Source organism: Pleurodeles waltl, chromosome 5 (assembly GCF_031143425.1).
Source record: "Pleurodeles waltl isolate 20211129_DDA chromosome 5, aPleWal1.hap1.20221129, whole genome shotgun sequence".
Classification (NCBI taxonomy): Eukaryota; Metazoa; Chordata; class Amphibia; order Caudata; family Salamandridae; genus Pleurodeles; species Pleurodeles waltl.
The window spans coordinates 1,021,315,233-1,021,387,321 of NC_090444.1; positions in this window are offsets into that span (position 1 = coordinate 1,021,315,233).

Consider the following 72,089-nt stretch of genomic DNA (forward strand, 5'->3'; position numbering starts at 1 on the left):
ATACTCTGTTTGCTCTGGATTTACGTCATTTTTTTACGCAAATCTGGCGCAAACATAACTTCATATTTATACTTTGGCGCTAGTCCTGTCTAGTGTCAAAGTTATGGAGTTTGCATCATTTTTTTACTGTGGAAACCTACCCTGCGTCAATGAGATGCAAGGTAGGCGTTCCCGGGCAAAAAATGACTTTAAGGCATTTGCGTCTTATTTATCCTCCTGTGCAAAAATGACGCACGGGAGGAGGAGGGCCTTAAATAATGGTACTAAGCCTGATTAGTGCCATTGTTTAACACTTGGGTCAGGGCATGCGTTAGGGGACCTGTGGGCTCACTTCTATGGTCAGAGACCATGGAAGCAGTCCACAGGTGCCCTTCCCTGCACCCAGGGACACCCCCTGTCACCCTCATCCACCCCTGGAGGACACCCATGGATGGCGGGACCCATCCAAGGTAAGTCCAGGTAAGTTTTTTAATTCTTTTTTTAAGTGCAATCGGGGGCCTAACTCGGGCATGGCCATTGGGCAGGGGGGGGGCATGACTCCTGTCTTTGCTAAGACAGGCGTCATGTCAATGGGGGTTGTGCATCACAAAAATGACGCTAGTCAGTTTAGAGTCAATATTTTTTATGGTAACCTGTCTTGCACCATTCTTTGACGCACAACCCCCATTCTTCCCTACGCCTCGCCTCCCCTGCCTGGTTAGCGTAATTTATTTTGACGCTAACCAGGCCTTAGCGCCGGCTAGCGTAATTCATTCAAAATTACACCCGGCTGGCGTCTAGGAATGGCGGTAGCCGGCGTTAAACTTTTTGACGCAAACCTGCGCTAGCTCAGTTTTGCGTCCAAAAGTATAAATCTGGGCCTAAGTGGGCGTGGGCTACTGGGTGGAAAATATTCACAGGTCGTGTAACAGGTTGAATTTGTCATATTTCTCAATCCGCCTGGCAAGTTAAATTTAGCAACAAAACCTGCCCAAATCCGCTCCACATGCGAACAAGAAAACAACAGATTTGAAGGGCTTTGGTAAAGTTTGCGCGGTTCTCCGTGGCCTGCAAAACTAAATCTAGAGAACAACATGGACCGCAAACCGTTTTTTCCTCCTTGGCGTATGGTTGGAGATCCTCGTGCCACGATCCACTTTCCAATACTCTGGAAGGCAAATAAGAATTTTCCTGGTCCTAGTGAGCCAATAGTTGTCTTTGTCAAAATAACACCTTCGGACAGATGTTTTCTAATATCTATGACAACTTCTATATGCATCTCGATGTTTAAAATAGTAAGCACTAATACTTCATTTCATAGCACGTGTTGTAAAGCAAAAAAAAAAGTATTTCCCAAAGCACACTTACGCAAAGCAAAGCGTTTCAATGTCTCTCCTGCAGGCATCATCTCTGATAAAAAGAAAATGTAAAAACTGCGCTTTAACACTTTCTCAGATTCGTACAAAAGCAGTGACTTAACAGCTCTCGGATTCCTTTTTTTTAATACATAGTATTTGCTCTTAGTCTCGAATGTAATTGAAATGCTGATAAGCTTGTTTTAAAATCCCTTCTGTAAAGAATGTATTGAGTCGGAATCTACAACACCTGTGACAGCAGTGGAACGAATAGGCTGCATTGTTTTGCCTCTGCACCACCTGTCATTTTGGCGACCCTATCACAAGCAGATGAATGCAGCCTGAATGTCGGGAGCATTTTAGTATGCAAGACGGCGGTTGGCCACGCGCCTAGTTTTTATTTCCCCTGAAGGAGACAAAAAAATTAGACAAAATACAGGGAAAATTTCGTTTTTTTCAAAACAATGGGAAAAAATGGCTGCAGAAGAAGGCTTCTGTTTTTCCCCCTGAAAATGGCATCAACAAAGAGTTTGCGGTGCTAAAATCACCAGCTTCCCAGCGTTCAGGAACAGGCAGACTTGAATCAGAAAACGCAATTTTTCAACACAATTTTGGCATTTTACTAGGACATACCCCTTTTTGACTATTTTTTGTGTATTCAGCCTCCTTCCAGGTAGTGACAGAAATGGGTGTGAAACCAATGCTGGACCCTGAAAGCTAAACATTTCTGAAAAGTAGACAACATTCTGAATTCAGCAAGGGGTAATTTGTGTAGGTCCTACAAGATTTTCCTACAGAAAATAACAGCTGAAATAAGAAAATATTGAAATTGAGGTAAAAAAACAGCCATTTTTTTCAACGTTTTACTCTGTTACTTTTTCCTGTGATGTCCGATTTTTTAAAGCAATATACCGTTACGTCTGCTAAACTCTTTTGGTTGCAGGAATATATAGGGCTTGTAGGTTCCTCAAGAACCCTAGCTACTCAGAGCCAAAAATTGAGCTGCACCTTGCAATTGGTTTTCATTCTATACCAGGTATACAGCAATTAATTTGCTGAAATATAAAGAGTGAAATTAGGTATCAGGAAAACCTTTGTATTTCCAAAATGGGCACAAGATAAGGTGTTGAGAAGCAGTGGTTATTTGCACATGTTTGAATTCCAGGGTGCCCATACTAGCATGTGAATTACAGGGCATTTCTCAAATAGATGTATTTTTTACACACTGTGTCACATTTGGAAGGACAAAATGTAAAGAAAGACAAGGGACAATAACACTTGTTTTGCTTGTTTTGCTATTCTGTGTTCCCTCAAGTCTCCTGATAGAAATGGTACCTTACTTGCGTGGGTAGGCCTAATGCTCACGACAGAAAATGCAACATGGACACATCACATTTTTACATTGAAATCTGACATGTTTTTTGCAAAGTGCCTAGCTGTAGATTTTGGCCTCTAGCTCAGCCGGCACCTAGGGAAACCTACCAAAACTGCACATTTTTTAAAACTAGACACCTAGGGGAATCCAAGATGGTGTGACTTGTGGGGCTCTCACCAGGTTCTGTTATCCAGAATCCTTTGCAAACCTCAAAATGTGGCCAAAAAAACACTTTTTCCTCACATTTCAGTGACAGAAATTTCAGGAATCTGAGAGGAGCCACTAATTTCATTCTACCCAGCATTCCCCTAAGTCTGCCGATAAAAACGGTACCTCACTTGTGTGGGTAGGCCTAGTGCCTGTGACAGGAAATGCCCCAACACACAACGTGGGCACATCACATTTTCCCAAAGAAAACAGAAATGTTTTTTGCAAAGTGCCTATTTGTGGATTTCGGCCTCTAGCTCAGCCGGCATCTAGGGAAACCTACCAAACCTGTGCATTTTTAAAATCTAGACACCTAGGCAAATCTAAGATGGGGTGACTTGTGGGGCTCTCACCAGGTTCTGTTACCCAGAATCCTTTGCAAACCTCAAACTTTGGCCAAAAAACACTTTTTCCTCTCCTTTCGGTGACAGAAAGTTCTGGAATCTGGGAGGAGCCATACATTTCCTTCCACCAAGCATTCCCCAACGTCTCCCAATAAAAATAGCCCCTCACTTGTGTGGGTAGGCCTAGTGCCTGTGACAGGAAATGCCCCAACACACAATGTGGGCACATCACATTTTCCCAAAGAAAACAGAAATGTTTTTTGCAAAGTGCCTATTTGTGGATTTCGGCCTCTAGCTCAGCCGGCATCTAAGGAAACCTACCAAACCTGTGCATTTTTAAAAACTAGACACCTAGGGGAATCCAATATGGGGTGACTTGTGTGGCTCTCACCAGATTCTGTTACCCAGACTCCTCTGAAAACCTCAAAATTTGGCCAAAAAACACACTTTTTCCTTTCATTTCGGTGACAGAAAGTTATGGAATCTGAGAGGAGCCACACATTTCCTTCCACCCAGCATTCCCCAAAGTCTCCCAATAAAAATGGCACCTCACTTGTGTGGATAGGTCTTGCGTCTTTGACAGAAAATGCCCCAAAACACAACCTGGACACATCACATTTTTCCCCAAAAAACTGAGCTGTTTTTTTGCAAAGTGCCTAGCTGTGGAATTTGGCCTGTAGCTCAGCCGGCACCTAGGGAAACCTACCAAACCTGGACATTTCTGAAAACTAGACACCTAGGGGAATCCAAGATGGTGTGACTTGTGTGGCTCTGACCAGGTTCTGTTACCCAGAATCCTTTGCAAACCTCAAAATGTGGCTTAAAAAACACCTTTTCCTCACATTTCGGTGACAAAACGTTCTGGAATCTGAGAGGAGCCACAAATGTCCTTCCACCCACTGTTTCCCCAAGTCTCCCGATAAAAATAGTACCTCACTTGTGTGGGTCGGCCTAGTGCCCGCGACAGGAAATGCCCCAAAACACTATGTGGACACATCAAAATTATCAAATACAAGACTTAGGCCCTCATTACAATCCTGGCGGTCAGTGTTAAAGCAGCGGTAATACCGCCAACAGGCCGGCGGTAAAAAACATGGGATTTTGACCATTGCGGTTACCGCCATCCAAAACTGTCACTTTAACACACCGACCGCCAGGGTGGTAACAGCCGTTGGGCTGGAGACTTCAGTCTTCAGCCCGGCTGCCCCCACAGTCCTACCCTCAGGATTACGACCCGGCATACCGCCATGGTTTTCGTGCCAAACATACCACCACAAAAACCATGGCAATAGGCACTATCAGTGCCAGGGAATCCCTTCCCTGACACTGATAGAGGTCTCCCATGGCCCCCTCGCCCTCCCCAGAGTCCTCCCCCTCCTGCCTCCTGCACATATACACACCCACACGTGTACCCATATACACACGTGCACACACGCATGCCCACCTCCACCAATGCATGCACACATACATACCCACACACTGCAACACACACCAACATACCATGTCACACACATGCATTCACAACACAAAACACTCACAATCACTCATTCACAAATGCATCCTACGTGACTCACACCCACATGCATGCATACCAATACATACACACACCCCCCCCCACATACATACAACACCCCCACCCCCCTCTCCGGTCAGAGAACCCGACATACCTGCTTGCAGGGGGTCCCATGGCTGGCGACGGGCCGCGGCGCTGCTGTGAGCAGCAGCAGCGTCTGCCAGCAAAGCACCGCCAGTCCGCATCCTTGCTCCTGATACCGTCAGCAGTGTTTTACTGGTGTGGCGGTGCTGCTGTCAGGAGCGCCGCCTTACCACCGTCCGCGCCATGACCGTTGGCGGTGTTCCGCCAGCATTGTGGCGGAATACCGTCCGCGGTCATGATACCAGTAGATGGCTGGTAGCTATGGGGGCGGTATGTTGGCGGCCATCGCTGTGTTGGTCGAAACCGCCAATGTTGAAATGAGGGCCTAACTGTTTTTGCGGGGGGACCAGCGTTTTTGGTCCTGTGCTCAGCAGCCATACAGGGAAACCTACCAAACTCAAACATTTCTAAAAACTAGACACCCAAGAGAGTCCAGGGAGGTGTGACTTGCATGGATCCCCCAGTGTTTTCTTACCCAGAACCCTTTGCAGACTTCAAAATTTGGTTAAAAAAACACCTTTTTCTCACATTTCGGTGACAGAAAGTTCTGGAATCTAAGAGGAGTCACAAATTTCCTTCCACCCAGTGTTTCCCCAAGTCTCCCTATAAAAATGATACCTTACTTGTGTGGGTGGCCCAGATGCCTGCTACAGAAAAATGCCAATAACCTGTAGAGATTGAGGGATTAGCACAGCAAAATGATAAGCACATATTTTTCTTTTATACATCTTTTAGGCTGACTCTGCTTTGGGGACCCAATCGAGAGAGGTATCATTTTACTTGGTAGACTGAGGGGAATGCTGGGTGGTATGACACTTGTGCCAGAGCAGTGACCCTACAAAGAAAAGTGAGGAAAATATGCTTTTTTAAGCAAATTTTGAGGTTTGCAGAGGAGTATGGGTAAACAAATGTTGGGGGATCCAGGCAAGCCACACCTCCCTGGACTCCATGGGGTATCTAGTTTTAAAACATGTCTGGGTTTGGTAGGTTTCCCTAGATGAAGGCTGCACAAGGAACCAAAAACATAGGTGCCCCCACCAAACATGGGTAGTTTTGCAATAGATCATTTTGATGTGTCCATGTACTTATGTGATGTTCCAAACACTAAAATTGTGAAAAGAAACGCACTTAGGGTATGTTAAAAAGACCCGTCACCCATCAACCAAGTTGGTGGCATTCTTCATCATCGGGTCCCAGCCGAGACACCTAGCGTGTCACGGGTGTGCTGCGACGCCTTAGTACAGCAGAGCAGGTTTTGTTATTTTTACCACACATACTAGTTGGATTTGTCACGAGGGTGAGTAATGGTTCAGTAGATCAAATTTTATTAACAGGAGATTTCACAAATATTAAATGCACTGTTAATAACTGAAAGGCCAAAAATGGAACCAATGACTCACAGCTTGTGAGCTGTAAAGCCACGACAAGGCACCAACCACTGTAGAGTAGATTCACACAGCTTTCATACATGACATGCACAAGACCATTCATGCCGTTAGCCAAGGCCCCAGCACATTATAACACTTGCGTCGACAGACAGCACCACTCAAGGGCCCATCACATACATACGTCCTCATGCCTTACACAGCAATTACACCAGCTGATGGGAGTGTGTGGACTGGCGTTTGGCTGGCAGTGTGTTGCAGTAGCCAAAAGCAAGTCAATATTTACACTGCCAGCCAAGCGCCACCCTACTTACACTGCCAGCCAAGCGCCACCCCACTCACACCTCCAGCCAAGCACCACCCCACTCACACTGCCAGCCAAGTGCCACCCCACTCACACCGCCAGCCAAAGGCCACCCTATCCACACCACCAGCCAAGCGCCACCCCACGCACACCACCAGCCAAGCACTACCCCACACACACTGCCAGCCAAGCGCCACCCCACACAAACAGCCAGCCAAGCGCCACCCCACACACACCGCCATCACTTTTTTTTGTTTTTAAACAACAAAGAAACCACTAATTAAAAATAAGTACACAACTACAAACACAGAAGCTCTAACTGAATACATGACAGTAATGCCAACCGTGAAACTGAACATATGAAAATATAAAACAGCAGTTTACGCTCACGGTATTTCCCAATAATTCTTCTGTGTGTGGTAGCTCCTGAAACAGCCACCCACACAAAGCCCAGGCTTTGAAGGACAATCAGGGCAGTACATCCTAGTCTCCTTCCTGATACCTCTTCAAGCACAGACTCTGTATTTCTTAGCAGGAAAGTTTTTTGGGGCTGTGAGAGGAATGTGCTCAGCAAAGTGACAATCTTTCAATCTAGCCACATCATCCACCATTGCTTCTCTAGGAACTATTGCCTGTTCCAGCACAACAAGGCTCACTATGATAGACTCCTGAAACTTCACAAATGTCACCCTTGACTCTGGAGAACTATCCTTGAACACATCAAAAGCGTTAAAAGTTGCCAAGTGGAACAGGTGAACCGCTAATTTCTTATACCAAACATAAGACTTACGAGCAGCAGTGTAAGGTTTAAACCTCTGATATACTCTATCAACACCACCCATGTGCTTATTGTAGTCTAAAATGCACACAGGTTTGCACACTTCAGCAACTTGACCCCAAACAGCCACAGGTGAAGTACTCTCATCATGGATGGTAGTTAGCATGTACACATCCCTCCTGTCTCCAAATTTCAGAGCTAGAAGCATATCATTCCACAGGGCACTGCACTGTCCCTTCTCTAGTTTTTTACGGCCAAGCTCTCTTGGATAGCCTTTCAATTAGAGCAGATTGTGCCACAAGCAACAGTGTCCACTCTGAACAACTCCTTGAACAACTGAACTTCAGTGTAGAAGTTATCTACATAGATATGGTGACCTTTGTTAAACAGTCATCTACCAAGTTCCCACACAATTTTCTCACTAACTCCAAAAGTGGGTGGACAACCAGGGGGGTCAATACTGGAATCTCTACCAATGTAGACCCGGAAATTATAAACATATTCTGTACTACTTTCAGACAGCATATACAATTTAATTCCATACCATGCCCTCTTGATAGAAATGTACTGCCTAAAAACCAAACAACCCTTGAACAGGACCAAAGACTGATCTGCAGATATTTATTTGCCTGGAACATAGGTCTCTGAAAACCGATCTATCAAATGATCAAGGATAGGTCTAATCTTAAAATGATGGTCAGAATCAAGGTGATCTTGTGGCAAGGCTAAAGCATTATTTACAAAATGCAACATCCGAAGAAGAAGCTCATACCGGTTACGACTCATGATTGCAGGAAATATAGCAGTTGCCATCAAGGGACTAGTAGACCAATATGAAGACAGTGATGGCTTCCTTATCAGCCCCATCAAACCCAAGAACTTTTTCAACTCTTCCAGATTTGTGGCAATCCACTGGCTAGCTCTAGAGTGTGGGCTAAGTCTGGCAGCGGTGTCCCTCAAATACTGCTCTGCGTACAAATTAGTCTGCTCAACAATCTCTTCCACAAATATATCCATAAACAACTCAAAAAAGTTGACAGGCAAAACATTTTCCATATTAACTCGACACCCTGGGAAACCAGTAAATGCAGGCAACTGTGGCTGCTCCATGTTTGGTGCAACCCACATATCAGGTCTTCCAATGGGAAGCCTTTCAGCCGCTAGTTGCTGCACCATTGGCACTTCAGTGTCCTCCTCTAAAACAGGCCCTTCATCAGCACTGAGAGTGGCTTCATGATCAGATGATTCCTCTCTGACAGAAAATTCACTTCCAGATTCTTGCACTTCCTCCTCTGCCTCAGATGCAGTGTCAGTCTCATAATCATGGTCAGAAGACGACTCAAAAAGCACACTAACAACTTGCTGAGCGGTCATCCTATGGCTAGCCTTGATCCTTTATACAAAAAGTAACTTGACAAAGGCACCACCAACAACTAGCACTGTGTAAGATAAGTAATAAACAAAGTGTAGCTTTATCACTAAGAGTTATAAACTCAAAAACTATACCGCTCATTTGCCTGAAAAAGCTTGACTCATCATCAACTACTCTGCACAGCCACAGCAATCACCAATGATATCCCACTAAAAAGAAAAAAGAAAAGTAAATTAGACATAAGACAACACAATAATCATTGTGATTAAATCTAAGGACAATTTCACACACAATCCCTCATTCAGTACACCACCTACAAACATGTCATTCATGCATGGCAACAATACTCCTTAAGAGTAAATGTATTTACTTACCTAAAACATGCAACTACGCAGACCGCAGGACAACCACTGCCAAAACCGTAACAAGCCACAGCAGAGGAAGCAAAAGCTTTGAACTAGAACAAAAAGGAGAAATAAACTGTTATTATCATAAATACAAATACTTTGCCAGTTGACAATCACCCCGCCACCAACCATTTATAAGTTTTCCCTGGTGTCTATTGTTCTCTCCTTTGGGGAAGATAGGCCTAAAAAAATAGACCAATCTGCCCCCAAGGGGGGCAGAAATGGCATAGAATATATTGCCCCCTTTGGTGGGTAACCCTTGCCCAAGGGTCCACCCCCCATACAAAGCATACTCACACACACACACATGATCCCTGGTGCTAAATGGATTCTGTTATCCTTGGGGGCAGATGGACCTAAAATATAAAATAGGCCGATCTGCCCCCAAGGAGGGGCAGAACTGCCCAATAGTGCTCTTTGCCTCTTGGGGGTGACCCTTGCCCAAGGGGGTGCCCCCCAAACACAGAAAAAAACTAAAGAAAGAAAACAAAAAAAATCCCTGGCGTCTTTATGGTTTCTCCCCCCCCCCCGGGGCAGAAGGACCTAAAAAAAATAGGTCAGTCTGCCCCCAAAAGGGGCAGAAATGTCATAGATTATATTGCCCCCTTTGAGGGGGAGACCCTTGCCCAAGGGGCCACCGCCCCACACAAAGCACACACTCACACACACATGATCCCTGATGCTAAGTGGATTCTGCCCCCCTTGGGGGCAGATGGGCCTAAAAAAATAGGCCAATCTGCCCCAAAGGAGGGCAGAACTGCCCAATAGTGTTTTTTGCCCCTTGGGGGCGACCCTTACCCAAGGGGGCGCCCTCCCAACAAAAAAAAAAGAAAGAAAAAATCCCTGGTGTTCTTATGGTTTCTGCCCACACTGGGGGCAGAAGGGCCTAAAAAAATATGGCCTAGATTATATTGCCCCCTTTGGGGGCAACCCTTGCCCAAGGTGCCACCGCCCCACACAAAGCACACACACACACACACAAACGCTCCCTGGCGCTAAGTGGATTCTGCCCCCCTTGGGGGGAGATGGGCCTAAAAAAAATAGTCCGATCTGCCCCCCAGGGGGACTGAACTGCCCAATAGTGCTTTTTGCCCCTTGGGGGCGACCCTTGCCCAAGAGGCCACCCCCAACACAAAAAAAGCCACAAAAATAATCCCTGGTTTCTAGTGGCTTATCGGCCTAAAAATAAAAGGCTGATCTTCCCCCAGGGGGGCAGAAACGGCAATAAATATAATGGCCCCCCCAAGGGGAGCAACCCTTGCCCAAGGGGTCGCTCCCCCACACTGTACACTCAAACACACGAACACACACACTAATTCCCTGGTGTCTGGTGGGATGCCATCAGGAAGCAGGAATGCTGAAAGAGACATTGAGGGAAAGGAAGACCCTTTTCTTTCCCCCAATGCCTCTTTTACTGTAATCCACCTCCCCGCCCAGAGGAAAAATGTACCTTCTCCTCGGGTGACGCGCTGGAAGCAAATGGCTTCCAGCGTTTCTTGCACCCTTTGATGATGTCAGTGCGTGATCGCGCGCTGATGTCAATGGGGGGGTGAAAGGGGAAGCGATTCCCCTTCCAACCCTCACCTGGGGGGTGGGCGTCGGCCCTCAGGGGGAGCACTAGCGCTTTCCCCGAGTGCCGGTACCTGGATGTAATGGTTACGTCCGTGGCGCCTGAGAGGCGCAGACACAGACGTAACCATTACGTCCTTGGCAGGCAACGGGTTAAGGCTTTTGTCCCTCTAAAGCTGCTGCTAACGCACTAATGAATAATTTCTGGAAATAGGCAAGACCTTGTCAGCGTGCATGATGGCACCTGCCACTTCAGGCCCTCTTAGTGGAAGGCCTCTGACTGTTCTACTACTCCCAACCAGCCTGCATGATTAATGGTGGCTGGTACTAGTAGCATTCTGATTGCCAATGCTACTATATAAAACACTGTATCATTTTCAACTCCTTCGCCACTGCTGATAAGGAGAGCCTTTTCACGGGTGAGACCTAGGGGCAGAAGACTTTTTGCTTTTTTTTGTATATACTTTATTAATCTGAACGTATTGAATGTATTAATTTTATTATTATTTAGGGTTTGGCAGATGTGGTTACTCCATCACAAACGTGACGGATATCCTGTCCGCTGTATTATGATTCTATTATATCCTATAGACATCGTAATTCAGTGAATGGGATATCTATCACTTTTTTGATGGAGTAACAAGTCCGCTAAAATCTAAATCAGAGTTTTGTAACACAGTTTCGGACCTCCTAAGTAGGCCTCACCAACCACCTGGGGGCCTTGGACCACGGGTTAAGAACCACTGATGTACTGGAAGTGGGTATGTACAGAAGAGAAACGGCATAGGAAACAGCAGATGTTCCTGCTCCAGAGTGGCAACTGCTTCACTGTATGTCACTGGACTGCCTGCATTTTGACCTTGCAATGTTCATATCACAAGTTCACAAGTGCTGTCTGTTTCTTGAAAAGTTAATCTAGTTATTTACAACATTTTAAACGCTTACAAAATGCAAGTTCATCTTGTTAGATACAATCTCCCATGAAAAGAGGTGAAAAAAAGGACTTTGACAATGAGAACTATTCATGCATGCAGAGAATTTCATGGCAGGGCCAGCTTTACCGCTGGTGGAGCCCTGTGCAACAGTATTTTTTGGCACCCCCACCCCATGACCACCTCCTCGGATTCATTCACTGCCACTCAGCAAATGTGCTCCTCATTTCTCTATAGCCCCCCTTTCACATACATTTATTTGTTTTAAAGTGCTTGTGAAGGCTTGCTTTACTAATCCACTCAGTTAGCCACATAAAATATAGGGCCAGATTTAATAGAAAATGACGGTGCGTGGTGCTGCACCAAATTTGGCAGCGTCGCACACCATCATTTTCAAAACGCAGGGATGCACTGTATTTACTAGAATACTGCGCACCCTGTATTTCCCCCTGCACCAGCGCTAAATTTGCTGCTGTGTGCCAACGCAGCAACCCTTGCACCAGGGTGCAAAGATGGCTGCGTTGAGGGGGATATTGTTTTTGTGCAGGAAAGAACACCTTCCTGTACAAAAACAATCTTAAATGGCAATTTAAGAGAACAAGATGAAAAGAAAGCATTTTACCTCGTTGCGCCATGCTAAAACTTCCGCTCGGGTGGCATTAGATTTTGTTGCTGCCTCAGGTTTACGAAAACCCGTAATTCTGAGCCAGCGTCAAAATGCAATGGATGTTGCTGTGGCACGCCCACATAAACACACATTGAAAGCAAAGTGCTACATGTGAAGATGTGAAGGGGCCATATTCATAAGATGGTGTTAAGCCACAAAAAGTGGCATAACACCACCTTGTAAATACGGAGCTGGGCATAGCGCCACCGGAGCGTCACGAAATCCGGTGGCACTAGGGGCTCTTAAATATGCCCCATAGTTTGGTTCTTTGCAGCAGGCATATTAACCCTCTCTGCTACTTTATGGCGATTCAAAGCTGCCACTTGGCACAACTCCCATCTCTCTCTCCTTAGTAGGAACATTAATCACAAAAGGTACCTTGACATTTAAAATTGTTCCCTGAAAGCTGGAAGCACAAGGAACTTTTTAGCAGGTGTTTTTAAATCGAAAGTTTAGAGAGTCATTGCTAAACACAGCGCCCCCCTGAGGTCAGCACCCGTTGCGACCGCACCTTTCGCACCGCCCTAAAGCCGGCCTGTTTCATGGCACTTCGAATTACATTACCTTTTTACCACTTACCATGCTCTTGAAATTTTAGGATATCATATGACCGTGTGAGCCTCCAACCTCGTGTTCGTTGCAACCCTCTCATAAAAAGTGCTGAAAGTTACACTGACACCTTGAGTTCTATATTAATGACTGGTAGACCTGAGGAGCCAAGCTGGTAGCTGCTTTCAGTGATGAAAGAGACGGGGAGGTGTTGATTTAGTGTGTGGGTGTTTGACCTGATTTCTTGGGATATTCATGGAAGAGCCCCCTTGAAAGATCCCCCCCCCACCCCCCCCCCCCCCGGTAATAAAGCCACAATCATTAAGTATGGAAGTAAGGGCAGCAAGCATGTCGAAGATGTATGTATTCTGTATATATATGTGTGTGTGTGTGTGTGTGTGTGCAGGTGTGTGTGTGTGTTTGAGACTCTGTGTATGTGTGGTGGCATGTGGTTGCATGTGTGTGTATGTATGTGTGCATAAGGGTGTGTCTGAGAGAGGAAATGAAAGATAGAGAAAGAGACATCTTCCTTTTTTAAGGGAACACAGTGCTATTGACAGACATCTAGGACTAAAATTTGCATATGGACTCTCTAACTGGGTTATATGGTACTCATCATGGTATGGCCTGCAACATGTTCATTACCTGGGACCCATAACAGCATACTGGAAGGATTTCTCTGCCAAGGCCAGGAGATGTGTATCACTATAAATTTTCATTATCCTCCCGTCTGTTTGTAATAGATAATCAATCATATTAGAAGGCAAATGATGAGAGGATGGAACGAAGTGGAGAATAGACGTGAAGGGAGATGCATTGTATTGTTAGGTAAATGTCAGGAGCAATAATTGATGTACAGTATAGATTAAATTGTTTTTTTAACTATTTTATCTGGGAAATTGCTCTGTAAAACGCAATTTGTTATAAATACTTCAAAATTTGCCATACACTCGACGAGACATGGTCAGGTTTACTATGCAGACCATAAAGTAACAGACTATTGCGCGAGAATTCCTTTGGACCGGGTCCAAATACTTCTGCTTTTCTGTGACTTTTTTGAAAACGTGTGCTATCAAAGGGACACAAACCCGCTTTGTAATGATCAGTCTTACTTTCTCTTTCAGATCACTCCCTCGATGCAGTTCCACAGCAACCTTTTCCATGAAATCTACACCCCGACCCCTTCTTTGAGTATCTAATTGCTGCAACCGATAATCAGGTCATCCTTTCAACTCAGAAACTGACTATTTGCTGCAGCCAGACCCGACAACCTGTCGCAGATTTTGCCTCATCGTCATTTGAAAGGTTGGGTTCTTGGCTCAAAATATATGTTTTCCAATGCTAGCTTTTCAGTCAGTGCTGAGGAATGATTTGCCAGACTTGTTTCCACCCAGTGACATCCATCTTATTGCGTGGTCCATCATGGTGCAGAAACAGTGATGTTTATCACCATGACTTTATCTACAGCTATGGTCTGTGATTACAGACCTGATGATCAAACCTCAACATCAAGCATGCCAATGAGGCTAAACGTGTTGAATCTATTCCGAGTTCACTCTGAGGGTCGGATTAGTGAGACTGCTCATGGGAGCAAACCACACATTGCTCACCAGAAAAGGCTAATGAGTAAATATGTACATAAGTGTCTACCCCTGTTTTCCACTGTACTAGAAAGAGTAATACATGTATAATTTACATTGAACAGCTATGATTAATTAGGGTTCGTTATAAGAACACGCATTTGCAAATGAGTATGTGCAAGTTACACACAAACTGAGTTATGAATAGGTGTGCAAATTCGAATGTGACCTATGTACTGATAGATCACATCATTAATTGTTCTTTCACAACGGGTCACAAAATGACCTGCCTAATAAATAATAATTTAGCAGGACATAATTTACAACCCCCTGTGATCGGCTGAAAACGAAGTGATGAAGACCCACAAGCAACAACAGACCTCTGTCCCTTAATTTGCATTCCCAACCAACAAAAAAATTAAAAGCAGCCAAAGTCTATGATTCTTTTTTTAGGGAATGGAAGCAGTAACACTGGTTTGCAAGACTTTAATAAAGCACGAATCTCTATTGAACAACCGTAAATCCCATCATCTTCTTTTCCTAAATCTCCAGTTCATTTGAACCTTATTCATGACAGATCTGATAACTATCTTTCTTCCCTTTCTAAGACAGAAGAAACTCATGTCTCATCTAAGATCCATTCTCAAGTGTCATGCCGTCTCTGTGAGATAATGGATGAAGATTCAGGGGATATGGCTGCTGCTGTCCTGCTGGTTCCCTAGGCCTCATTGCACCTTTATGCCGTGGTGATCATCTCCTGACTCTTTGGTATCCAACTTCAAAATTGTGAGATGTAGATTCGAGTTTCCCATGTAATTTCTCACAAGCGTCAATGGTGCTTGCACCCGAAACATGTAGGCAGGTGTATTGCTTTAAATCTTCTTACACCCTCTGGGTATACCAAGAGATACTGGCACCATGGGCTGCGGGGACTCTACATTCAGGGACTTTTTTAGTCCAGGGCATATTGTCATCAATTAAGATAAAGACTTCTTCCAACTGGAAGGGCTGGTGGCAGCATAGAAATCCCTTCTAGCCTTTGCCCTGCTTCTCACAACGTGTGCAGATAAACAGGTCACAAGGTATTATACAAATCACCTAGGCATCTCCAGAGTCCCCAGGATAGCCCATTTAGCAGATCTCATAGGATTCTGAATGAGCATGCTGTAAGATTCAGCCATGTTTTCCCATCCTCTGTGAAAATGTACCTTTGCCCTCACCTTTTCCAGTTGATTCAGGATAGGTGAAGGAGATCCTGCCTGGATCTGTTTGCAACCCTGCAGGATGTCCCCCTTCCAAAGTATTGTTCTCTTCTTCTATCACAACAGGCTTAGGGGCTGATTATGAGTTTGGCGGATGGAAACATACGTCTGCCAAACTCCCAACGAGGAGTTTGCCGCGGTGCTGGTGATCTGCCTGCCAGCCCCATTATAACTTTCCCACTGGGCTGAGCTGCGGAAACCAAGCCCAGTGGGCAAGGTGCAGCAGCATTGTTCCCGCCTCATAACAGAGGCCGCTGCAATACTTGCACATGCAGGGGACACAAGCATCCTTGAAATGCGCACTGTCTGCACAGCAGACAGTGCACATTACAAGGGTGCCGGGCAGTGCAATGCCTGCAATGCCCATCCCATAGGCATGGGCCATGCAGGGGCCCCCCTGTGGTACCCTGCAATTGTTCGCCGCCAGCCTTTTCATGGCAGTGGAACCACCATAAAAAGGCTCCTGGCATGGGCAGCAGTAAGTTGGTGGTCTGCCCGGAAACCTCGTAATGTGGAGGTTGGACCGCCGCAGCGGTCTGACCGCCACCGCAAGCCTGGTGGTCCTAGGACCTCTAGACTCGGAATCGGGGCAATAGTGTCTGAATGCTGTAAGTCTGAGTCTGCAGTGGCCCAGTATTGTATTTGTAAATGCCTTTCAAATGTAAACTTACTGTTGCTAGGGTATGTAGTGTCTTCCTCAGCCTGGAGCCCACTAAATGACTAGGCCACACACAAAGCTGTAGATCACAAGTCTTTATTCCTTTGTGTGTACCTGTGAACTCTCAACATTCTAAAGTAAGCTGTCATACATTCTATGCTATCAACTACATCACACACTGATACAGAGTCCTCAGGGAGCCATAAAGGTTCCATTCAATCATACAAGGCACTACATACCCCCCTCTGTTAAATGACTCGATCTGGTCACTGGAAGCTGTGAATGGTTGTCTTTGATGTCGGAAATTGCCAACGATGGTAAGAAATTGCAACAGGCATTGCATTTTGACAATCAGTCTTTTTTTTCTCCATCTTGAGTTGAAGGCCGATAAAACATAGGCCTGAAGTGAGAAGAATCTCTGGTGAGGGACTTCCCTGGTCTGCAGGCAGTCACCATGTGTCCTTCAGTAGGAACTGCTTGAAAAGGTTCAACATTGTAAGGATCATCAGATTTTCTTTTCCGTAGCTGTTGAGCAATCATCAAATCTCCCTTTTGGAATGAGAGGTCTTTCGCATGTAGGCTCTTGTCAGCATACATTTTCATTTTCTTTTTTTGAACTAAGTCCCTGGTGCGAATCAAGTTTTCATTAGTATTTCATTCTATGCTCCACTGTGGTGTCTTGGTTGTTGCAGGATCGTCTCCTTTGGTTGAGTAAGGTGTTGTACAATAACCTCGTAGCGTTCAACACTGTTTTTAAACTGAGCTTTTCAAAAGTTGCATGCTGCACTGCTTCCTTTAGAGTACCCATAAAAGGTTAAAGTCCAGTGCTGTGAGGCCACAAAGGTGTGATCTTTTGATGTGTTACGTTCAGATGCTCCAGAAATTCCTTAAATTCCTTTCTATTAAAGGGTGGACCATTGTCAAACTTCATAATTGCTGGCAAACCCCAGGTTGCAAATATGCCATCAAGTTTTCCAATCACGTGTTCATGTGTTGCAGATGAAATAACTTTGACCATTGGAAAACATTAATATTCATCTAACTTCACCACTAAATTATGTCCATTGCCAAGTGGACCAAATAAATTAATGGCTATTTTCTCCCAGGCATGTTTGGGGAGTTCTGGCATGTTTTGCTTATGTTGAGTGACTTTGGTTGACATGCAATTGCGTATGTGGTAGCCTTTGAGCTCCTTTTCAACCCTTTCATCTAGATATGGAAAACAATCTCACTCAGGAAGAGCTCTCTTTGTAGCAACAATATCACAATGTACTTTCTGAACACTTCTATCACTGGAATCCTGATGCTGGCAGACTAACTCCTTCCTGAGTTATGGATAATTTATCCTTGACGTTTTTGTACTCTTGATATTCGTCATCATTACTTAGAAGTCAATCATGTTTGTTCCACAGCTGATGCGTAATTATGGGGGTTATTCTAACTTTGGAGGAGGTGTTAATCCGTCCCAAAAGTGACGGAAAAGTGACGGATTTACCACCAGCCGTATTACGAGTCCATTATATCCTATGGAACTCGTAATACGGCTGGTGGTATATCTGTCACTTTACCGTCACTTTTGGGACGGATTAACACTCCTCCAAAGTTAGAATAACCCCCTATGTCTTTTAACTTTAACCTGTCACTATCATGACTCATAACAATCTGGTCTAATGATATAGCAGCTGGTGTACTACATTTGACAATGAAATTGATGTAAGCCTCAGTTGTTTTGGAAGGATTGCCATGACCTTGAATGGGCAATCTCAAAAATTAGTCAGCAGGATCTTGATCCTTTCACGGTCTATGAACAATTGGATAATAATTTTGCAATCACAGTTCCCATCATTCAATTCGAGGAGGCATCTTATCCTTTGGATTGTCAAAGATAGTGACAATGCCTTATGATCAGTCACCAGCATAAAAGGCTTTCCATACCGGAATACATGGAAATGTTCACAAGCTCATACTACAGTCAACATTTCCTTTTCAGGCTGTGAGTCGGTGCGTTCTGTTTGAGATAAACTTCAACTGGCATAGGCCACAATATGTCTTCTTTTATTTGGGAATTCAATATTATGTGCAAGTATGGTGCCTAGCCCAACAGGACTAGCGTCAAATATCATCTCAGTGTGGAGCTTTGGATTGAACTATGCCATTTCTGTAGCATTTCCTTTGGCATGTTTGATTCTCTTAAAACTCTTCTCGCAGTCTCTTGACCATTTAAAAGAAACATTTTTTCTTGGTTAACTCTCATAATGGAGCACTGACAGTGGCAAAGCCCTTTATGTATTGGGAACAGTAGCTGGCCATTCCAAGTAAAGAACGTGCCAAAAACACATCTTGTGGGGGTTCAGCATTTGTTAAAGGTTATTTTTTTGTAGGGCAGGCGTCAGGCGGCCTTCAGAAAACATATTGCCAAAGAGTTTCATTTTTGTTTTATTGAACTCACCTTTGTCGACATTTAAAGTCAAGCTTACAACTCCGAATAATTGCCATACTTGTATGAGGGCTCTATCGTGCTCCTTCTGTGTAGCTCCAAAAACCAATATGTCATCGATATATTTAAATGCATTCACTACAGTTTGTAAAATGTGTCTTATGACAACTTGGAAGAGTTCTGCAGCAGATGACACACCCAAACTAAGGGGCATATTTAAGAAAAATGGGTGCCATTTTTCTTGCGCTCCTGAGCGCCTTTCCTGACGCCACCGTGTGTGCGCCATGTTTAAAATATGGCACACTATGGTGGTAGTTAGGGGACTAGCTTCAGAATGTTTTATGCTAGTCCTTCATTTTGCAGGGTTAGTGTAAAAATTCTGATGCTAACCCTGCAAAGCACCCAGAGGCCCATTGTAATACATGGAAGCCTTCTTTTAATGCCTGCTCTGAGCAGGTGTTAAAAGTGCAGAAAAAATGGCACCTGAAATCTCCTAGATCTCCAATTTTTCACCCCTTTCAAACATTATGCCTGATGGAGGCAAAATATATCGTAAAGGGTTAGCAAGTGGTGCAATATATGCATTGCACACTTTGTAAATATGGCATGGTGTTTTGGCCTTCAAATGCCACAATAGTGTAAAGAAAAAGATGCTAATGTTGTGCTGAAATGGCAGTAGGGTCTCTTAAATATGCCCCCTCAATCTCTTGTATCTAAACAAACCAAAATGTGCAGCAAAAATTGCAATATATCTGCAGTTTTCTTCTAATTCTAACTGATGATAACGTTTACTCAAATCAAGTGTATCTTGGCATCATTTAATTGTGTAATTATGTCTGCAGTGTGTAGTCCTGGATGTCGCTCTCATTCAATTACTTTGTTCACTTGGTCCATGTCAATGTATATGTGCACAGGTCCTTCACAGGCCTTTTTAGGCACTACTACTATGGGATATACTCATGGCGTTGGACCAGTGGAATATTCAATAATGCCATGCTTTAGTAATGATTAGGTTTTTTTTCCAACAGCTTCTTCTAAATAAAAACCAAGCTGCCTATGTCTCTGTGCAACAGGACTGGCATCTTCATTGTTATGCAGTTTTACCTTCAAATTCTTTAACTTTCCCAAACCATGAAACAATGAAGAAATTGGCTTACTGCCTTGTGATGAGCATTCATGTTGTAATTCACTGAAATCAGTCCTGTGTTAGCAGCCATGCTGAGATTGAGCAAATAGGCACTTGCTGCTGTACCTTGAAGTACATGGATCGGTGCTTGAACTTATGTTTTCTAATGTTTCACTGTCATCATAAATTAACCTTTACTCATCATATGTGTTGATGCATTCCAAGTATATACTTTGTTCTTTGACAGTGTGAGCTGCAGTAACAGAGACAATTCATTGTACTTTTCTTCTGGCATTATATTAATCGAAGAGCCACTATCAATGATTAAAAGTATTGAACATCCATTTATTTTCAGTGTAATCCTTGGACAGGGCTTGTATGATTTTGTTTTTTTGACATGTCAACTTTTCTTTGACTGATTGCTTTCCTCACAAGTAACTAGTCAGACGTGCACATTTTTCTGAGGTAAGTATTGACATAGCACAATATTTTTCTTCACTTTCACTTATTGTTAAGGCAAAAGAACTGTTTGACAATGGCTTAGACAACAATCAACTTTGTTTAGTATCTATTTGCCTCAACTGATTTTGCCACGGGGCCCTGGCCACATCAAAGATTGCTTTTGGTACGTTTTGGCAGCCATTTTGTCTTCACACAGCGATGCACTTTCTTTTTTCTTGACTTTGCACATCATCACAAACTAGTTCTCTTTACCACAGCCTTTGCATATCTGACCAATGGTGGGACACTTTCCTTCATGTGGAAATTCAAATCCACATCTGAAACACAACTTCTTTTTGCCGGTAGGCATCACTTTGTGTTCTTGATGGAAATAGCCTCTCTAGAGGGTCACCCCCAATCTTTTTACCTTCCTCCTTCTCTTTTTCTCACCTAATTTTTGCTAGTTTTAGGACTCCGCACACTTTACATTCATGCTCTCTCTCCCTTAAACATGGTAACATTGGCTGATACCCAACTGGCATATTTAATTTACTTGTAATTCCCTAGTAAAGTGCACTACATGTGCCCAGGGCCGGTATATTAAATGTTACTAGTGGGACTTCAGTGCTGATTGTTCCACCCACATAACTAGCCCCTTAACCATGTGTCAGGCCTGCCATTGCACGGCCTGTGTGTGAAGTTTCACTGCCACTTCGACTTGGCATTTAAAAGTGCTTGCCAAGCCTTAAACTCCCCTTTTTCTACATATTAGTCACATCTAAGGTAGGCCCTAGGTAACCCATAGGGCAGGGTGCTATGTAGGTAAAAGGCAGGAAATACACCTGTGTGTTTTGTATGTCCTGGTAGTAAAAAAACTCCTAAATTTGTTTTCACCACTGTGAGGCCTGCTCCTTACATAGATGTGCATTAGGGCTACCCTCATATACCGTTTGAGTGGTAGATTCTGATCAGAAAGGGGTAAACAGGTCATGTTTAGTATGGTCAGAATGGTAATAAAAAAATCCTGCTTATTGGTGAGGTTGTATTTTATATTACTATTTCAGAAATGAAAGTGAGCATTTCTTTGCACTTAAAATCCATCTGTACCTTACAGCCTGCCTTCAATCAACGTCTGGGCTGGTTGACAGCTTCCTTGCGCATTTCACCCAGTCAACCACAAACACAGGATACTCGTCACACCTGCACTCATCTGCATACTGTATTGGTCTTCCTGGGCTGGAAGGGTGGAGGGGCCTTACACTTACATTTCAAAGACTAGTGGCCTGCCCTCACACAATGGCCTGCCAAACCTGAAAGGGGACTTTGTGCACTTCAAAACCACTCTTTGAAGTCTCATTTACTTCAAAGGCATTTTTGGGTATAGAAACTGGGTCCCTGACCCCACCAAATCAGATACTTCTGGACCAGATCCTGCAACCTGTCAAGAGGAGCTGCCTGGCTGCCAAAAGGACTCACCTGGACTGCTTTGCTGTGAAGGACTGCGGTCTTGCTGTTGCTCTGCTGCCTTGCTGGGCTCTGACTTTGCTGAGAAGTGCTCTCCAAGGGCTTGGATTGAGCTTGCCTTCTGTTTTTGAAGTCTCAGGGCCAAAAAGACTTCTTCTCTTCAAGGAAACTCCTTGGGCGATGAAAATCGATGCACAGCCTAACGGAAATGATGCGCAGCCTGCCCAGCGATGAGAAAATCACAGCATAGCCACACCGGAACAACGCAGCCTAGCTCCCTGAGAAGAGATCGAAGCAGCGCCTGCGTTGGGACTTGAACTTTGACGCACAGCCATTCCGGATCGCTGCACAGCTGAGACGGAATTACGCAACCTAACTTCCTAGTGAAGAATCGACCCATCGCCTCCCGTGGACAGAAACTCTGATGCATTGCCCACCGGGTCGATGCAGCATCTGTGACTTCGTCCCGCACGCCTAGGATTTCCATAAATTGTCCCTGGGCGTCAGAAGACTCCGCATCGCAATGAGGATTCAAGACTGCACACCAGAAATCAACGCAAAGCCCTTGCAGCATGGGAAGAAACGACGCATCATCTGTGCCACATCGGGAAATCTGACGCACACCTTCCTTTTTCCACGCATCTCTGCCTCTGAAGTCGCCGTATGTGTATTTTTGTGACTATTTTTGAAGAAAAACAGGTACTTTGTGCACACAAGAGACAATTCTTGATTTTTAAAAACTTAAGAATCTTCTCATCATTGCAAAAGTGATATTTCGACTTGTGCTTATCAAAGCTTGATTGTTTTTTACCGTAATTTAATCAGATAAATATTGTATATTTTTCTAAACGTGTGTGGTGTATTTTTGTGGTGTTTGCACTGTGTTATTGCATGATTTATTGCACAAATACTTTACACATTGCCTTCAAGGAGGGTGGGCACAGGATAATTTGGATTGTGTGTGACTTACCCTGACTAGGATTATGGTCCATACTTGGACAATGGTGTATACCTCTGCTAACTAGAGACCCCACTTCTAACAGTTCTTCAGTCATTTGTTTTGAGATACTTTTCACACTCATGACTGACTTGCTCTAGGCTCCTTTGGCTGCCATGCCATCTCTCAACATGTTCCTGAGCTCTGACAGCCATAAAAACTCACTCCTGATTAAGAGTTTCTCTCAGCATTCATTGTCTGAATGAATCGGACAAACATCCTAAGCCTCACGGCTTCTTCATCATTAAATTAATTGAATTTACAGTCTTTGATGTGTGTGTCTAGTCTTTGTAAATATTCATTGATTGTTTCACCAGCTTTTTGAGATTCTTCACTGAAACATATTGTTCATAATCAACATTTAGTACTTGATTGAATTTAAGATCCAACGCTTTCTTAATCTGATGGTATGTGACTTCTTCATCAGTCCTCGGCATTTTCTTTATGACTTCTTTCACACCATCACCAGCAAGATTTTTGAGCTTTTTCATAATCCTCCTCATATCAGTCTCTTCAATTGCATCAATGAAATCTACAAATGTCTCTATCTGTGCTGTCCAGCTATTGTCAATATTTTGCTTTTTGGCTTTGGGGAATGGTGGTGGTGGTTTAAGGAAGGCGTGGATGCTGACTTCGAGGGTGGAGCTCTGTCAGATGCTGCCAACTATCCCTGGGAATCTGCATCATCACAGAGGCCCGATGATGTTTCAGCCTCTGGATCATCCAAGACAGTTTTTTTTTACTGTCTTCTTGTACTCCATCAGAGCCCCGTTACTCATGGAGACCTCTGGAGTTGTTCTGAGCCCCCCCTCCCCAGCAGCTTTGATGGCATGCTGCTTCAGGCATTGGACAGGTCAGTTAGCACAACTACAGTGCTTCTTCTTAGGTCTCCTCTTCCGGTGCTGAGGTAATAATGCTCCACTTATTAAGACTCAGATAAGAGTGATATCAGTATGCTTCCTTTTTCCTTATTCTGTCAGCCAGCGCTACTTGTCATCTCATAACTGTCTTTAACTGTACTTTGAAAATCTTGCTGCTAGTGATACCACTCCATATACTGTATAACTTAGTTTGCATGGCAGTGCAATAACTTTTTGTAGGATCTTGGTCATAGTCTCTTGACCAATGATGAGTAGACTTTTCCATGAAGTTCTCTTTCCATTCACATGCTTCACATTGGCTAGAGTTGCACTTTGACTCCACATATGCCAACTGTCAACTCAGCACTTTGACAAAGGCATGCATGCATAGTTTGCTAGGACCACTGCAAACTCTCCAGGGTTACTTATCTCATCCTCATCACCAGTTATAGCATCTTCCCCAGCCTGGTCCCCTCTAAATGGCTAGGCCACACATGGAGCTGTAAATAACAACCCTTCATTTCTCTGTGTGTACCTGTGAACTCTTAACATTCTAAAGTAACCTCTAATACATTCTATTCTAGGGCTTACATCTCACACTGATATGGAGTCCTCAGGGAGCCACAAAGGTTCCGTTCAAATCATGCAAGACACTACAGGGTATACAATCAAATTTTGAAGACTGGTATTAGGAGGATGGATGGGGACGGTAATGATCACATTACTCGCTAGCAATTTTCATTATTCCAAGTCCTAGTCTTCCACATCTCAGCCCTCGATTTCATTCCCTCCAGCCTTAGAAGGTAAGATATATATATATATATATATATATATATATATATATATATATATATATTTCAGATACTCTTTTAGTACACATTGCAAGTTCTAATGTTTTTTCGGAGCGCATACAGGAAGTACGGATAGATGGTCCTTCCCTAATGGGTCACAGTTCAGGGTGAGGCTATGAAGCCACATTGAAAGAGGCTAAAACAAAAGCTCACTTGTTTGGGTAAATTGTGTCCCTTTTTCACACAGAGCTATTATTGTGGTAATAGTGAAGAAAAATAATAGGACTCAAGGCAATGAAGATTTCCAATAAGTAATCCGAGCATTTTTCATACGTCCTGCCTCCTTCCACCAGTGGGCTGCATTATCCTGGGTGTGTAGAGCACTTTGGGACAAATGTACCTTTATTTCACACAATGCAGTACTGTAACCAAAGCTGCTGTGCTCTGTTGCATGAAAGGGAGTGAGCTGGACAGCACCATATCTAATACGATTTAGCGCTGTTCTCTTCCCAACTTCCTAGAGCCATGCGTCATTCCTTTGCACCACAGAGCAAAGTTCTCAGTTTGAGACTATCATAGACTTTGTACTAGAATGGTAATCTTTCAATTCAAAATACTGTCCTTAGGCTTACTTTTCAGCTTTTCCCACTTTGCCTAAAGCCAGGGTAAACTAATCAATATCTTGATTAATTTCTCTGCTTAGGTGATAGAACATGGGCAATGGCTCTTTACAGTGGGGGTTTTGGCAGCTCTATGCCTCTCTGAATTCAGGAAGCCCCCTCTCTCTACACTCTCCTGAACCACTTAACTGACCCACGGGGAACCTTTTCCCTCACCTGTTGACAGAGAACTAACCTGGTGCAATCTGGTTCCACAGGGGCGGATGAGAATTCTCCCAATTCCCACCAATGTTTACACACAAGGAACCTTACATTTTCCTTTGTCTCCATTCATCGGGGGAAGTGGAAATGGGAGAGAACAAAGAGAGACTGCCTTGGGGTTCCTGATGTTGCTTTCCGACCACACCTCTTACTCTCTTCTTGCGAATATTCTGTTGGGTGTTGAGAGATGTGGCAAGCACCTATAAGAGGAAAATATTTATAAGCACAACAGTCTAACACTCTATGAACTTATCATATATGTGATATGATTACACAGCATAGTTCGATCTTACAATTACAATGTTAGCACATGCAAATGATTTATCAGCACAACAGGAAAATCTTTTATTTACCTAGAAACCGTTCAAGGAATAGCCCCTCTCGTGTCAATTTTTAAATGAGTATTTCTTGATATGGTTCTCTTGGAAAGCTCCTTAGAATTTAGACTGCTGGGGCCTTACAAGGACTGATGCATCACTGCAGTGTGGCAGTGATGCGTCCAAAATGCTTGCGCTGTGGCAAGGAAGCTTACAATGCCATGAATTTTTCTTATTTACAATATGGTGCACCATGGCGTTGGGTCCCTGTATGTGTCAGAAATACCAATGCATCTGAGGGAAGGATGCTGCAACACATCCTCTCAAAAAGTAACACATTGCTGAAATTGGTGTCAGAAGTGAAGCAGCTTCAGCAATGCATCAAAAATCTGATGCAATGGGTCAGTTCAGATTGACGTGTGAAGACCAATGTCAAACTCTCTAATGAGGATACTGTTTGGCCTTGAGCCATTTACTTGAGCGTTTCCCTCTGGTTAAGGCATTCACTAAGGTAATCCTGACACCTGTGGACCCCATCTGTGCAACACCTAACCTTAATTTGTTTATAGATGCATCCCAGTAGGCAAAGGGTACCACCATGGCCAACAAAGTGATGTGGCTCATTCCACCCTTTAGATCAGGCTTTTGTCCCTAGTCCAGGAAAAACTATGTACATAAGGACAACAACCAGCAGGGGCCACTGAGAGCTGTCGGTGTCAAGAGCCGGGCTCAAGGACATCCAGGGCTGTCTGACCTCTGAAGTTTCTCAGAGTGAGAGTCAGTACTCCCAGGTGACTTGCACCCTTTTTCTACTCTACCTCCTACCAGTGGAGGGATGGTATCCTAAAACTGGTCCTTCAGCCCAGGGTCTGTACCTTAGGCTGGACAGGTTCCTGAGAAGCCATGATTATGAGGAGGTGGTTACAAGTGGCCTCACAGGATCAGTCTTGGTTTGCTCCGGTCTCAGAACTGGCAACCTCTGACCCACTGGTCCTCCCAGTGTGGACTGTTTCCACCTCCTACCCCTCCATCCGGGCCTCTGTACCCTCTACTGTGGAGTGGTACAGCCAGAAAACAGAACTCGTAGGGCGCTGTGGCAGCTGAATCACCCAGCTCTCCTAACACTATGAACCTCCCAACAGTGGATGGTTTGTCAGTACCGACAAGGTCTCCCCACTTGTGCCCAGTTTGGGAACAAACAAAGCTCTGGGGTTGGAAATGTGGCACCCTGGGCCTCTACCCTCCTCTTCTCCCACTCTTAGAAGGGATATTGGACCTTTTCTCCCCACCATACTGGGACCTGTCTGGGTCACTGCTTACCTCCCACTCACTCTGTGGAAGGGAACCTGAACCACCTTCCTTAGGATCACTTCCCAATGCCTTCCCAGACACCCTGGTACTCACCCAGAGGTCTGCCTCCTGTGCAAGCTTCCTGGGGTCAGTTGCCTGCAATCAACCATGGGTTGGTGTAGCTCTGGAAAACAATGACTGAACATGTGCTCTCTAGCAATCAAACTGTACAGCTCCTCAAAAGTGTTTACCTCACTACCCTTCATACAACCATTCAGTGCCTTTACGATGCACCCCACAAAATCCCCCCAGGACTGGTGAGACAGTTTTCGACTTCCCCCTAATCTCAACCTGCTCTCTTCCGGGGTGAAGCCATATCTCTTGACAATGGTCTCCTTCATGGTGGAATACCTCAGCCCGTTCCCCTTGTCTAGGGCCAGTAGGGTTTCACTAACATCTCACTAGGCATCTGCCTCCATATGTTATCTCCCTGATCCTCCTCTGGGTTCCTGTGCACCTCTAGGGTAACCTCATATGCCTCAAACCACATGTTTGTATTATCCCTCTCCTTGAAGTCAGGCACCAAGTCCATGTGTGTGTGGATCCTTCCCTCACTACTGGACACTGTAGTATTGCTGCCACCATTTCTGCTACACTTTAGCAGCTCTTCGGCCTTCAAGTCCAGCTCCATGAGACTCAGTTCATGAGCCAGCAAGATATTTTAATCTTCCAGTGCCCTTTCAGCTGCATTGCCTCCATGGCAAGTTTTTCTCTGGCTAGGACCCTCTCAGCTTCAGCCCTCCTCTCCTCTGCCAGGTTTTTGTCAGCCTCTGCCCTTCTCTCCTCTGCAGGCAGTTGGGCCAGCTGCAACCTCAGGTCCCTCTCAGCCTTTCTATCCTTTAACTCCTTCCTGCATTGGAACAAGTGGGGACTCCCTCCCTGTGGGTTCCCCACTCTCCTCTGGAGCCTCTGCAAAGTCATTTTCCTCTCCTCTTCCTCCTCAGATTCCTCCCCAGAGTTTTCTGCTGTTGCTCCACCATGGGATTTGAACTCAAATGCATGCAGGGCAAGCCTTTTGTCCAGACTAGTGGACCCTCTCTTCACAGGCAGCCCCCTCTCCGTACATAACCTCCTCAGCTCCCTCATATTGTAAAGTGACAGGCAGTTGAGATAAATTTCCATTCTGCCAAGACCTTACAGTTGCAACAACCAACAAGAAGAGTCCTAACTTTGATCAGTATGAAGCCAGAGTAAAATTAAGAAAAATGACCAATTAGGAGAAAAGCTTGTGATCGTTTTAGATGTGGATGGTAATGTACACCTGGGGCCAGATGTACAAACCTTTCTTGGGTTGGAAACAGACCGATTCTCTGAATCAGGCTGTTTGAGACAGAGAAAAAGGCATTTTGGATTGCACAAAGGCCCTATTTGCAATCTGGTAATCTATTACTGAATCGCAAATAGGATTTGCAATTTGGTATTAGGAAGGGGCGTGTTTAGGGCATCCCTTACTAATACTGAATCACATTGGTATGTGAGAATGTTTTGCAATCGAAATGCGGTCGCAAAACATTTGCATTTTACCACCTACTTCAAGTAGGTGGAAAAACATTTGTAAATGGGAAGTGTCCCCAAGGGTCCCCTTCAGGCAGTGGTCCCAAGGACCACATCTTAAAAAATGAAAATGAAACTTTAAATTTGTCTTTTTCAAACACGTCCCATTTTCCTTTAAGGAAAACAGACAGCATTTATAAAAAATAAAGATTTAAAAGCAATCACAGACATGGTGGTCTGCTGACTCCAGCAGGCCATCATCCCTGTGAGTTTTGCCATTCCCAGTGGGTTTCAAATTGGGTCTCTAGTTGGCAGAGCTATGCACCCTGTCCAAGTAGAGTCCACAGTCCTAGTCAGGGTAAGTCAGATACACCCCTTAAATTTACCTGTGCTCACCCTCAGGTAGCTTGGCACAGAGCAGTCAGGCTTAACTTAAGAGGCAAGGTGTAAAGTGTTTGTTCAACACACCCACATATTGCACAGTGAAAACACCACAAAAAAGGCACTGCGAACGTTTAGAAAAATCAAGGATATTTATCTGTGTAAAACAAGACCAAAACAACAGAAATCCAATTAGTAGAAGTCCAGGTATCAATTGTTAACATTATGGGGGTCATTACAACACTGGCGGATGGCGGAGAACCGGCGGTAAGACCGCCAACAGGCTGGCGGTCTTACCTTGGTGTATTATGACCATGGCGGTTACCGCCATGGTCAACCGCAGGTTCTCCGTCCCACCCTCCAGGGCGGAGACGACCACCGGGCTGGAGACCTGAGTCTCCAGCCCGGCGGCCGTTAGTATACCGCTGGTGGTATTTGGACCCGGCTTACCGCCGTGGATTTCCAGCAGTTTCAACCGCCATGAAATCCATGGCGGTAAGCACTATCAGTGCCAGGGAATTCCTTCCCTGGCACTGATAGGGGTCTCCCCCACCCCCCACCCTCATCCCGACTCCCTCCCCTACACCCCCACCACCCCTGCCACCCTCCAAAGGTGGCAGGGCTCCCCTCTCCACCCCGACCCCCAACATAACATTACTCACACACACCCGACATGCATGCAGGCACCACCAACACACATGCACACACCCCGACATACATGCCTACATCCACACTCACAGTCATACATGCACACCCACATTCAAACATACACGCACACATCCATACAGACATACCCACAGCCATGCACGCACTCATTCCCATACACACAACACCCCCGCAAGCATACACGCATGCACACACCCCCTCTACATAAACACACACACACACCCATGCACGCACACAACACCCCCCTACCCCCTCCCCTAAGAGACGATCGATTTACCTGGTCCGTCGATCCTCCGGGAGGGGACGGGAGCCATGGGGGCAGCTCTGCTGACACCACACCGCCAACAGAACACCGCCACGGCGAATCACAGGGCGTGATTCGCTGGGCGGTGTTCTGTTGGCGTGGCGGTGGAGGTGGAGCAACCTCCACTTCCCCGCCGCCCGCTAGTATGGCTGTTGGAGGCTCTCCGTCAGAATAACGACGGAGAACAGCCAACAGTCATAATACGCCGAGCGGCAAACCGCCTGCACAGGCGGTCTTCCGCATGGTGGTGCATCGGCGGTCTTGCGAAAAGACCGCAGAGGTCGTAATGACCCCCTAAATCCAAAAGCAGTGCTCAGAAGTCAATAGCACTAAAAGGTTCATTGAGGTCATGCTCAACTGGGGCAAATCAAGAGTTCAGGCTGACCGTGATGGAGCGTGGGTCGGATACAATTCCAGGTAAGCCCAGCTGAAGTTTTACATTACTAGTTTGGTGTGAAGAGTCCATTCACAGGTGTGAAGAGCTGCTGGGCATCATAAACAGATGGGCTGGAACCTTGTGAGCAGTAATGCTGCTGTGTAAAGAGATGAAATTGCACGCAAGGGGCAAGGTTCAGGTGCGAACAGGCCTGTTTGCTTCCACGAAGAGCCCAAAAGCTTGATTTGAAGAGCAAAAAGAGCCAAAAGACTACTTCCAAGGGTCCAGGACTGGAGAGGTGCATTTTCGTGGTCAGGAGCTGATTGAAGATGGAGCAGGTGGGTTAGAGGAAGGCTTTTGTGTCCTTGAGACTTCAGAAAACACGAGGCAAGACAGCCAGCCCCTGGAGTCACTCTTGGTTCAAGTGTTATGGGTCAAGCCCTTGTCCTCATCAGTATAGAAATCATTAGGCAGCAGAGACAGCTAAGCACAGTCAGTTAAGCAGAGTGGCGCACAGCCTTCCTGACTCCAGCAAAGTTCTTACCAGGTCCAGTAGTGTACTGATTTGGTGGGGTCAGAGACCCAGTTCTTATACCCAAATGTTGTTTTAAAATAGGGTGACTTCAAAGAAGCTCCTTGAAGTGCACAGGTCCTCCTTTCATCCCAGCCCTGGCTCCAGACTAATAGTAGGGGGTAATTAGCCCTTTGTGTGGGGACAGGCTTTTCCCTATTAATGTGTGTCAGCTCCCCTTCTCCCTTCCTATCCTGGAAGACCCATCAGAATGTATATGAATGCTAGGGCACACTTTACCTTCCTGTGTCTGTGGCTGTCTGGAGGGAATGCACAAGTAAAGGTAACTCAGATATACACCATAAATTAACCTTTGCTCACCCTCTGGTAGCTTGCCACAGATCAGTCAGGCTTAACTTAAGAGGCAATGTGAAAAGTATTTGTGCAACACTTCAAACAGAAAAACATTGAAAACACCACACAAAAAGACACCACACCTAGTTAGAAAAACAGAGGTTAATGTTTTGAGTAAAGCAAGACCAAAATAACAAAACTTCTATAAGCAGACATTGAGATTTGAATTTTTAAAGAATAAAATGCAATACAGTGCTTAAAAGCATACAGTGCCAACTGGGGCTATCTGGTCAAGCTTGACCGGGTGAAATCCAAATGTTTGGTGGGATACAGTCCCAGGCAAGTCCCCCTGAAGTTTTGCCTTCTCAAGGTTGAACCAAGAGTCCCGTTCACAGGGAGAAGTTTGCTGGAAGTAGGGAGAACATCGCTGGTGGTGGTACGTGGGCACACAGTGTTGGCTAGGCGTCACCAATCAGCGAACTAACGTGTCATGAGCTGCGATGCTTGCTGTGCAAAGAGACAAACTTGTGACAACTTACTCTGATTCTTTGTGTGAGCGGTATGGTTCCAGTGCGAGCAGGCCCGTTTGTGGTTGCAAAGAGCCCAAAAGCTTGCTTTCAGGAGCCATAAAAACACTTTCTAGGGCCCAGAACTAGGAAAGCGGGTTCAGGAGCTGTAGCAGATGTTTTGGGAGTCTTTTGTGTCCCTTTAACTTCAGAAGAACAGGAGGCATGCCAACAAGCCCTCAGAGGCACTCTGATTCTGGGTTTGAGAGATTCAGGTCCAGTGCTTATCACTACCAGGCAAGGAGGTCAGCACAGAAGAGCAGGAGTCCAGCAGGGTCAAGCAAAATCCAGCAGAGTAACAGTCATTTCAGCAGCACAGCAGAGCTTTTTCCTGCCGGAATCCACAGGTACAGAAGTGTACTGAAGTGGTGGTGTATGAGGTCTAGTATTTGTACTTTGGTGTGCAGGTTCTGGAAGGTGGGGAAGTGTCTAGACATTGACTTGAAGGATGGGAATCCCCTTTCTACCCTGCCCTGGTGCCAAGCTGGCTGGAGTGGTAGGGTCATTAGGCCGATTTTGTAGGAGACAGGGCACAGCCTATTCGGGTGTAGGCACCAGCTCCTCCCTCCCATCCTGCTCAGGATGACACATCAGGATGTTAATGACTCATCAGTCACACCTAAGCTCATTTTGTGTGTGGCTTTCATCAGGGAATGTACAAGCACAGCTGTCACCCCACCCCAGGTGTGTACTGGAGACAAGCAGAAGGCACCAGATGGTTAAAGTAAGAAAATGCCATCTTTCTAAAAGTGGTATTTTCAGAATTACAGTTTAAAATCTAATTTCACCATAAGTTCTGATTTTAAATTGACTCCAGAGAGACAAAACTTGGGGGCCTCAACACTTCCTAGTTGAAAACTACACTTATAAAATGTAATAAGGCAATCCCAATGTTATCCAACGGGAGAGATGGGCCTTGCAGTAGTGAAAAACTAATTTAAAAGTTTTTCACTACTAGGACATGTAAAACTTAATAGTACATGCCCAACTTTTTATATACACTGCACATTGCCCTTGACTGTCTAGGGTTGACCTTTCGGTGTGAAATGTATGTATTAAAAAGGAAGGGATTGGGCCAGGCAAGCCTTCCAGGCTGGAAATGCATCAAAAGGCTGCGCCTCCCCAGAAGAGCTGTAACAAGGAGAAATACCTTTATTTCTCCTTGTTTATTTCTCTTTCTATGAGTGCTGAGAGGATTATTTTCGTGCAGGAATGTGTGTCTTCCTGCACAAAAACAATCCTGTCTGCAACGCAGGCAACCTTGCACCACAGCACAAGGGTGCCTGCTTTGGAGCTAAGAAGGAAAAAGGGTGACAATGCAAAGAAAGGACAGGAATGCACCATATAATATTAAATAAGGTGCATTCCCACCCTTTTCCTTTCACACAGTGCAGGAAGGTGACTTGCACTGCGTGAACCTTTGATAAGTATTCCCCTAAGAGTATACCACACATTATTTCCTTTTAAGGGATATGAAGATACTTATTTGTTCTTCCTTCTTCTTTGTTTCATTTCACCTTTCCTCTACTTTTCTATCTCTTTCCTCAGCGTTGTTCACATGCTATGTACTTGAGCATTGAGTACAGGTACTAAGGGGCAGTTTTAAACTTTTTGCCGCAAATTACGTTAGCACAAGCTTGCGGCAAAAAGTATAGCGCAGGCTAGCGCCATTCCTAGACACCGGTCGGGCGCCATATTTAAGAAATGGTGCTAGCCGGTGCTAAGGCCCTGTTAGCCTCCTTATAAAGGAAGCAAACAGGACCTGGGAGGAGTAGGGGGAACCGGCGCTACACTGTTTAGAGGCAAAAAATTGCCTCTAAGCAGTGTAGCGCCATTTTCTGGTGCACAAGCCCCATGGACATGGCTCCTGTCTTAGTAAAGACAACAGCCATGCCCACCACCCCAATGGCCATGCCTGGGGGACGACTGTCCCCTGGGCATGGCCAATGGGGCAAATGCCATGTAGGGGGCCCCAAGTCCCTGCCCCCGAGTGGCGTTGTGCAGAAAAAAAAATCCCTTCCCTTATTTACCTTTAGATGGGTCGCCCATCTGTGGGTGACCTCCTGGTGTGGGTAGGGGCGGGTGGGGATGTCCCTGGGGACAGGAAAGGGCATCTGTGGGCAATTTCTGTGGTCTCCGACCATGGAAATCTGCCTCCAGGTCCCCTTACGCCTGCCCATACCCAGGCATTAAATAATGGCGCTAAGCAGGCTTAGCACCAATATTTAAGGCTCTCCTCCTCCCGTGTGTGATTTTTGCACGGGAGGATAAGTAAGGCCCTAGGGCCTTTGAGGCATTTGTTGCCCGGGAACGCCTACCTTGCATCTCATTGACACAAGGTAGTTTTCCACAGTCAAAAAATGTTGTTAACTCCAATATTTGGGGGCTAGACATGTCTAGCGCCAAAATATAAATATGGAGTTAAGTTTGTGCCGGATTTGCGTAAAAAAATGACACAAATCTGGCTCAAACAGAGTATAAATATGGGCCTAAATCTTTCCAGTCATTGAAAATGGCATGTATTTGGATGAGTAAAAATCCGATATTGCACATTCCATGCCATTTCAAAAGTCAGACAGGAGGTATTTGGGACAATGCATTATGCCAAAAAATGAGCAGACTGGAATAAAAAATAAATAAATTGAGATTTTGTACAAGTTGTTTTAATAAAATTTGCATTACGATTACAGTTCTCAGAGGATGTTAAGCAATTATAATTTATTATCATTTGATAAAAGAATGCTCTACATAACTGTTTGAATCAAACAGATCTTCAACAAAGACGTCACCAAAATTTATACATTTTTCATGCAACGCAATGCACCACTGAAACCAAATTTGCTCTGTGGCATTGTGCAAAGGTGAAAATACAGTGTAGGGCCATATCTGTTAAGACTTACCTGCTGCTGCTGAATTCCCTGGTGGTGGTGCTTTTACAGGTTACTGTGCATTTAGCAGAGCATTGCAGAGATCAATATCTGCTGTTTGGCATAGGATTTGTACTAGAAACATACCCTTCCAGCACAAAGTTCTAAGTATAAACAAATATATAAGGATTCCCTATAGTTGATATGTGCTGTTAACGTCAGCACACATGTAATGTATGGATTTTTAAAAAATAATTTGCCCTTGTTGCCTACCACCTGCTTCAAGGAAGCAATATTTTTTTTAGACAAAGTCCAGTCTGGCTGTTGATTATGCTCTGCATCAAAGGCTATGGCTGTTTGCACTGTAAGACCCCGGTGACTTCCCTTCAATTCAAAGTCATACAAAGCATTATTTTTGCTGAAAAAAGGGCACCAAAATACCCTTTAGACACACATTTTAGTACCAATGTGTTTTACTCTGGTTGCATCACTTTGTGTCAGTCTGCAGCAGCATAAAGTGTCAGCAAATCCGGGCCTTTGTGAGAGACCTACCACTAGCACCTTCATATCAGGACCAGATCTAGGCATGGGCAGTGTAGGCAGCTGCCCAGGGTCCCGCTCCTGCATATAGCTGAGTGGCCCTGGACTGCCTTTTAAAAGGGTGTGTGTTACAAGACTCAGGGAACTGCAGTGGTGTAGCTCTGCAAGCCCCCCTCCCCTGGGCCTCATAGCCATGGGCTGAAAGGACTTCAGAAATCTAATCACTGCATCGCCATAATAACAGCGATTAGTTGAGTACTTGAAGCGTCCTTTGATGCCTGAATGAAAAGTAGTTGAAAAGTAGGGAATCCTGCAGGGCTCACTACAAAAGAAAGAATCGTGTCCAACCACCAATGGACATTAATCATTTTGGATGGTGGAAAGGGAATGAGGCAAGGTGTCATCAAAATTTAAACAAGCATTTGCAATGCAGTTGGTCTCGCATTTGCTAGAGTTAGAGCTGTTGGCATTGTAAATTACTTTGGTTTTGGAATGGGGTGGATGTATGTGTTGTGGAGTGGAATTTTGTGGCTTTGTTGTCTTATGTAATGCTATGATTTGTTGTGTTATAATATTCTATGTTGTATTATGCTATTCTATGTTGTGTTATGCTATGCTATGTTGTCTTATGTTGTGTTCTGCTATGATAGGCTATGCTGTCTTATTTTGTGTTATGGTAGGCTATGTTGTCTTATGCTATGTTGCCTTAAGTTATGATATGTTTTGTTGTGTTATGTTATGCTATGTTGTGTTGTGTAATGTTGTGTTGTTATGATAGGCTATGTTGTGTTGTGTTATGTGTGTAATGTTATGCTATGTTGTCTTATGTTATCTTGTGTCATGTTATGCTATGTTGTGTTATGTTTTGATAGGCTATGCTGTCTTATGTTATGTTTTGTTATGTTGTGCTATGTTGTGTTATGTCATGCTGTGTTATAATATGCTATATTGTGTGATGTTATGCTATGCTATTTTATGTTATGTTATGCTATGGTGTGTTATGTTATGCTATGTTATGTTGTTATGTTGTGCTATGCTATATTGTCTTATGTTTTGCTATGTTATGTTGTGTTGTGTTATGCTATGTTGTGTTGTTATGTTATGCTATGTTGTGTTATGTTCTTATGTTGTGCTATGTTATGCTATGTTGTGTTGTGTTATGTTGTGCTATGTTATGCTATGCTATGTTGTGTTATGCTATGTGGTGTTATGTTGTGCAACTGCTTGTAACTCTGTATTTCTTGTAATGAAATATGTTTTAGTCTAAAGCCTGTAATACCTTATGGTAATGTCTGCACTATGTAAATATGGAACATGAATAACTCCAACATTTGGAGATATGGGGTGCTATGCACATGTGCAGGAACTAAATGCATACATTTGCGTTCTGAAGCTATATGTGCACTCTTCTAATTTTCAGAGAAACACATTACATTTCACAGAGGACTTGTGTGAGTGTCATGAACAATACCCTAGTGAGCAAACATTGTGTGATCTTCTTGTTTCCCATAAATGTGAAATAGCTCTATGAGTTAAGCTTTCCAATTCCACAGGGGCAAACTCAGCCGTGTATCCTTCCGAGGCTGAGGAGACGTTCCCCACTTTTGTTGTATCTTTTTATTTGCACCACATTGACGGATTGTAATATCTGGTCTCAAGAACTACATTGTTACTATTGTTGTTATTATTGTACAGAAACGGTCAGCCTGACAGTCACCACAGGGGAGCCGATGTTACTTGCCTGCCCAGTTCCCAAAGAGCTGCTCGTCAGTGAGGCTTCGATGAAATTCGGAAAGCGCGAGGAGACCATGTCTAAAAGCTGCTCTGCTGAAGGAGCCTTGGCTAGCGCATGACTGCTCACGTGATGACTTGCCAACACTTCTCTGGAGCTGTCAGGAGAGGAGAGTGTACTGTGTGTTAAATGGCTTCACTGACTTTGGAAAGGAAGATCCCTGAGTGAGTTTGACGGGATAAGATGCTGCACAGAGAGATGCTGGTGCCTCCTAAAAGGGTGTTCTCCTGAATGGCTCTCTCAGATAAGCTAATTTGAAATGCCAGCCTTCTTGGGTGATATACGGAGAGAAGAGATGGCGGCTCTGTTACCCTGAGCTCAGATTCCACTGCTGCTGTGTGAAACAGTGAAATAATGTCAGCTCTCTCCAGCGATATGCAGAGTGGACAGGTCATGTTTCAAGTTACAAGGCTGAGCTACTAGAGGTAGCTCAGTTTCTTTCATGACGGTTTGAAATAGTGACATGCGCCCCCTTTCAGATGCTATGCGACAGGAGAGTTAGTGCATATGAATTATCTGCTGTTTCGGCGAAGTCCCGTTTCCTCGGTGATTGCTTGAAATGATTGCAGATCAGCCCTTCGACCGTGACATGCTAACAGGAGAGGTGGCAGTACACAGGACAAGCATTTTCAATGCAATGGGTTTCGCATTTCCTCGGGTTAGAGCTATTAGCGTTGTAAACTCCTAACTGGACTTTTTTGCCACGCAAATTGCAAGGAAAACAAGCATTTGGAATGCAATAGTCTTGTGTTTGCTCAAGTTAGAGCTCATAGTGTTGTGAATTACTGACTGGACTTTTACTGCCACACAGACTGAAAATAACAAGAGGAAGAGAGTGAGAGCGAGCTGGCCCTGAAAAAGCCCCACTCTGATGTTGGCTTATGTTTACAGAGGGAGCTGGTGGGGAGGACTGAACACACACCCACAGTGCAAGGCAAACAAGCCAATACTGAAAGAAAAAGTCCCCTTCAGAGGAGATAAACCGGACATAGCGTAATTACACAGTACTTTGTGATGCTCCCAAAGTGAAAAAAGGCAGGACAAAGATGCAGAACTGACCACTAGCAAGCAAGGATTTTTGAAGGACACTGCAACTAACAAATCAAAACGCTGCAACTCACTCTATTGTATACTTTAGAATACAGCAGGCCGAACGCTAACGCTCGACCTAAAAATTTAACACATAGAAGTGTTTTTCCTTTGTTCATGTGATTTTACTAAGCACCAATATTATGTGATTGGGTTCACTAAATGATGAGGCAAGAAAAGGCAAAACATGCAGCAATTTTTTTATACTATGACTCAATTATTCTGTAAATTACACACCGTAATACTGTCTGGGCAATGATTTCACCTCGTAAGTACCAGTTTACCAGTCAAATACAAAAAAAAAGCAACTAAATAATGATCAGCGAACCTTTGCAAAGAGCCTTCCAGTGCACGCAAACCCAGGTTGCTGTGGTTTTAGTAAATTATGATCCATTTGAGCTAGAAATGTTTTTTGTTAAAACCTGTAGCTCATACAGCAGATGATGGATTATGTGGCAAATGCAGCAAGTTCATAACAATACAGAAAAAAGCTGTAGAATTGCATAATGCCAGTGACCCTGGTATTAGTGAACTAAAAGCAGGGCCACTGGAATTATGTGACAAGAAAATACCAAATTGGTGGCACGTTTACTAATTTATGCAGCAAGAAAAGGCACATTATGTAGCATAATGAGACACATTTTGCGATAGAATCACCTCATTACTTTATTATTCATCCAAATACAGCTATTAGCAACAGAAAGATGACCAAGTAACTTATGTGATGGGCTTTCCACTGTACAACAACAAGTGTTGTTGTGTTTTTAATAAAGTTTGATTCATTTGAGGTAGAAACAAAATTAGATTTTGTTAAAAGCTGCAGGTTATGCAGCAGATGGGTTATGTGGCAAATGCGACAAATCCATAAGTATGCGAAAAATGCAGTAACTGCAAAATCAAATAATTCCAGTGGGCCTAAGAGGCATTTTAAGGTTCATGTCTATCCTATATGGGCTATATTCTTAGTAAACATGGAGCAAAATTATAGTTTATTACATCAAACACTAGAGGTGTTGTACAGCACATGCACTGACTGCATATATTTGAATGTACTTTGATGTGTGATCATGAACAAAATGAAGGATGATGAAATAAAGCGTTTGCCTAGGATCACACAATTTGGGCAAGCAGGGAAGACAGGACTGATCCTAGATTTTCCAGTTTCTCACTGTGCAATTTAGCCAGTGCATTAATATCTCTTTATGGAATTATGGCTTAATGCTTCATATTTAATTCTTGGAGGATGAGACTAGAGCCTGGGTGAAAGACAGGGTCCACACTGTATTTTTTGCAGTTTTCCGTAGCATGAACCTTAGCCATAGACATAAGAACACTTGTTTGCCAGCACAGAGATTTGCCTGGATTCACATTATGCTGAGCCACAGTCTAGGTCCCCTTGATGAATGGTGCACAGCTGTAGCCACTGGGCCACATCACCTTTTGTGAAAGCTTGGCTCATTTTGGGCTCGAGGTTCCAAGAGGGCTTTAAGCTGAGCAGAGCCAGGCCTCTGGCTCATGTGTTCAGTGGGCTGCCCTCCTGTAATAGCATCTGTTAGAAATGGGGTCTTTGGTTGGCATTCAGGTTATCCCCAGTCCAAGCAAGGACCCTTACTCTAGTCAGGGTAAGTCACACACAATCCAAATTATCACCTGATTAGGTGTGAGGTTTTTTCTTAAAGAACTTGGATCGTTGTTGGAACCATTCTATACGTGGGTAAAATGATATATTTGATTTTAGGGACAGAAAAATCATTTTTAATACAAGAGATTAATTTTAATCTATAAAAAATACTACGATGTCGGAACCCCACATAGAGAGTTATTCAGAATCCCAGATTACAAAATGATTAGAACATCCTTCATTACTCAGTGGTGATCAACCTTCCAGTGAACCACCACAACTAGATAAAGTAGAAAGACTGAAACAATTGAAAAAGAAAAATATAAGAACGCAATTACATGCACAGGTATTACTGGAACACCTCAAAAATAATACAGCACCACTGGGGTTGCAGGAGAAAAATATACCAGTTATATTTAATTTTGATAAGACATATTTGTCCAAATTTTGTGGAGTAGGGACCAAATGTTCCAGAGACTGGTTGGCTTTATCAGTGGAGACAGCCTTAAGGATTAGTGAAGCGGAACTGAAAGAAATTGCTGTATTATAACAGGAGATCTTGACAGATAGCATGATCCAGAATGCTAAACAACTCTTAGAGAGTGTGAATAAAACAATTTTAGACTTCAAAAACCATACAGTCAATCAAAAAACAACAAAAGTGGCGAGGGATATACAAAATGTCAGTGTAATAAACACCTATCCATATTTAAAGGAAGATTTTTACAAAAATAATAATCCAAATACTTTGAATCTCCAATATCAGACAAGGTCTCGTAGAAAATGTATTACATTTTCAGATACCTCTTCAGATTCGAAACAGAAATTTTAGGGACAACCTCTACCTAACCCACAATATCCAGTGGCTAAACCTTTTTTTGGGCAGAGGCAGCAGGCAAGGAAGGGGAGGAGGTACTCTGGAAGGAAAATATCAGGAACAGGGGATCTTCCGCACTCGGAGGAGATCATACAGACTCTAGACATTTCCAATGATATTATCCCTATTTACAATTTGTCTTCACATCCCCTCTCATCTGAAGAAATCCAAATCATGAGTAAAGGGCTATCCTTTGTAACCTTTAGAAATCAAGATCCAGTAGACAGTAGGATAGAAGTTTTAAGATTTCTACGCAAACTTAGACTTAAAGCCTTTTTCAGTAATTCTTCTATGGAGACTGATGTAAATGCCAGTGGATTGAGACCAAAATCATCCTTCTGTCCAGATAGAAATGAGATGCCTAAGGAAATTATTGTTTTTGAAGATGTAGTATTGAAAGAATTAGATAACCTCAATTCTAAAAGGATTTTGTTCAGAAACAATTGCACAAATGCAGAAAAAGAGGCTATGACTGGCTTGGCCAATAAACAGGACATCATGATTAAACCAGCAGATAAAGGCGGGGAATAGTGATTTGGGATATAGATCAGTATGATCAGGAAGTGATGAGACAGCTAAATAACTAAATCACTACCGCAGCATAAGTGTAGAGTCTATAACAGATTGGCATTCCCGAACTCAGCCCATTACAAGAGAAGCTTTGGATAACAACTGTATACGTAAAAAGGAATATGAGTTCCTTAATCAAAATGAGGGGAGAATACCTTGTTTTTATAGTCTGCCCAAAATTCATAAAAACATAGAGAAGCCCTGGGGTAGACCCATTATTTCAGCATCGATTTTAGAACCTTTGGCTCAATTTGTTGATATTTTTCTAAAACCTTTTGTAGTTCAAACCAAGACTTACGTCCGAGATTCCATGGACATAATTAATAAAATAGAAAACTACCTTTTGATGAGGACAAGCAACTCTTAGTGACCTTCGACATAGAGGCTCTCTACACAGGTATTCCACAAGATGATACAATTTAAGTGATCAGGCATACACTAGACACACGTCTGTTGCCTATAGACATCCAGACAGAATTCCTTGTGACTCTAGCAACCCTATGTCTCAAAAAGAATTTCTTCAGATATGAGGAGACCATGGGCCTGATTCTGACCTTGGCGGTCTTTTCGCAAGACCGCCGAGTTACCGCCGCGGTAAAGACCGCCGACCGCGGCGGTATGCCGCTGCGCGTATTCCGACCGCTGGGAGCGTTCTGCCGGAATACCGCCAGCAGCCACACTGGCGGTCGGCGGGAAAGTGGAGACTGGTCAACCTCCACCGCCACGCCAGCAGAACACCGCCCCCAGAATTACGACCCACATTTCTGTGTGGCGGTCTTCTGTTGGCGGTCTTCTGTTGGCGGTCACGTCCCTATGACTCCCGTCGCCTCCCGGAGGACCAACGCACAAGGTAAGTTGATTGTCCGTGAGGGGAGGGGGTGGGGGGGTGTTGTGTGATGTGTGCGTGCATGGGGGTGTGTAGAGGGGGTGTGTGAGTGCGTGCATGCGGGCGGGGGGTGCTGCTGTGGTTTTGGGCAATGTGTGTAGTTCGGCGGGTGCGCATGTCGGCATGTATGTGTGCGGGTATGTGCCCCTGTTGTGTATGTGTGTGTGTAGGGGGTGTGCATATGTGCATGTTGGGGGTGCGTGCATGTCGGGGTGCGTGTATGTGCATGTCGGGGTGGGGGGGGCAGGGGGTTCGTACCACCTCTGGGGGGTGGCAGGGGGGTGGAGGGTGTGGGGGCAGGACTCGTGGGGGGCAATGGGGGGTGGGGGGTGGGGGAGACCCCTATCAGTGCCAGGGAAGGAATTCCCTGGCCCCGATAGTGCCTACCGCCATGGTTCGCATGGCGGTTCCCGACCGCCAAAAACCGCGGCGGTAAGCAGGGTCATGATACGGTTGGCGGTCTTGGGTCGACCGCCGGGCCGGAGTGTGCGAACTCCAGCCCGTCGGTCATGACCGCCGTGGCGGTCGGAGTGGGGAAGTGGCGGTCGATCGCGGCGGTGACCGCCGCGGTCAGAATGCCATTTTTTGGACCGCCGGTCTGTTCGCGGTCCGACCGCCGCCTCTCCGCCGACCGCCAAGGTAAGAATCAGGCCCCATGTATCTTCAAATCATAGGAGTAGCTATGGGTTGTAGTCTCGCACCGGAAATGGCAAACCTGGCAATGGATTGGTTTGAAAAAAAGTGGGTGTATGCAAATCTTAACCCTTTCAGTAATAACATTATAAAATGGTTCAGATTCATTGATGACATATTGATGATTTGGGAGGGAGACCAAGAAATAATGACATCCTTTATTGAATGGCTTAAACAACACACACTCGATTTTAAGTTCACAATGAATAGTGATGCTAAGAAAATAAGGCCCGTATTTATACTTTTTTTAGCGCCGCATTTGCGCCGCTTTTTGACGCAAAACGGCGCAAACCTACAAAATACAATGGTATTTTGCAAGTTTGCGCCGTTTTTGCGTCAAAAAACGACGCAAATGCGGCGCACAAAAAGTATAAATACGGGCCTAAATGTTTTAGATCTATGGATTTTTTTCCAAAGAAGGACATCTAGAAGTCAGTTTATACAAAAAACTGACAGACCACAACACTCTGTTCCACTTTTCTATTGGTCATCCAATAACCTTGAGAGAGAATTTGCCTTATGGCCAGTTTCTCCGTATCAGAAGAAATACTAGTAACAAAGATGATTACTTTGAGAATGCAATGGAATTGATTAATAAGTTGATTAATAGAGGGTACCCAAGGAAAATTATAAAAGCTGCTTCTAAAAGAGCCTGGTACACACCTAGAGAACCTATATTAACTCCCAAACAAAGAGTAAGGGATACTCCTCTAACTTGTGTCATCACATACAGTCCTAAAGCCAACAAGATAATATCAATTATTGAAAGAAACTGGAGAATAGTGAGAGACCTAGGCATTGAAAAATCCCTGTTTTCTTTTAAAAAACCACAAAATTTGCAGGATTATTGGGTCAAAGCAGCTTTTCCCACAGAGAAAAAGAAAGAATTAAGAATGATGTTACAATTTCCCACGGTCCAGGAACATTATAGATGTAAAAATTGTGTAGCATGCCAATTCACAAATGACACTAAAGAAATTATGTTGAATGGAGTGGTAGATCAATAAAAAGATTTTTCAAATTGCAATACCAAGAATGTGCCCATGTGAAAAGGTGTACATTGGACAAACATCACAACCAGTCAAGGTGAGAATCTTACAACACAGATCAAGGATCGAATGCATACCTCGAGGTGCACCATGGGTAGAACACTTTAGTGAACTAAACCATAAACTAGATGACATCTGGTGGACTGTATTGGCAGTGGTACACCCTAAAGGAGATGGATGCTCAACATTCAGCAAATTACTGAGAATGAAGGCGAGACTCATCGAGAAATATAGAACAGCGAGATAAGGCTTGAATGATATGGATGAACTTTGGTTCTTGATCCAGAGACATCCTTGTAATTCATAAAAAAGAATACTCTATGCCTCAGAAAGGTTTTTCTAGACATTGATTAAACAAAAATGATAAATGTTAGATGTACAGCATAGATGGTTAATGCAGGTACTATGGAAAGTAGAAAAATAAGCCGGGTATTTTTTTCTCAAGGGTATACACTATATAAAAGATGACTCTTGGAAATTTGCAGATATGAACTGATATTGTGTAGATAATTTGATTCCACAGAAGTAACCTGAATGAATGTTGCAGATAAGTAGTTGTACAGAAGAAAGAATACCTTTGTATCTCGATCTGGAAGTAATTGAAAGGCTTTTTAACTGCAGATAAACTAGCACCTTTATATGAAAGAACAGTTTCAATAGAGTCTCCTTGTAAATCTAATGAAGTTAGTATTCCACAGGGTTTATATAATGGATGTTCAAATAGTTGATAAGATAGCCATTGAGCTTCTCGATACAATGACCAGTATTTTCCTCCTTCAGTCTTTATCGCTGAGAATGTAATTTTTAGTCCTAGCGCTACATAATACGATAAAGCAGTTATCAATCATAGCGAGATAAACATCAATGAGATGGTTTGTTTACCTCTCTAGTTTAGTGCGAGGCATATAACGTGCAGTTTTTTACTGCTGAATACATTTTTCAACCCATGCTAATTTTATAGCTCTGTTATGCAAACCCGTTCCAAGATGGGGGCAAATTCAACAACTCATTCTATTACTCCCCTGGCAAAATGGCCACCACTTTTCAGCGTCTTTTGGCATGAACGCGGTTAGGCTCTACAACCACATATTGTCATCTGAAAGCAGCTCCCGTAACGACTTGTGCACAGGGAACAGAGGTTAACGATTTAGCCAGCCTTGCTGCCTTGGAACAAACACGCCTGAGTGCGGCACTCACAAATGCTAGTTGAAAGATAGTTCTTGTAATCTCTTCAAGAACCAGTGGCCAACTAGTAAGTATATAAAAAACGCTTTAATAATGTGACAAAATAATACTGAGGCATATATTGTTTGAGTCATTATGACATATATACTATCCTTTGAACCACTTTCAGAATTCTAAAGCACAGATTGCGGTAGTAGGTTGAGCAGAGAACAAAAGGTAAAGACATTGGATTTTTTTGGCAGGAGGCAATTAGTTTGTTTACTATATAGTTGATTCACAGACACAAGGGATAATCAATTGCAGAAAGGGTCCTCATAATTACTCCTAAATTAATAGAGCATAAGAACCACTTTGACATCTATGTGGTGGACTTGATACCTCACAATGGGGATTCCTCTCTTCTTCATTTTTGAACTAGCATCTCTTTTTTAATTAGCACTTGTATGGTGGAGGAATTACAGACTGTTTTGGCTTTTAAATAATTATGGTCCTGTTTATATTTAATAGGCATTGTTGTCTCCATTAGTCCTGATGAGGCTCAAATATGAAGGGGCCGAAACACGTAGACTTTTGTAATACATTGCAAGGTTGTATGGAAGATCTACTTTACCTTTGAGGAGTACGGAACACATTTCTCTATGATTGAGGATGAAAAGTCCATAGAATTTGAGATGTGTTTTTGTGTACAACCATCGTACAAATGTGAATTATAGCATAATTGACAGATATAACCACATTGTTTTCAAATCAGGAGAGCAATGGCAAACCTTTTGTGATATATAGGTTTTGATAATATATGTTTGAATCTGTTTTGTTTATATGTATTTATGATGTTTACTTAAATTATTTTTTGTCCTTTTTTTGTAAACCAATGAATTGATAAACACTGAAATTTGCCAATGATGGATTAATAGTTTCATAGTGTGTGAACTGAGTTTATAGATTCTTTCCTACTAGCAGACTAATTCTATATTTTTCACCTGGTAGCTTGGCACTGAGCAGTCAGGCTTAACTTAGAAGGCAATGTTTAAAGTATTCGTGTAATAAATCATACAATACCACAGTATAAACACCACAAAAATACACCACACAGGTTTATAAAAATATAGTATATTTATCTTGATAAAATAAGGTCAAAACAATCAAGATTTGATAAGTACACTTTGAATTATCACTGTAGGAAATGATAAAAGAAGTATTTAGTCTTTAAAAAACAACAAATGTCTCTTGCAAGAACAAAGTACCTGTTTTGTGTTTAAACTCATCGCAAGGGGCCGCAGAGGAGGAGATGCGTGGAAAACGGGGAGGTGTGCGTCGATTGTTCTGGAGCACACAGACAATGCATCATTGAGTTTTCACGCAAGGCAGGCTTTGCGTCAATTTCCGGAGCGTACACTGGGATCCTCTTTGGGTTGCAGGGTATTTGGATGCCCTGGGGATGATGCAGAGAAATCATGGGAGTGCAGGACGAAGTCACAGGGGCTGCGGCGATTCTTCTTGCAGAAAGTCAGGCTGTGTCGTTCCGGTTCGGCTTTGCGTCGACCCAGTGGACCATGCATCGATGTTCCGGTCGCAACGCTGGTGCTGCGTTGACTTCCTCTCAGGGAGCCGGGCTGCGTCATTACGGTTCAGCGTGCGATGATTTTCTCACTGCGATGCAGGCTGTGCGTCGTTTCTTACAGGCTATGCGTCAAATTTTCACTGCACAAGGAGTTCTTTGCAGGATGAATTCTTTTGGTCCTGAGACTTCAAGGAACAGGAGGCAAGCTCTATCCAAGCCCTGGGGGAGCACTATTCAGCAAAACCAGAGGGCAGCAAGGCAGCTGGGCAACAGCAGGGCAGCAGTCCTTTGCAGAAAAGCAGTCAGGTGAGTCCTTTGGGCAGCCAGGCAGTCCCTCTTGGCAGGTTGCAGGTTCTGGTTCAGGGTTTCTTCTCCAGTGGTATCTTGTCCAGAAGTGTCTGAGTTGGTAGGGTCAGGGACCCTGCTTAAATACCCAAATGTGCCTTAAAAGTGGGGGAGACTTCAAAGAGTGGCTTAGAAGTGCACAAGGCCCCCTTTCAGTTCCATCCGGTCTGCCAGGGTCCCAGTGGGGGGGGTGGCAGGTCACTGTGTGAGGGCAGGCCACTCTCCTTTGACATGTAAGTGTCAGGCCCTCCACCCTCCCAGCCCAGGAAGACCCATTCAGTATGCAGATGTGTGCAGGTGTGACTGAGTATCCTGTGTTTGGGGTTTGTCTGAGTGGAATACACAAGGGAGCTGTCAACTAACCCAGGCAGATGTGGATTGTAAAGCACAGAAGGATTTAAGTGCAGAGAAATGCTCACTTTCAAATAGTGGCGTTTCTAAAATAGTAATATTAAATCCAACTTCACCAGTCAGCAGGATTTTGTATTACCATTCTTGCCATACTAAATTTGACCTTGTTTCTCCTTTCAGATCAGAATCTACCACTCAAACAGTATATGAGGGTAGCCCTAATGTTAGCCTATGAAAGGGGCAGGCCTCACACCACTGTAAAAACAAACTTAGGAGTTTTACACTACTAGGACATATAAACTGCAAGGTACATGTCCTGCCTTTTATCTACAAAGCACTCTGCCCTAGGGGTTACCTGGGGCCCACCTTACGGGTGACTTATATGTAGAAAAAGGGGAGTTTAAGGCTTGGCAAGTACTTTTAAATGCCATGTCGGAGTGGCAGCGACACTGCACACAGGCCTTGCAATGGCAGGCCTGAGGCATGGTTAAGAGGCCACTTATTTTGGTGGCACAATCAGTGCCGCAGGCCCACTAGTAGCATTTAATCTACAGGCCCTGGGCACATGTAGTGCACTTTACTGGGGTCTTGCAAGTAGATTAAATAAGCCAATTTGGTATGAACCAATGTCACCATGTTTTAAGAGAGAGAGCATATGCACTTTAGCACTGGTTAACAGTGGTAAAGTGCTAAAACCAGCAAAAAACAGTGTCCAAAAAGTGGAGGGAGGCAGACGAAAAGTTAGGGGTGACCACCCTAAGGCTGTCAAGTCTAACAGCATGCAAACAAGAATATTGTTAGGAGGGGCAAAATACATGCAAAAATGTAAATAAAAATCAGAGAGTGTGTAGGTTAAAGGAGGGAGATGCATGCAAAGGAATAGAACAGATGAAATAAGGTAAGAGGCTAAAGGGAGAGGAGAGGTAAAGAGCTGCTTATGGAGGGACGATGTGGATGTAAGAGGAGCAGAACCAGAAAGAAGAGGCTGGCGAATATAGAGAAATTGGTGTCAACGGGGCAGAAGCAGCAAATAAAGTTGTGGTACTTGAACGTGAGATGCTGGGTGGAAAGATCTGAGGGAAGGAGTAAAGGAGTAGAGCAGAAGGGAGACAAGGAAATAATGCAAGGGTGTAGTGGATATAAGAGGGGGCTGAACCAGCAAGAATATGAAATAGGCTGGTCAAGAAATGAGGTGAAAAGTAAAGCAGAGAGAGAGAGAGAGAGAGAGGGAGAGAGAGAGAGAGAGAGAGACATGGATGTAAGTGGGCAGAATCATCAGTAAAAGTAAGAGGAAGGAGAAGAAGTCAAAATATTGAACTATGTGTCCTGTTAATATAGCAGAGCCTTCTGCTGAAGTTTACAATTCCCTATCTCTTTATTTCCTTGGAAAATATTTTTTTTTTTGTGAAGTGCATGTAACAACCTTCACAAAGGGTTGTGATCTTATGTCTATGTATCTTCTGTGTACTCAATGACTCCTCTTGACCTTTGTAATAAATCTCACTCCCAGCGAGACCCATTCCTGTACATGTCCCTACTGGAGATCTAGAGATCATAGACTCTGCCCTGACCTCCCTTCACAGTATCTTACTTGCCTCATCATTAGTTCCTAGCAATGTAAAAGTAGAAAAAATATTGCTTCTCTACTCAAAAAAAACTTCAGTAGGCTCAAAGCTTCTCAGCATCTTCTGACATCTCTAATTTGCTTTTTTTCAAAATGTCCCACAATATATGTCTGTAAAAAGAAAAAAAGCAGAAGTATAATTTGTGGAAGATAACGTTGTTTATGACTGCTGTTTCAGAGTGCCTATTTCATTTAGATAAGAGTTATTCATTTTAGAGGAGGTGATAAAGGTATTGGAACTCAAATACTGTATATTACATTAATCATATCTGATTAGCACCTTATACAGCCATCCTAGCAATGTCTTTTATAAAATGTATTGATTTAGATCAAGAGGTTATGGAATGAAACACCAAAAAATGTGTTCTGTGTCATATAGTTCCCCATTACCGAACAAATGGCTTACAGTAGATTCGTGTGTGCAAAGTATCCTGCAAAGTGATAATGGACAGTAATCCACTGTGCAAGACTTAAGTGCTGCAAGGCCCACAGAAGGGGCTAGATTCAAGTAGGAAAAGCAGAGAATCCACAGTTAACTAGCAGGCCCATGCTTCGGCCATTTTGTGAGATATATCTTATTACAGTGAAGAAACCGGGCTCCTTACTTGGGTTGACATGGCTGGTGGTGTACAAACCAAAAGGATGCTGCAGTGCTAAAGTGCATATGCTCTTTGTGTAAATTGTATTGTTGATTGGTTTATCCATGTTTGGCATATTTGATTTCCTAGTAATTCCCTAGTAAAGTGCACCAGAGGTACCCAGGGCCTGTAAATCAAATGCTACTAGTGGGCCTGCAGCACTGGTTGTGCCACCCACATAAGTAGCTCTGTAAACATGGTTCAGACCTGCCACTGCAGTGTCTGTGTGTGCTTTTTTAAACTACCAATTCGACTTGGCAAGTGTACCCACTTGCCAGGCCTGAACTTTCCCCTTTCTTAAATGTAAGACACCCCCTAGGTATCCCAGTGGGCAGGGTGCAGTGTCCGTTTTAGGTAGGACATATCCTAATGTGTTTTATATGTCCTAACAGTGAAATACTCCAAAATTCATGTTTCACTGTTGCAAGTACTATCCCTCTCATAGGTTAACATGGGGGCTGCCTTTAAATATGATTAAAGCGTAGATTCCCTTTGGAAGCTGATAGACATGTGGAGTTTGGAGTCTCTGAATGCACAATTTAAAAATACATCTTGTAGTACATTTGGTTTTAAGATTGTGTGTTTGAAAATGCCACTTTTAGAAAGTGGGCATTTTCTTGCATTAACCATTCTATGACTCTGCCTGTTTGTGAATTCCATGTTTGGGTCAGTTTGACAGTTGGGCTGTTTGCACTTCTCTCTAGACAGTGACACAAAGGGAGCTGGGGCGTAGCCTGCATATCCTGATGAGCCATCTGTGCTAGGTGGGAGGGGAGGAGTGGTCCTCACACTTGAAAGGGCTGTGCCTGCCCTCACACAATGCAGTCTCCTACTCCCTGGTGTGTGTCTGGGGCCTGGCCTGGGCAAGGCAGGATTTCACAAACAATAGAGACTTTCCTTATGAAGTAAGCCTACTTCAAAAGCAAAAGTGGGTATAAGAAGGGCACCCAAAACCACAGACTTTAGATCACTTCTGGACATCAAGAGGACCCCCTGCCTGGAGAAGAGCTGAAGAGCTGAGGAGAAGTGCTGTCTTGCCTGTGAATCAGCTTTTTGGAGCTATCCTGCAGTTGCTGCTTCTGCCTGGTGAAAGGGGACAAAGACTGGACTTTGTTGTGCATTCCTGCTTGTGAAGAAATCTCCTAGGGCTTGTCCAGACCGCTGTGCGGGGAAATTTTCCACGCAACCTTAGAGACGCGGCTGAAGAAACGATGCTCCTCCGGCTTCGCTGCTGAAATCGACGCTCTGCCTGCAACACGGCTGGAAGATCGACACACGCGGCTTGAGAAAGGGTGCACCACACCGCTAACGGAGGCTGGTAACATGGCAACCCACACAGCGCAATTTTGCTGATACCATGTGGGAGGATTTTCAACGCAAATCTTGCTGGGAGTGGAAAAACGAAGCAACGCCTGCCCGGACCTGAGTGCTTTCCCTTGAAAAAAAACCATGCCCAAGTAAACTTTAATGATGTATCTATCAGTGTGTTAGTAGATTCAGGGAGCTTGTTTACACTTAACTCTAAAACAACATATCAATTGAAATGGCAAAGTACTCAGGAACCTCAACTTGGTGAATCAGATATAAAGGCAGTGGGATATGCTGGAAAACGTATAACCATACTAGGGATGAAATGGGTGACAATATCTTTCAGAGGCAGGGATGTCTACGGAAGGGTGTACCTTACTGATTATGGAACGGACTTGTTGGGGTGGCGGCACCAAAAGGACTTAGGGATACTTTTAAACCTGAATGCTCAGGAACCCGTGATGTTAACTGAAACTAACGAAGAGGTTAGTGTGATACTTCAAAGAGAGTTGTTCAAAAGATACCCAAGAGAATTTTCAGATAAATTAGGCTTACTCAAAGGGTTTTCACACAAAATTATATTGAAGGACGAATCTAAAGGGGTAGTTCGCAACATTCCATACATGATGAGGGAACTGTTGAAACAGGAGTTAGATAAATTACTAGGTGAAGGCATCATTGAACCAATTGAAGCGTCAGAGTGGTTGGCGGCAATTGTGGTAGCGCCAAAGGATGGAGGGAAAATTCGCTTATGCATTGACCTTCAAGATCTGAATAAAAACATATGGGTTGACAGACAGCCACTACCAAATATTTCAGAAATGTTAACAATGGAAGGCTAAGGGTGAAGTATTTAGGGGGTGATTCTAACCCTGGCGGTCGGTGATAAAGCGGCGGCCAACCCGCCAACAGGCCGGCGGTCAAAAAAATTGAATTCTGACCCTGGCGGGAACCGCCAACACAGCCCGCCACATTAACACTCCGACCGCCACCGCGGTACAGACAAACAGCGCGGCGGTCACCGCCAACAGGCAGGCGGCAGACAATGTACCGCCCACACTATCACAACTCACCAATCCGCCACCTTTTCCGGGGCGGGAGCCCCGCCGATAAAAACACGGCGGAAACAGACTACGGACGGGAAAACGCTCACCAAAACACACTCCACGAGTACGGAGGACAGCATGGAACCCGAATTAAACATCCTACCTGCACTCGTCTACCTGCTCATCTACCACGAGTACGAACTCCGGCGCAGATGACAACGGTGAGTACTGCACCTACGACACACGGGAGGGGGGAGGAGGAAAGGTTACGGGCACACACATATGCGACCCCCACCCCCCCAAACTATGTACACACCAATGCAGAGCAACAATGCACAGTGACACCACCCAAACCCCCCTGAAAAATGCAAAGACATAATTAAATTGTGAACCAAATGTTTATATAAAAAATAGACTCTGAGACGTATCGGCAACTATGCAAAATATCCATAACAAAATAATACTATACACACTGCCATGGCGAACGAGGCAATTAGTCCGCTACATCCAAGTCAAATGGAACAGTCCGTGGGCTACAGTGTAGCGACACAAGGGCAAAGCCCACACAGGAGACCTGAGTCCTTTGGAGAGAACACTGCAGGGGCATCTGATGAAAATACTACAGGCACCTCAGGGGGAAGGGAAGGGGGGGGCACCACAGCCACATGAGTCCACGACGCAAGATCCACGAAGGGGCCACCATGCCCACTGTGCCATCCTGGGGAGTGCAAAGCCACAGTCTCTCAAGTCTCTACAGTGGGGGGGTTGCCCACTGTACCATCCTGGGGAGTGCAAAGCCACAGTCTCTCAAGTCTCTACAGTGGGTGGGTTGCCCACTGTACCATCCTGGGGAGTGCAAAGCCACAGTCTCTCAAGTCTCTACAGTGGGTGGCTTGCCCACTGTACCATCCTGGGGAGTGCAAAGCCACAGTCTCTCAAGTCTCTACAGTGGGTGGGTTGCCCACTCTGCCATCCTGGGGAGTGCAAAGCCACAGTCTCTCAAGTCTCTACAGTGGGTGGGTTGCCCACTCTGCCATCCTGGGGAGTGCAAAGCCACAGTCTCTCAAGTGGATAACAGTCTCCGCTGGTCAAGGAGGAGGCATGGTGGGCACAGTGAACCATAAACAGTGCTTGAGATGAAGGGGCCCAGCGGAGCGGTGCTTGACAGGAAGGGCCCAGCGGAGCGGTGCTTGAGATGAAAGGGCCCAGCGGAGCGGTGCTTGAGACGGCCGGGCCCAGCGGAGCGGTACTTGAGATGAAGGGGCCCAGCGGAGCGGTGCTTGAGACGGCGGGGCCCAGCGGAGCGGTGCTTGAGATGAAGGGGCCCAGCGGAGCGGTGCTGGAGACGGCGGGGCCCAGCGGAGCGGTGCTTGAGATGAAGGGGCCCAGCGGAGCAGTGCTGGATCCGGCGGGGCCCAGCGGAGCGGTGCTTGAGATGAAGGGGCCCAGCGGAGCGGTGCTTGAGATGAAGGGGCCCAGCGGAGCGGTGCTTGAGATGAAGGGGCCCAGTGGAGCGGTGCTTGAGACGGCGGGGCCCAGCGGAGCGGTGCTGGAGCCGGCGGGGCCCAGCGGAGCGGTGCTTGAGATGAAGGGGCCCAGCGGAGCGGTGCTTGAGATGAAGGGGCCCAGCGGAGCGGTGCTTGAGATGAAGGGGCCCAGCGGAGCGGTGCTTGAGACGGCGGGGCCCAGCGGAGCGGTGCTGGAGACGGTGGGGCCCAGCGGAGCGGTGCTGGATCCGGCGAGGCCCAGCGGAGCGGTGCTTGAGATGAAGGGGCCCAGCGGAGCGGTGCTTGAAATGAAGGGGCCCAGCGGAGCGGTGCTTGAGATGAAGGGGCCCAGCGGAGCAGTGCTTGAGACGGCGGGGCCCAGCGGAGCTGTGCTGGAGACGGCGGGGCCCAGCGGAGCGGTGCTTGAGACAGCAGGGCCCAGCGGAGCGGTGCTTGAGATGAAGGGGCCCAGCGGAGCGGTGCTGGAGCCGGCGGGGCCCAGCGGAGCGGTGCGTGAGACGGCGGGGCCCAGCGGAGCGGTGCTTGAGATGAAGGGGCGGAGCGGTGCTGGAGCCGGCGGGGCCCAGCGGAGCGGTGCTTGAGATGAAGGGGCCCAGCGGAGCAGTGCTTGAGACGGCGGGGCCCAGCGGAGCGGTGCTTGACAGGAAGGTCCCAGCGGAGCGGTGCTCTTCTGCAAGGCGGGCCCTGTTCAGCGGTGCTCTTCTGCACGGCGGGCCCTGTCCAGCGGTGCTCTTCTGCACGGCGGGCCCTGTTCAGCGGTGCCTATCTTCACGGCGGGCCCTGTTCAGCGGTGCTCTTCTGCACGGTGGGCCCTGTTCAGCGGTGCCTATCTTCACGGCGGGCCCTGTTCAGCGGTGCTCTTCTGCACGGCGGGCCCTGTTCAGCGGTGCTCTTCTGCACGGCGGGCCCTGTTCAGCGGTGCCTATCTTCACGGCGGGCCCTGTCCAGCGGTGCCTATCTTCACGGCGGGCCCTGTCCAGCGGTGCTCTTCTGCACGGTGGGCCCTGTTCAGCGGTGCTCTTCTGCACGGTGGGCCCTGTTCAGCGGTGCTCTTCTGCACGGCGGGCCCTGTTCAGCGGTGCCTATCTTCACGGCGGGCCCTGTTCAGCGGTGCTCTTCTGCACGGCGGGCCCTGTTCAGCGGTGCCTATCTTCACGGCGGGCCCTGTTCAACGGTGCTCTTCTGCACGGCGGGCCCTGTTCAGCGGTGCCTATCTTCACGGCGGGCCCTGTTCAGCGGTGCTCTTCTGCACAGCGGGCCCTGTTCAGCGGTGCCTATCTTCACGGCGGGCCCTGTTCAGCGGTGCTCTTCTGCACGGCGGGCCCTGTTCAGCGGTGCACATCCAGTAGGTTCAAGGGAGCCAGACCTGGCCTGGACTCCGTGCTCAGACGCCCTCCGGCCGTGATGTTCCTGGGCCCTTCGGTGACGGAGTCCTGGGCCCTTTGGTGTCCTCCTTTACAGCTGGGATGTGGCATGTGGGGCCCACCTGCTCCGCGCTCCTGCTGGCTGACGTCTCCGCCCTGCTGCCCTTACGCTCCTTAGATGGGGCTCTCGGGCCCTTGCCTCCCCTAGACGTTGTGGCTGGTGAAGTGGGCGAACTCTGCTCCTTGGGGGCAGCCGTGTCAGTCTTCGGACGGCGGCCCTTGTGTTTCCTGGTCCTCTTGCCGGGGGGGGGCTGGATGTGTCCTTGCTGCTGATGGAGGTGTCACTGCTGGCAAAGGGTGGGCTCCAGAACCCATGCACAACAGTGACACCCGAAGTTGGGCTGGTGGTGGCTGTGGTGCTCTTGGGACTCTTTGCAGATGGAGGGGGTAGGTCATCGGAGGGGAAGAGGTCAAGATTAGCCAGGAAAAGTTTTTTAGGGCCAAGGTAAAAGGTAGGAGAAGTGGAGATGGAAGTGGAGGAAGAGGATGTGGTTGTAGGAGAGTCAGGTGTGCTGTCATTGGGTGAAGGTGCAGGTGCTGTAGGCTGTTGTGAGGTGGATGTCTGTTGGGTGGGTGTCTGCCTGCGTTTGTGTGTCTTGGAAGGGGTGGTGACAGACACAGTGGGAGAGGACACAGGGGACGTGTAAATGGCAGAGGGGGTGGTGACTGCACGCGTGCGGACTGTACAGGAGGGTGTGGTGGTGATGGAAGCACTGGCTGATGTTGGTGTGCATGCAGGTGTGAGTGGAGACGTCACAGGGAGGGAGGAGGGAGACGAGGAGGAGGGGGACACAGGGGTGGTAGTGACTGTTGGGATGTCTGCATCTGTGTGTTGCTTGGGTGAGTGTTTGTGGGATCTGTGGTGCTTGTGTCTGGATGAGCTGCCCTTGGGTGTTGAGGTGTGTGCAGGCTGGTCAGATGGTGTGGATGGGATAGGCTGAGGAACAGGAGACAGAGACAGGGTGGAGGCAGTCAGAACAGGGACAATGGCTGCCGTCAGTGCTGAGGCCAGAGCATTGAACGATCGTTGATGGGCAGCCTGACCCGAATGAATGCCCTCCAGGTAGGCATTGCTCCGATGCACCTCCCTTTCTACCCCCTGGATGGCATTCAAAAGGGTAGTCTGCCCAACAATGAGTGTCCTGAGGAGATCAATGACCTCCTCACTGAGGGCAGCAGGGGTAACAGGGGCAGGGGCTGAGGTGCCTGGGGCGAAGGAGACGCCCGCCTTTGTGGGTGAGCGGGCACGGAGCGTAGGCTGAGGGGCTGCTGGGAGGGCGGGGCTGGTGCGCTGGGTGGCGGCTGTACCTGTAGAGGCGGGGGGCCCGGATGTTGCCGCCACCGCTAGGGAGCTCCCATCCGAGGACGTGTCGCTGTCGCTGCTGTCACCAGCGGTCCCCGTCGTGGTGCTCCCCTCGCCCTCCGGCTCACTTGGGCCCTCGGTGTCTGTTCCTGTGCCCACCGGGGCCTTGTGGCTTGCAGCTCCCTCGTGCTCCGATGCCAAATCTCCTCCGCCTGATGATGCTAATGCACACATGCACAAGAAGATGAAGAAGAAGGGTGGGGGGAGAAAGAGAAGACCTGGTTGAGTGCATGCAATGTCAACACCGTTGGCGGAGAGGACAGACACCGGAGCCGCATGCACTAAGCCGCGCATTCGGGGCACACTACTCAGTACTTCTGACTCAGACAACAGGTCAGGAGACGACAAGCGCGCACATGTGTGAGGCTGGACCATCAATAGCTGGACTTGTCACCCTACGGAGGTGGGGGCCGGGAGCACAGAGCCATGCCTAAGGGAGAGGACTACACTACAGAAAGCGCCCTGGCCTAATGTCACCCCCAACCCTCCTCCCCCACCCAGACGCCTCCACTGTGCAGAAAGATAGCTGAATGTGCTGATACTCACCCCCTTGTGTCTGCTGTGATGCTCTCAAGCGCCCATCCAAATCAGGGTAGGCCACCGCCAGGATCCGGGACATCAGGAGGGTCAGGGTACGACTGGCACCCCTCCTAGGTTGGGAGGCCATCCCCAGCAGTGACTCGGCGGTCTTCCTGGTTCCGCGGCGGATGTCCTCCCACCTCTTGCGGCAGTGGGTGCCCCGTCTGACGTGGACCCCCAGGGCCCGGACTTCCTTGGCGATGGCACGCCAAATCCCGACTTTCTGATGGGCGCTGACCTATGTGACATGTACAGGGTGGGAAGGAAACAATCATCAACTTACTGCATGTTAGATGTGATTGGCCCCCCCTCCCCAACCTTGCAATATAGCACATGCTCTCATCTGTCGTGCGTTGCACTCCTCATTCGCCCCCCACCCCACCAACTTACATCCACCCCACTACACACAGGCATCGCCCATTCCATGTGCACCCGGTGTACTCACCTGTTGGTCTGGAGGACCGTAGAGTAACGCATACTGGGGGAGGACCCCATCCACGAGCTTCTCCAACTCTTCAGACGTGAAGGCAGGGGCCCTTTCCCCAGTTGCAGCAGCCATTGTCACTTCCAGACCGAGTTCACAGCAGCACTTGCAGTATAGGTCCTCTCCTGTGGATGATCAGGTCTCGAGTGATTAAGCAGATAGAAAATGGTGGTCACGCCCGCGGCGGTGCGTACCGCGGCGGTGCGTACCGCGACCACCGGGGCACATCGTCATTGGCTCCTGAAACCCATAGGCTTCAATGTTATCCAATGCGGCTCCGTATAGCGGTCTTCGACCGCCTACCGCCACGGTGTGCTCCGCCAGCGCAGTGACCTCACATCCCATTGTCCCACTTCACAGGTCAGGCAGCCGCCATTTCAAGGGCCCACATGGCATAATCTCTACTGCGACACACAGGCCTAGGCCTGGCATTGCCACACATACACGCCTTTCAATACCTAGATAACCGTGTGCCATGCAAGCAGTGGTGAACGTACCAGTGATTATCTTGACTCTGTGCTCCATGTTGTCCTTCCTAGGCACCGTCCGCTGGGATTTGCGAGGAGAAGGATGAATCCTCGCGTGTACCGACCGCTGGTGGACCTGTCGACAATGATAGAACGCCACATCATACTACGATACCGACTTGACCGTGCCACCATCCATGAACTGTGTGCCCAGCTGGAGCCAGCCCTGATGTCCCCCATCCGCCAACCCACAGAAATTCCCCCTCTGGTGCAGGTGCTGTCAGTCCTCCATTTTCTTGCAAGTGGCTCATTCCAGACAACAGTGGCCATGTCATCTGGAATGTCTCAGCCAATGTTTTCTAAGGTTTTGTCTAGAGTGTTGTCTGCCCTGACGAAACACATGCGGAGTTACATTATATTCCCAGAGGAGGTTGATTTGCCCACTGTGAAGGGTGATTTTTATGCCCTTGGACATATTCCCAACATAATTGGTGCCATTGATGGGACCCATGTAGCCTTAGTCCCCCCAAAAGACGATGAGCAGGTGTACAGAAACAGGAAGAGTTACCATTCTATGAACGTCCAGGTGGTCTGTTTGGCTGACCAGTACATCTCCCATGTGAATGCCAAGTTCCCTGGGTCAGTGCATGACGCGTATGTGATGCGTAATAGCAGCATCCCTTTTGTGATGGAACAGCTACAGAGACAACGTGTGTGGCTAATAGGTGACTCTGGTTACCCCAACCTGCCTTGGCTATTGACCCCAGTGAGGAATCCCCGGACCAGGGCTGAGGAACGGTACAATGAGGCCCATGGGCGAACTAGGAGGGTCATTGAAAGAACCTTTGGCCTCCTGAAGGCCAGGTTTAGGTGTCTGCATATGACAGGGGGATCCCTGATGTACTCACCAAAGAAGGTGTGCCAGATCATCGTGGCCTGCTGTATGCTTCACAATCTGGCATTGCGACGTCAGGTGCCTTTCCTGCAGGAGGATGGTCCAGATGGTGGTGTTGAAGCAGCTGTAGAGCCTGTGGAGAGTGAAGAGGAGGAAGACTCAGAGGACGACCCAGACAACAGGGACAGAGTTATCCAACAGTATTTTCAGTAGCACACAGGTAAGAATCACACACGCCATTTTAATTTTCCTGACTGACTCGTTTTTCTCAACTTTGTCTATGACCCCCCAGTTATTTGAAACTGATGTTTGATTCTCCCTTCCCTTTTCAGTGCTGTATGACCCACTGCGTGACTTCTGCTTGGTTAGCCCATGGACTATTGCTTATTGATCTCGGTATGTGTTCAGCACAAAGTTTACAGAACATAATTGATCGGTAATGTGTTTTACATTTGTAAATAATACAGCCTGACTCCAGCATGATTTCAGTGCATTGAGTGATTTATTTTTGGTGCTAGATAATGGTACATGATATAAACACGGTGATGGGTGGGGGTGGAGTAATGGCCATGGCAGAGTCCAGTTCTCAGTCTCACAGGTGCATTGTCCATATGCCTGTGGAAGGATGGAGCAGGGGCAGTTCAAGGTTGGACAGGGTGGCAATGTGGGACAGTGGGATGACTTCAGGGGGTATCTCATGCTGGCGGGGGTCTTGACATCCTACTCTGTCGATTTTTTTGATCTCAGGCTCCTCTTGCGGGGTGGTTGTTCTTCAGCAGGAGGTGGGGTTCTGGTGGCCTGTCGTTGTGGTGGGGCCTCCTGTCCACTAGCGCCGGCGGAGGTGGTAGGCTGTTCCTGGTCCGGGCTAGTGACAGGGGCCCTGTGTGGTGCCACATGGTCCCGCAACGTGTCTTCTATCCGGTGGAGGGCCTGGACTAGGCTCCCCATGGCGGTAGAGATGTTGGTGAGATGATTGTTGAACCCCATGTAGCGTTCCTCCTGCTGTGCCTGGATCTCCTGGAACCTGGCCAGTACCGTCGCCATCGTCTCTTGTGAGCTGTGGTAGGCTGCCATGATGGTGGTGAGGGCCTCTTGGAGAGTCGGTTCCCTGGGCCTCTCCTCCCCCCCCTGTCGCACAGCAGCCCTCCGAGTTGCCCTGTTTCCCCTGGACTCTGTCCCCTGGACGGTGTGCCCACTACCACTGCCCCCAGGTCCCTGTTGTTGTTGGGGTGGTGGGTTAGCCTGGGGTCCCTGTAGTGGCAGACACACCGCTGATTGACCTGTCCTAGAGACAGAGCCATGGGCCCGCTGGGTGGGAGCTGTGCTGTTGTTCCCAGAGGGGGTTGGGTCTGCTGTGGCCTGTGTGTGGGGAACCGACTGTCCAGAGGTCCCCGATGGTCCGGGCTGGTCGTCAGGTTCCAGGTCGACAGAGCTGCTGTCATCACTGGGTGCCTCTTCCGGGGGGGGATGGACATTTCTGGACCCTCCTGGCCGGTGTGTTGGCGTTCGGGTCCTGCATGGGGTAAGAGAGTATGGTTATTGTTTCTGTGTGTGCTATTGTGTGCGATTTATGGGTGCCCTTGTCCCCCAGTGCTGTCATTCCCTTGGGGGAGGTGTGGTGGGGGTGTTGGGGGGGGGGTATGTGCAGTGGTCATGCTTAGGTGATGGGTGTCCATAGTTTGTGGTGGCATGCAGGGGTTGGTGTTGGGTGGGTTGTGCTGGGGAGACATTCTCAGGGAGGATGTGTGATGGGGGTTGGGGGTGAGGGTGGTGGTGGGGGTTGGCATGCTGGGGGGGGGTGAAGTAGTTGAGATTGTACATACCAGAGTCCATTCCTCCGTGTACTCCAGCGAGGCCATCAGGATGCAGGATGTTTAGTACCTCTTGCTCCCATGCTGTGAATTCGGGTGGTGTGGGTGGGGGTCCCCCGCCAGTCTTCTGCACTGCGATGTTGTGTCGCGAGACCATCGAGCGCACCTTTCCCCGTAAGTCGTTCCAACGTTTGCGGATGTCCTCTCGATTTCTGGGATGCTGTCCCACCGCGTTTACCCTGTCCACGATCCGCTGCCATAGCTCCGCCTTCCTGGCTATAGTGGTGTGCTTCACCTGTGAGCCGAAGAGCTGGGGTTCGACTCTTATGATCTCCTCCACCATGACCCGGAGTTCTTGGTCCGAAAAGCGTGGGTGCCTTTGGGGTGCCATGGGGTGGTGTGGATGAGGTGTGGGGTGGTGTATATGGTGAAGAGTGTGTTGGTGTGTGGTGCTTTGTGCTTCTATGTGGTGTGTGTGATGGTGTAGTGTGCCTCTGTGTGATGTAGCTCTCTATTCTGTGATGTGTCTCTCTCTCCTTCGTCTATGATCTTCGGTCGTAGGGGTTTGTGGGTGATGTGGGTGTGTGTTTTATAGTTGTATGGATGTGTAGGAGTGTTGTTTGTATGTGTGTCAGGTGTGTGTATTTCAAATTGTCCAATGTGGCTGGGTTTTGGAGCTGTGTGTGTATTTTGAGTGCGGCGGTGTGTACCGCCAATGGAATACCGCGGTTGAAAGACCGCCGCGTGGATTCGTAGGTCAGAATGGCATGGGCGTGTTTGTGTTGGCGTGACGGTGGAGGTTTGGTCATCTCCAGTTTTCCGCGGCCCGCTGATGTGGCGGCCTTCCTTGGATGTCGGGATTTTGGCGGTTCCGCCGTTGTGGGTCAGAATGACCGTGGCGGTTTACCGCGGCCGCGGCAGTAGAATGGCGGACTTCTGACCGGCGGTAAGGGCCTTTTACCGCCAAGGTCAGAATGACCCCCTTAGTGTTTTAGATATGTCATCTGCTTATCATCAGGTGGAACTCCACGAGCAGTCCAGACACCTAACATCTTTTGTGACACCACTAGGGGCATTCCGATATAGAAGGATGTCTTTCAGCTTAGCATTGGCATCCTCTGTTTTTCAGAGAGTAACGACGAACATTTTCGGTGACAAGAAATGTGTGTTGTGTTTTCAAGACAACATAATGATCGTGGGGAGGGATGAACAGGACCATGACTCATTTTGAAGAGGTGATGAAGATTCTTCAAGGATATGGTTTAACCATAAAAAAGGAAAAGTTTCAAATCAAACAATGGAAAGTGACATATTTGGGACATGTGGTAAGTGGGGAAGGAATTAAACCAAAAAAGAGTATTGTAGACGCAGTCAGGAACACTCCAGTACCTAGTAATAAGGATGAACTAAAGTCATTTCTGGGTTTAGCGGAATATTGTTCAAAATTTGTAAAAGATTTCTCGGAGGTAGTGGAGCCTTTAAGAAAACTGATGAAAAGGAATGTAGAATATGTATGGAATGAGCAATGTGAGTGTGCATTCGGTGAAGTCAAGAGGTGCATTGCACATGCTCCAACACTGGGACACTTTGACATCACGGCAAAAACTTATATTACCACTGATGCAAGTAAAGTGGGAATAGGTGCAGTTCTAACCCAAATCAAGGATTATGTGGAATATATAGTAGGCTTCGCTTCCAGGAGGTTGCAAGGTTCCGAATTGTCATATTCGGTCATTGAAAGAGAAGCATTAGCATGCTGCTGGGGAATTAATCATTTTAAGTTTATGTATGGGGTATACCCTTTAAGCTAAGAACGGATCATAAGCCATTGACCTACATCTTCAAAGGTGGAAAGGGGTTAGAAGGAAATGTCACTCCACAAATCTCAAGATGGCTACTAACAATCATGGGCTACAATTTCCAAATTTAATTTTTGTGTGGAAATAAGAATGTAATAGCTGATTGTTTGTCAAGATTGCCGGTGGATGTAAGAGTGAGAGAGGATGAAGGTGAGGTTGTGCAGGAAGTTGGTGAACTATTGGGGAGCATGGCAGTTGGTAGAGAGGAATGGGAGCTTGCTAGAAAGGAAGATGTAATCAAGGATGAGGTAGAAAAGCGAGTAGTACGTGGTTGGGTGGATGATGATGAGTTGAAGGGAGAATTATCTAGTTACCATAAGGTAAAAGATCAATTGAATGTACAGGAGGGTAGACTGATGAGAAGGGAACAGTTTGTTCCACAAATTGGGGTTCGTAAGCACATACTTAAGATCGTTCATGAAGGTCATGTAGGTAAAGGAATGATGAAGAGGAAAGTGAGGCAATTCTTTTGGTGGCCAGGAGTGGATTGAGAAGTGGAGGAAATGGTAAGTAATTGTATGGCGTGTGCAAACAGTGACAAAACTAAGGTTGTGCAGCAGCCTCCCTTGATGGTTGCGCCATTTCCGTATAAACCTTGGGAAAAGTTAGCAATAGATTTTATAGGTCCAATCGCTAAACATGGAGAGAGTAGCAAGTACATTATAGTTTTGGTGGATTATCATTCAAAGTGGTTTGTAATCAAGGATGTGGTGCAAGTGACCACATCTGTGGTTATTGAGTTTTTCAAGGAAGTCTTTGTTGAAGACCTAAAACGATCGTATCGGGCACTGGGGTACAATTTGTTTCTAAGGAGATGACTGATTACTTGTCCAGGATGGGGATAGTTCATGAAAAGGTGGCCCTGTTCCATCCACAAGCTAACGGACTGGTAGAAAGAGTAAATCACATTATAATGGATAATATTCAATTGTCACTTGCAAATCATCTTCCATGGAGACGTGAGTTGAAGAGAATGATGTGGGCACATAGGACGACTCCTCACTCAACAACTGGTGTATCACTGTTTGTGTCCTTGAAGGGTAGGGAACCAGGAGTAAAAGATTGTCCTGTGTGGCTAAAGGAGAAAGGAAATGTGAAGGTGGATTGTTTGCTTGTAAAGAAAAGAGTGGAAGACAAACAAAGAAAAGCTTCTTTGTATTACAACAAAAGAGTGGGAGCCAAGCAATGCCACGTATGCACGGGGGATTGGGTTGTTGTAAAGAAAGGGAAGATGGTCAAAAAAGGGGAGAGTAAGTATTCAACCCCGTTTAGGGTAACAGGAGTCAGATGTAATGTTGTAATCCTTGACAATGGGTCCGTGTGGAGTTTGGGGAACATATGTAAAGTTCAAAACAAGTAAATTTCCATTGGTATGATTCATGTAATAGGTAAAAATATAAGTAATTAGTTTTGCATTTCCGATTATTTTGTTTTGTATGTCCATTTATTGACACTGTTATCATTTATTAATTTACTTTTGTTCAACGTTGTAAGGGGGAAGATGTGTGGAGTTGTCTTCTGAAGCAGGCTGTGGGCAGGAATGTCCAGGGTCTATGATGTAATATATGGAATGTAAGGAGGTCAGCAGATGATGGGAGAAAGAAGAGGAAGGTAGCTTGAAGAAGGAGCTGTGCTGGAGGTGTTGTGTACAAGACTCACAAAAATAAAGATAAATCAGAAATCATCTTGGCTGGCGTACCATCTTTACACCTCCCCAAACCCAGTACCCAGTACCTATGCTTCAGGTTTCTTCCTTTCAGTTCCCAAGTCCCTTCCCCCTCCAAGAAAACACCCGCTACCACCCACTGTTCTCCATCAGGATCTAAGGCCAAGACCCCACCTCCCAAGCTGAAGCCAAAGCCACCCCCTCCCAAGCCGAAGCCCAAGGCACCCCCTCCAAAGCCGAAGCCCAAGCCCCCTCCTTCATGACCTGAGTCCCCACCACCAACCCTTCCCCCTACGCCCTGAGGTGCCTGCCCCATTGATGCCCCTGCACTGTGGAGACCATGGTCGCATCAGAAGTCAAGTTGGGGCCACGTTGTGACTGTTTGGCCACATGGTCATGGACCTCACAACTGCCCAGTGGGCCCATTTGTAAATAGTTCCGGATTCCCCTTTCATATTGTAGGAAAGTCCTTTTTTTTTGCCTGATCACCCCCACTCTTTCTGGATAGGTACTGGTGGTTACTGACTCTTGGCTGTGCCCTGGGTACTGCTTACCAGTCCCAGGGCCAGTGCTCTGTGTAAAATGGATATGCAAATTAGGCTAATTATAATTGGCTAAGTTAACCTACCTATAAGTCCCTAGTATATGGTAGGGCATGTAGGTTTAGGGACCACAGCATAGGTGGTGCACACCTAGGTGCATTGCTGAGGTGCCCAGTGTCATTTTAAAAGCAAGCCTGCCTTGCTGGCTGCTTTTAAATTAAAGTTATATGCAAATTCGACTTTGGAATTAAAGTTACTTCCAAAGTTTTAAACTACCTTATTTTTACATATAAGTCACCCCTAAGGTGTGCCCTATGTGCCCCTAGGGCTGGGTGCCATGTAACTATAAGCAGGGACTTTATAAAAATAGACTTATAAGCCCTGGTGAGGTAAAAACAGCCAAATTCGTTTTTCCCTCATTGAAGTAAATGGCCTTCATAGGCTAGAATGGGCAGACTTTATTTTTAATTTTAAAGTCTCCTTAAATGTTACATACCAAGAATTTGGTATCAAATTGATTGTTATAATAAATCCCACAACTTCCAGTTGTTGGATTTAATATAACTAGTGCAGGTAAAAAGTTTAGACTTTACCTAAAAAGTTGCCAATTTCAGCTCTGCATTGTTTTTGCTGCTGTGCTCTGATTGGCCAGCCTGCAGCAGCTTCTGCCAGGCCACTTTTATGAGGTGTGAAGTGGCCTGGCTTTACACAAAGGAATGTGCTTGGGGGAGAGAATCTCCCCTCAGCAGATGGGGAAGCAGGAAGGGGGAGGGCTGCCAAACTGGTCTTCAAAGGCAGAGAAGGACATCTGGAGCACCCAGCAACACCCCCACATCCTGCAACCCCAGACAGCTAGGTGCCCCCTTGATTAGATTAGGAGAGGGCAGGAGAGGGGTGTGTTTATGATTTTTAGCCACACCAGTGGGTGGGCTCAGCCAGATCTCTCCTCCAAAAATCAGATTCATCCATTTTGGATTTTTAGGGACTATTGCCTTCTGGGATGGATTTTTGCCACACTTCCCAGGAAGTGGTCATCACAGGGGGACGACCCTGTCCCTGATTGGAGGACCAGGGCCCCCCTGCTTTTCACCCAGGAGCAAGGATAAAACTGGCAGACCTGCACCCACGCCTCAGATCCCCTCCAGAATTCAACAAGAAAGGAACTTAAGGAGAAGAAGGACTGCCCTGCTGGACCCCTGGCCTGCACCTGGAACCTGCACTCAGAAGGACTGCACCAGCTGCACACTTGGGCTTCACCACAAGAAGGACTTTGCCTGGCTTCAACTGGTTCAAGGAGGGACTCCCTGTTTGCTACAGGTGAAAAATTGCTAACCAGAGTCCCCTGCACCAACTCCTGAAAGAAGCGACCAGCTGACCACTGCCCAGTGGCCAAAAAGGAGTTTGCGCCAGGTGTATTCTGGGAGTTGAAGTCCGCACCCCCAAGGACCATCACAGAACTTCTGGACCCTTGGGGTGAGCTGTGGACCCCAAAAGAACCTTAAAAGAACATCTGGGTGAAGCCCCAGAAGTTTGGAAAAGATTGGAGAATTTTTCAAAAAAAGCTCCATAAAGTGACCGACCCGAAGCGGAAATTCTAGCCGGCTTGCCTCAACCGCGACCCGGCCTGACTTCGTGGTTCGTCCCGGTAAAGAAAAACATCCGAAAAAAAGACTAAGTCCGAACGTAAAAAGTTGACCGGGACCTTCCAGCCATCGTATCCGAGAAGGGCTCCACGGACGTCGGATCAAGATCCAGGTTTACCCCGGTCGAAGGATTTTCATCTCGAAAAAACGACTAAGTCCGAAGGTAAAAATCACCACCGAGGAAACCGACTTCGCGTATCCGGACAAGGGCTCCAGGAGGTCGGATCCAACTGGCAGGATCGTCCCGGTGAAGAAAAACTTCAAAATAAAGACTAAGTCAGAAGGTAACTTTTTAACCGAGGCTTCCCGCGACCTGTATCCGAGCAGGGCTCCATCGCGGTCGGCCTGAAAGTTTGACTTTGTCCCGGTCCTGGTGCAACCAGATGACCCGATTGGCGCTTTTTGTTTCTATGCGCTAGAAAATAATAATACTTTAAAAATTCATATCTCCGGTTCCCCTGAACCGATTTTAATCGTTTTTGTGTCATTTTAAAGATAAAAATATAAGCTATTTTTATAAATTGGTTTTGGATTTTTAAACTGTTTCCTGTGTTTTATTTAATTACTGTTTTGTGATATTTGAATGCTTTACACTTTGTCTCCTAAGTTAAGCCTTGACGCTCGATGCTAAGCTACCAAGGGTAGAGCTGGGATTAATTTACTGAGACCTAACTGTACTTTTGTGGAGGTTTGTGGCTTGTTGCTAGGTGTAGGTACCTACCTGCCCTATCAATAACCCATTTTCCAACATAATTGGAAGCAGCGACGGGATCCTGTACTTGTGTTCAATATCACGTTACAGTTTTAGATAAAACAAATTAAAAATCCTTTAAATTGTCCTTGTGCAAAAATTGTTTTTAATTTTTAATTTTTAATTTTTTTTTAAAATTAATTTGGATTAATTTCAATTATTGAATTTTTGTAATTTTTCTAAATTCTTGTTTCCAATTTTTGCAAAAAGTTTTTGTTGACACAAAACTAGGGAACCATGGAGCTTGATCTGGCTAGCCTACCCACACTGACAGTAGTCCAGCTTAGGGGGTTGTGTATTGAGAGGGGGTTGCCTGCAACCACTAATCTCAGGAAGGAAATCCTGATTAAATCCCTGACAGCATGGGCTGAGGCCCAAGAGGTAGAGACAGAGGAAGCTCCAGAGGAGGAAGAAAAAGAGGAAGATGTTAACTCTAACCACTCAGGGGAGGGAGGGCATCAGACCCCAAGTGAGGAAGAGGAGGAACGGTCCTCACTGGACACAGTCACTAGGGGCAGACCCAAAGCTAGTGGTAGGAAGAGGGTCCTTTCAGGAAGAGAGAACCCATCCATCAGGGAGAGAGAGCTGGAAGCCCAGCTAGCCTACATAGCTTTGGAGGCAGATAAGCTTGCCCTAGAAAAAAAGAAGTGGGCAAGCAAAGAAAAAAAAGATGGAAGCAGCGAGAAAGAAACTGAGGTGTCCCTGGGTGGGGGTTTTGCCCCCAGATTACCCAAAGGGGTGGTTCCTGCCTATGTAGAGGGGGATGACATCGATAAGTGGCTGGGGGCCTTTGAGAGGGCCCTCCAGATGAGGAAAGTCAAGCCTCAGTACTGGGGTTCACTCCTTTGGGAGTTAGTTCCCAACTCTGGGAGGGATAGGCTCCTAACCATGAGTGGGGAGGATGCAGACTCATACCCCAGTATGAAGAGTTGCTTGACTAAAAAGTTTGGTCTAACCCCAGAGCAGTATAGGCTTAAGTTTAGGGACACCCAAAAGACAAGCACCCAGTCCTGGGTGGACTTTGTGGACATTTCAGTGAAAGCACTGGAGGGCTGGATACAGGGCAACAGGGTAAGTACCTTTGAGGGGCTGTACAATTTGATTATGAGGGAGCACCTTCTAACTAATTGTGTCCAAGAGAGGCTCCGCCAGTATCTAGTAGACTCTAGGTTGACCAACCCCAGAGAGCTGGGGGAGGCAGCAGATGACTGGTTAAGAACTAGAGTTAACCAGAGACCCCCAGGGGGTGATCAGAAAAAGGGAGGACATGGTTCTTCTCAGGGGAAGAACCAAGGGAAAGATGACAAAAAACCCAAAGAGTCCTCACAAGAGTCCCCAAAAACTTCTCAGGGAGGGGGAGCCCCGAGCCAATTCACTTCTAAAGGGAAAGGGTATCAGGGAAAGAATTTTGATCCGGCTAAAGCAGGAAGGTTTCAGGAGCTTGCTAAGGCCGGCAAGTGTTTTGACTGTTATCAGCCAGGACATAAAAGAGGAGATGCTATCTGCACCAAGAAGCCCCCCACTGGTGGGCAATCCCAGGGGATTGCTAGTGTAGGGTTGGGGGTGGAAGTTGGCCCAGGGGTGGAATCAGGGTACACTGAAGTCACCTTAGTATCCGTGGGTGGGGTGGACATTGCAACTATGGCCACCTTACCTCCCATCATGCAGAGGTATAGGCAGAGGCCTAAAGTCAATGGAACTGAAGTGGAAGCTCTGAGAGATACAGGAGCCAGTGTGACAATGGTCACAGAAAAGCTGGTTTCTCCAGAGCAGGTCTTACCTGGTGTCTTCCACCAGGTGACTTATGCAGATAGCAGAACCAAACTCCATCCCATGGCTATGGTAAGTCTGGAATGGGGAGGTGTGACTGGCCCTAAAAAAGTAGCTGTAGCTCCTGCCCTCCCAGTAGAGTGTCTGCTGGGAAATGATCTTGAAGCATCTGAATGGTCAGAAGTGGAGAGAAGGGTCCATGCAAAGATGCTGGATCTCCCTGAATGGGTGTGTGCTGTGACCAGGTCACAGGCAGCACAACAGGGAAATGCTGGACACTTGGACCCTGGAACAATGGGCCAAGCCTCCAAGAAGAAGAGAAAGGGCACTGGGTCTGGCTTACCAGCCCCAACAAGTACAGAGGGTCAGGAAGAATCCAACCCTGAGGGGGAGGATCTGAACTCTGAGGGAGGGACACCTTCCCTGCAAACTCTGCCTGACTTGGCAGAACTGCAAGGGGCAGGTGGGCCCACCAGAGAAGATTTGTGCCAGGGACAAAGAGAGTGTCCCACTCTTGAGGGCCTGAGGCAGACTGCTGCCAGGCAAGAACAAGGGGATACCAGTGGTACCCACAAGGTTTACTGGGAGGATGGAGTTCTCTACACTGAGGCTAGGACCCTCAAAGAAGGGGCTACTAGGAGAGTAGTGGTCCCCCAAAAGTATAGAGAATTCCTCCTTACCTTAAGCCATGATATCCCTTTAGCTGGTCATTTGGGACAGACCAAGACCTGGAACAGGCTGGTCAACCATTTTTTTTGGCCTGAAATGTCAGAAAAAGTCAGGGAGTTTTGCAGCTCCTGTGTCACCTGTCAAGCCAGTGGCAAGACAGGGGGCAAGCCAAAGGCTCCCTTAATTCCACTGCCAGTGGTTGGGACTCCCTTTGAGAGGGTGGGGATTGACATTGTTGGTCCCCTAGACCCACCAACTGCTTCAGGTAACAGGTACATTGTGGTGGTAGTGGACCATGCCACCAGGTACCCTGAGGCAATACCCCTCCGGACAATCACTGCACCCACAGTGGCTAGGGCCCTACTTGGTGTGTTCACCAGAGTGGGATTCCCAAAGGAGGTGGTCTCAGATAGGGGCACAAACTTTATGTCAGCCTATCTGAAAGCCATGTGGGAGGAGTGTGATGTTACTTATAAGTTCAGCACACCCTACCATCCACAGACCAATGGTCTGGTGGAAAGATTCAATAAGACCCTGAAGGGCATGATCATGGGTTTGTCTGACAAACTCAGGAGGAGATGGGATGTCCTCCTCCCATGCCTGCTGTTTGCCTACAGGGAGGTGCCACAGAAGGGGGTTGGATTCAGCCCCTTTGAGTTACTGTTTGGGCACCCTGTAAGAGGCCCATTGTGCTTGGTGAGAGAGTCTTGGGAAAAGCCTCTCAAGGAAGCCAAGGAGAATGTGCTGGATTATGTACTAGGCCTGCGGTCTCGCATGGCTGAGTATATGAAGAAGGCAAGCAGGAACCTGGAGGCCAGTCAGGAGCTCATGAAGCTCTGGCATGATCAAAAGGCTACCATGCCTGAGTATCACCCAGGACAGCTGGTGTGGGTTTTGGAGCCCATGGCTCCTAGGGCACTACAGGCCAAATGGACTGGGCCCTATCCAATCCTAGAGAAAAAAGGTGAGGTCACCTACTTGGTGGACCTTGGCACCCCCAGGAATCCTCACAGGATCCTGCATGTTAATAGGATGAAACCCCACCAGGACAGGGCAGACATGACCATGCTGATGGTCACTGATGAAGGGAAGGAGGAGGAGGGTGAACCTCTGCCAGACCTCCTGTCCTCAAAGGAAAAAGATGGGTCAGTGGAGGGAGTGGTACTCTCTCCCAAACTGACAGATCAGCAACAACAAGACTGTAAGCAAGTCTTGGGACAGTTTGCTAGTCTGTTCTCCCTGACCCCTGGACTCACCAATTGGTGTGTCCATGATGTTGACACTGGTGACAGCTTGCCTGTCAAGAACAAGCTGTACAGGCTGTCTGACCAGGTCAAGGCCAACATCAAAGCTGAAGTGGCTAAGATGTTGGATCTGAAGGTAATTGAGCACTCTGATAGTCCTTGGTCCAGTCCAGTGGTACTGGTGCCCAAAGCTAGTCCCCAAGGTGGGAAGAAAGAATTAAGATTCTGTGTGGACTACAGAGGTCTAAATGCAGTCACTAGGACTGATGCTCACCCCATACCTAGAGCTGATGAGCTCATTGACAGGTTGGGGGCTGCCAAATTCCTGAGCACATTTGATCTGACCTCAGGATATTGGCAGATTGCCTTAAGTCCAAGAGCTAAGGAGAGGTCAGCATTTTCCACACCAGAGGGCCACTTTCAGTTCAAGGTGATGCCCTTTGGGATGAAAAATGCTCCTGCCACCTTCCAACGGTTGGTGAATAGAGTCCTATCTGGGTTGGAATCTTTTAGTGCAGCTTATCTGGATGATATAGCTGTATTTAGTTCCACCTGGAGGGACCACCTGGTCCACCTGAAGGAAGTGCTTCAGGCCCTGCTTCAAGCAGGCCTGACTATCAAGGCAAGCAAGTGCCAGATAGGGCAAAGTTCTGTTGTGTACCTGGGCCACCTTGTTGGTGGAGGCCATGTACAACCTCTCCAGCCCAAGATCCAGACTATCCTGGATTGGGAGGCTCCAAAAACCCAGACTCAGGTCAGGGCCTTTCTTGGCCTGACTGGGTATTACAGGAGGTTTGTTCAGAATTTTGGGACCATAGTGGCCCCTCTGACTGAGCTTACCTCCAAGAAACAACCCAAGAAGGTCATTTGGACCCCAGAGTGTCAGAAAGCTTTTGACACCCTAAAACAGGCTATGTGTTCAGCACCAGTGTTACTGGCCCCTGACTATAGCAAGGAGTTTGTAGTGCAAACAGATGCTTCAGAGGAAGGGATTGGGGCAGTGTTAGCACAAGTTAATGAAGAGGGCCATGATCACCCAGTTGCCTTCATCAGCAGGCGACTACTCCCCAGAGAGAAAAAATGGAGTGCCATTGAGAGGGAGGCCTTTGCTGTGGTTTGGTCCCTGAAGAAGTTGAGGCCTTACTTGTTTGGCACTCACTTCCGTGTACAAACTGACCACAGACCTCTCAGATGGTTGATGCAGATGAGGGGGGAGAACCCTAAACTGTTAAGGTGGTCCATTTCCCTACAGGGGATGGACTTCACAGTGGAGCACAGACCTGGGACTGCTCATGCCAATGCAGATGGCCTTTCCAGGTTTTTCCACTTAGCTGATGAGGACTACCAGGGTGTAGGTTAGTACCCATCACCTTTCATCTGGGGGGGGGCAGTGTAGGAAAGTCCTTTTTTTTTGCCTGATCACCCCCACTCTTTCTGGATAGGTACTGGTGGTTACTGACTCTTGGCTGTGCCCTGGGTACTGCTTACCAGTCCCAGGGCCAGTGCTCTGTGTAAAATGGATATGCAAATTAGGCTAATTATAATTGGCTAAGTTAACCTACCTATAAGTCCCTAGTATATGGTAGGGCATGTAGGTTTAGGGACCACAGCATAGGTGGTGCACACCTAGGTGCATTGCTGAGGTGCCCAGTGTCATTTTAAAAGCAAGCCTGCCT